At 34.9% G+C, this 72,089-nt stretch overlaps 1 long non-coding RNA gene and 1 pseudogene across 1 annotated transcript; one reads left to right on the top strand and one right to left on the bottom strand.

The window, feature by feature from the left end:
* Positions 1–25,224: 25,224 nt before the first annotated feature.
* LOC128237672 (copine-9-like) lies at positions 25,225–36,689 on the bottom strand (annotated as a pseudogene).
* Positions 36,690–44,869: 8,180 nt separating this feature from the next.
* On the top strand, positions 44,870–50,840 carry LOC128237311 (uncharacterized). The gene is made up of 3 exons (XR_008261569.1): positions 44,870–44,944; positions 50,206–50,328; positions 50,736–50,840. It is a non-coding gene; the product is annotated as an uncharacterized LOC128237311 (long non-coding RNA).
* Positions 50,841–72,089: the final 21,249 nt, after the last annotated feature.

Here is a 72,089-nt window from a genome sequence, read left to right as displayed (position 1 = left end):
GGCGTTCTCATGCATATCTAAAGTACATCCGTCCGAAACCAGTGCCTATTACCAGTTAGGGGCACGGGGTCGCCATTTTGCTTCCATACTTTCTATATGACTTTCAGTGTGCCATTACCTGTTCCTATTGTTTCTACAATGACCCAGTGGGGGTCAAACTATGTCTATTACTCACTGTGATAAAGCTGGGGTTAACATTTTAACGTTTTACCTACCGTGACGAAACGGAGGTCCTATTTCAATATTTGTATTAACAGTGTTTCCGACCGTTACGAAGCGAAGGTCCTATTTCAATGTGTTTATTAACAGTGGTACCTACCGTTACAAAGCGGAGGTCCTCGTTCAATACGTTTATAAACAGTGTTACCTACCGTTACGAAGCGGAGGTTCTATTTCAATATGTTCATTAACAGTGGTACCTACCGTTACAAAGCGGAGGTCCTAGTTCAATATGTTTATTAACAGTGTTACCTACTGTGACAAAGCGGAGGTCCTAGTTCAATACGTTTATATACGTTTATTAACAGTGTTACCTACCGTTACGAAGCGGAGGTTCTATTTCAATATGTTCATTAACAGTGGTACCTACCGTTACAAAGCGGAGGTCCTAGTTCAATATGTTTATTAACTGTGTTACCTACCGTAACGAAGCGGAGGTTCTATTTCAATTTGCTTATTAACAGTGTTACCTACCGTTACGAAGCGGAGGCCCTAGTTCAATATGTTTATAAACTGTGTCTTCCTACCGTTACGAAGCGGAGGCTCTATTTCAATGTGTTTATCAACAGTGTTACCTACCGTTACAAAGCGGAGGTCCTAGTCAATATGGTCATTAACAGGGGTACCTACCATGACGAAGCGGAGGTCCTAGTTTAATACGTTTATTAACAGTGTTACCTACCGTTACGAAGCGTAGGTTTAATTTCAATATGTTCATTAACAGTGTACCTACTGTTACGAAGCGGAGGTTCTATTTCAATATGTTCATTAACAGTTGTACCTACCGTTACAAAGCGGAGGTCCTAGTTCAATATGTTTATTAACTGTGTTACCTACTGTTACAAAGCGGAGGTTCTATTTCAATATGTTCATTAACAGTGGTACCTACCGTTACAAAGCGGAGGTCCTAGTTCAATATGTTTATTAACTGTGTAACCTACCGTTACGAAGCGGAGGTTCTTTATAAATATTTTAATTAACAGTGTTACCTACTGTTACGAAGCGGAGGTCTAACTTTAACTGTGTTGTCCATCGTGAAAAGCGGGGGTTCTATTTTATTGTGTTCTTTACTGTGTAAGAAAACTGTTTGTATTCACTTGTTTTTGCTTGTTACTTGTACATATGTGTGTAGTGTTGCTATGTTATCTAACGTGCCTATGCCGTAGCCTATGTAACAAGTACGTTGTCAAAGGGTTTTTTCTTTTAATAGATTTTTATTTCATTTTCTTTTTTCACGTTATATAGGAAAACATAAATTAAATTGTTTTCGTATATGTTAAAATTGAATGCACACAGATTAGGTTCCCAGTCTCATAAGCTTATCATCCTTAACAGCATCTACGGCGCAGTGTCATGCCAACGTTCCTCTCTTTGGGCGTCGTATGGTTACACTTATGGCGGTTATTTGGACGCCCAATGTGCTAGTCGTGAATATTATGTTACGAGGATGTCAAACTCGTATTTATTATTTTGTTTTGACATTGAATAAATGTCCTTTTCACTGACTGTGGTTTATTATTCACGTCTCCCACTTAGTTGAACTTGTCATGGCCAGCCCCTCCTTATTCAGTAGCAATACATAAATGTTTTACGTTATTTAAAAGCACATTATTCCAGGTATTTTGTTTATGCTAACATCAATGCTGAATGTTCAATAAGATAAATGCAATTTTATGAAAACATAAAGTCATTTATGGCGTTGTACAATTTATTTCTGTACGTCCGTGGCACAGGATTTAGGCAATATCTCGGGAATTAGCTAAACGCTCACTTTATCCAAGGAGCCAATCAATTCCCCCTTTTCGTGCCACGTGACGCTACAGGCCAATCAGAAGGCATTTGCCATTCTTCTTTGTTCTCTATAGCGTATGCAAAGCGCTCGCCAGTCTCTGGAATTTATTTTAATAATTACGACGATTCGCAATTTGCAAGGTTAATTATTATAGTACATTGTTACTTAATGTAAACAGTTTTCATTTTGGATCTTTTTCTCCGAGGTGGCGACCAATTTTTACGTGTAATTTTCACACGAGGGTGGCAACCTATTGCGTCATCCAACATGGCGGACACTCATTTGTTAAACGTCTACGGGACTTCATTCGACAATCTTCTTCAGCGAATTTCCATATGTATCTCCACGGACCCCCCCCCCCCCCCCCCGTTCAGTACTCGGGCTTCCCAGGCGCTTCAGTTCAGACATTACGTAACAATCTGTGGGTGGTACGCGATTTCAGCCCTGACGTTGTTGTGCTGGTCGTTGGTACCTGTGATATATACGATCCTAATGTCTCACCTACAAGTGTTTCCCGCCAGATTACGGACCCTGTGGACACTTTACTTTTCGTGCTATAGGTGCCAAAGGTTATTGTCCTGCAGACCCTGCATATGCATATACCCTCTACACCAGTGAAGTACCCCGTGGATACAGCCTGGTTTAATGCTAGGGTTGGTGACATGAATATGCAATTGATGTCGATGCTTAACGGGACAACACATGGTCGCTCGTACGTTTGGCGGATGAAAGGCTTTTGGTCTGCTGACTGCCAACACTGCAACCTTTCTTCTGATGGTTGCCACCTATCGAATGCCGGCCAGCTTCGTTTTTTGAGCAATATCCGTACTGCTGTGGTCGCCGCCCTGAAGGGGTCCATCTGCTGATAACTAAGATAGATACATATATGTGTTTTCTCTCTTTTTTGGTACGGCTTTCTAAGGCCCGTCATATAGTTCATGGTTACGTTTTGGTATCCTTCCATTACATTGTATAGTTTTGACCGCTCGATAATAATTTATTTATACAAATTAGCATGGTTAAGTTATCAGTCCACACCATGCTTTTCTACTCAGTCTTCGGGCTGTACACGGTTTAGTTATCACACCGTGTTTCAAAATTTTAAGCATGGATTAGTTATCAGTCCATGCCTTTATTTGCGGGTTTCCGCTCAGCCTTTGGACTGCTACATGGTTTAGTTATCATACCATATTCATTAATATTAGCATGGTTTAGTTATCAGTCGATGCCTTTATTAGCATTTTCTTCTCAGTCTCCGAACTGCTACATGGTTTAGTTATCACACCATGTTCCTAAACTTTAGCATGATTTAGTTATACGTCCATGCCATTAGCCATGCCATCCCACAGTTTTTCTGTGATATAACATGGTTTAGATATAACACCATGTTCCTTTTCTTCGCATGGTTTAGTTATTTGTCCATGCCTTTCTTCTTTTACCAGCGCAGTCTCATTACCAAAGCTACTGTATCGGGTTAGCTGGATTATTCCCCCCTTTTAGCCCTGGCAATGGGAACGCTGGCTCCTTTTCTGAGTCATTGTATCGGTTACATTCTTCAATTTCAGATAAACCGTTCATCTAAGCAGAAAAGGACATCCATAACAAGTGCTTGCTCTTGCTGCGCTGACCTGTCGGTACCGTCCATTCCTGCCAGTAGGCTGCCACCCAAGCCTTCACTTGAGACAGCTGAAGCTACACCGAGCAAGGGCCCATCCAGGGTACCACTTCTCGCAAAGCCTTCGCGTAAACACCCGACACGATTACAATATCCCAATGAGGACAGCGCTGATCACCATGCTCCGCCTTATCTTCGCAATTACTCCACCTGTGTAAATTTGCCACTTAAGGACACTGCAGATCTTCAAGATCTTGACATTCCCCACGTCATTTCTGACCAGGCCCTCTCGAACGGCTCCCTTCTCTGTACAACATCATCGATGACGACACCTCAGAAGATGATTTCCCAGACGTCAACCAAGCAGTCCAGTACCATGGACACAATATTCTACCAGGTAACGGCATTCATTGTGCTGAACCAATCAGCACGCCAATTTCCAATCAAGTTAAAAAATCGCTCCAACATGACATATGGCGCAACAGATTTATTGATCTCGCTTCTCTATCACTCTCCCTTTCTTCTTCCTCTCAGTCTCCCGTTCAGTACACCTTCAACATTCCAACTTCTCTGTCCAAGCCTCTACACGATTGCGCAAAATTACCTCCATCGACACTTGGACTTCTGCCTTTCTTCGCTTCGTGGCTATATACACTGCCAAATTCCCCTTCGAAACTCCCCAGCTCATGAAGTATGGTGAGATTGTCCGTGACTTGGCTGCTCGTCGTCCGGGTTTAGCTTTCGTCCAATACGACACGCAATTTTGTATGTTGCGGGAATCTGTCTTTCTCCTTAGTTTTGGCTAATAGCCTCTACAACCTACCATCCTCCGACTCAGTCCTTTCGTTCATATCAACAAGCAAACACCTCTTCCCCTTCCCGCCCTAGACGATTTCACCCAATCACTTGTTGGAACTACAACCGCAGCAAAAAATGTTGGTCACAAAGTTGCCCCCACGCACACATCTGCGGCTACTGCCTTAGTCCCCACCCAGCCTACAACTGTAAGTTCACCAGTAAGGAACAAGCCGGCAGAACCAGTCCAGCCAAACAATCTGCCAACCCCCTGCCGCATAAATAATTTCGACCCAGTGACCCCAATTAACGTCCATGTTCTTGCAAAGTTTTTGGATGATAATCCTTTCACTGATTATCTACTTCAAGGATTTACTTGCGGTTTTCGCTTGGGCTACCAATAGGTTTGGTTCCAAAAAAAAGTCCCCTGGCAAATTTCGCCTAATCCATCATCTTAGTTACCCAGCCGGCAATTCCGTCAATGATTTCATTGATCAGGATCTTTCTAGTGTCGCTTACAGTTGTTTTAATGATGCTGTGTCTTCTCTGCTTACATTGGGCCCCGGTTCGCTATTTAGCAAGACTGATATCGACTCAGCATTTAGACTCATCCCCATCCACCCAAAAGACCATCATCTCCTTGGTTTCAAATTTCAAAACCAATTTTATTTTGGCAACTGTCTACCTATGGGCGCTTCCTCCCCGTACGAAATGATCAGTCAAAGAGGCGTCAACCAACTGGTTTTTGCCTCGATGTGTTTAAAACCAACTGGACAAGAGGAGGACACGACATATTCTTGCCAAACCTGGGGTCATGTTTCTCAGTAAAGGAGCCGTCATTTACAAACCAAGCTTCAAAAGGAACTTAAACAAAGTCTAATAATTGTTTCTCAATGTGATAAAATTTCAATTCTATACAGGGAATTAAAAATGAAACTGGAAAATAATTGAAAAAAATACTACTCTCTACTGTAATGTATTCACATTAAAACTATATTCTGCATTTCAAACTCTTTTTAATTTGACTTAAATTGAATGATTTTTAATTTCTGCTTAATTTCAGAATTTACCTTTGACAAATTACTATGATAATGCTTGAATAAATGATTGCATACAAAAAAAATCATAATTAATATATATTTATTATACATATATTTTTTGTTGTAATGTTTCTAAATTTATAGATATATTTTGTTATGTTAAAAGTAGCAAATCATAAATTCATAGCAATAAACATTTATATTTAAATGAACAGTAAGCATACTGCTTAAAAGTTTAATACTGATACTGCTTCCAAATTTCTCTCTCCATGAGTCCAGGTATATAACAGCTTGGGCTTATCAGTCCATTCAAAAGTCAGGCAATAAAGCTTCCTGAAGGGTTTTATCTAAGACAATCAGCATCAAGTAAACATTCATTTGTGTAGGAAATTCAAATGCATGGAGAAGAATCATGTAAACATAATTATGGCGGTTTCTGAAGCTCATACTTTGTGTGGATAAACTTTTTTCTTATCATATGAAAGGTAAGAACAGTTTCAACATGTATCTTTAATACTATTACACAGTAAAAAGAACATAAATACAAAATGGTTAGTTATCAATTATAATGTTCTTGCAATTATTTATTTGGCAGCATTTAATCATTCTGTATATTGCTCCCTGAACCTCCATTAACACAATTTCCCAATGGGATGTTTTGAAGCCTCGTGATTGTAATACAATGTGTTTAAGTATATGGATATATGCACAAGTTCTATTACATGAAAGTGTAAGCTGCATTTAACTTTATATATACTCTTCTTTATATAGTGTTAAGCCTGAGCATGATCTTCACTTATTTATTGATGATCATGTAGGTGTGTATGTGTGTGCCTAATGATCCTATTTAATTAACCATAGATGACCAATATTGTGAATGTAACAAAGATGGATCCTGTGACCAAACAAGATTTGATGGGAAAGTTGGAAAACTAACGAACATGCTGAAAATGGTGGGTTGCTGACTATTATTTCATTTAGTTTCACCTTTGACACTTTATTCTTTTTATAATTTACAAATATAAATCCATGTAGGCATGAGGTAAAACTATAAATTATCTTCTAACAATTACATCCCTCTTGGAATTATAGCTTTAGATCCGGAAATCATCATTTGAATAATAATATTTAAATTTATTTTAACAGATTACGTTCCCAGATGGTGCAGAAAGAATGAAGCGTAATCACCAACAGAAGCAAAACTATATGGGGCGATAACGGAACAAGGTTCATTCTGTTGAAAACAAAATAAACACAGAATATGAACTCTTAAAACAATAAGTGATAGTAAAAATGTGTAAAAAAATAACATTTTCAGCTGTGCCTTTTTTTAGAAAATATATTAAACAATGTTTTATTGTCCTGTTTTCCAAACTATAAATTGTTCTTAACTCAAACTGGTTGTGTTTAAGTAATGCCAATTTTTGAAGCCTGTTATTTTTTTGACGCCTGGTTTTTTTTTTTGACGCCTGGTGTTTTGACGCTTGGTTTTTTGACGCTTAGTTTATTTGACGCCTGTTTTTTTAAAAACCAGCTGGAATTTAAAACCAGCTCATTTGCATAATGTTCGCATATAGAGGCCTCTTTTCCGCTTGGTTGACGCTTGGTTTTAAATTTGACGCTTGGTTATCCATATGAGTGCTAAATTTGATATTTTCAAGTTTTTGTCTAATTTTGACGCCTGGTTTCCTGCTCACAACCAGGCGGTTAATTTCGTACAGATCCTTTTGTACCATCTTCCAACGTTTTAGTTCTGCCCTACACCATGTTTCCACCTCGGTGCTGGGAAGCACACACATGGTTCACATCCTTGATGACTTCCTTATTTTGAGACACCCGCTTTTTTAGACCGTTTCCTCCACTTTTGTTCCCTAGTGGGTGTTCCAATCAAACAGGAAAAAAACGAAAATGCAACTACGGTCATATCTTTCATGGGTCTAGAACTTGATTCTTTCGCCATGGAAGCCCGCCTACCTTTGGACAAGCTAGTCAAATTACGCGACGTCCAATCTACAGCTTCGAAATCTCGAAAAATATCCCTTCGCGACATTCAATCCCTCTTGGGTCTGATAATTTTCTGTTGCCAGGTTGTTTTACCCGTTCGCTGTTTTATGCCTCGATTAACAGATCTCACCAAAAATGTTACCAAACCCCACCACAGGGTCATGTTGATCCGGGAAAGTCGAAAGGACTTAGCTGCCTGGCAGCTCTTCGTCCTCCATTTCAATGGTAGAAATCTGCTCTTGCACAAACACTGGCTCTTTTCTGACAAACTACACCGCCATACGGATGCTTCAGGTTCAATTGGTTACGGTGCCATTCTCGATTACCATAGGTTCCACGGTACCTGGCCCTCTTTCTGGCAACACCAGGACATCACTTTTAAGGAACTACTTCCCATTGTTCTGTCCATTGAAGTTTGGGGCCACATACTTACTACTAAATGCATTGTTTTGCACACAGACAATGTGGCGGTGGTTCATATCATCAGCAAATAGACATGTAAAGTACCGGCCATTATGGCTCTCGTTTAGCGTTTGGTCTAAGCTAGCATGAATGTCAACATATTGTTGCGAGCTGAGCAAATCCCTGGAAATTTAATCTCTTACCCGACCTTCTTTCTCGTTTGCAGATCGATAAATTCCGTGCGATGGCCCCTAACCATGGACGACAACTCCACCGCGATACCTGCCGACCTTCTCACGCCATTTTGAATCAGGATGTTTACCGCCTTCTGGCCTTGCCCCTTCCACTAAAGCTAGTTACAGGAATTCATTTCATCACTATCAAAATTTCCACTCAACGTATTACCCAACGTTGCTTTTACTGCCTGTCTCATCCGACCAACTGGTGCAGTTCATTGCTACATACCACAGCCGCGCCCTGCAACCCTATACTATCACTACTTACATTTCAGCTATTGTTTACGTCCATAATTTATACAATTTGGCCAACCCTGCCGAGTCCTTTGTCATCAAAAATTATTACACAGTCTCCGACGTTATAAAGTGTCTGATGTACGCAAACCATTCACATTACCCAATTTGCAAGCTTTGCTTCTTGCTCTTAAACACGTCGTCCCGGACCGCTACACTATATTCCTCATGCGCTCAATGTTTCTTACAGCTTTCTTTGGGTTGTTTCGTGTCGGCGAACTGGCTCATTACACAAACGGGTCACAAAATGTTATCCATAGACGTGACATATCATTCCACTACCATAACTCCACCGTAAGCTCTGTTTCTCTCACGTTAAATCACTAAAAACATTCGCAAGGCCGAGTTGCGACTATTACCCTAGCCCGTGCCCCATCCACTAAATTATGCCCCGTCCGCGCTATGTTACTTTACCTACGTTTCACAACACATACATCCGGTCCCCTGTTCATACATGCAAATGGTTCTCTGGTCACCACCCCTTATTTCCGGTCTTTACTCCGGTCATGTACTCACATATGCAACCTCAATCCTCGACTCTACACTGCACACTCCTTTCGCATTGGCGGGGCTACACATGCCCATGACAGAAATGTGTCCTCTTCTAATATTTAATATATTGGCCGTTGAAAGTCTTCTGCTTATAAGAAATACATCCGACCCCCTGTGCATCCTCTTATCGCTCATTCCAAACAATGTTCCAATATTCCCTTGGGCGCTCTTAATTACCTTGCCTTTTCTTAAGCTACCCAAGATCTGACGGTTTTAGGCAGAAGATCTATTTTTTTTCCAAAGTTTTTCACATCGTTTATAGTTGAATGCCGTTACCTGTTATTTCTGTATAATTCCGTGTTTTGTCTCATTGTTTGATCATTTGTATTTTATTTCATTCTTTGTCGACGGTTTAAGACCGCGTCATCACTCACTTTTTTATGTATGTATAACATGTTTCTCACTGTCTTACATTTGATAGCATGGTTAGTACAGCCTAACAGTTTAAGACTGCAGGTTTCCAGCTAACTGTTCCCTCACATTTTTGATTTTATTGTCATGTGATATCATGTGGCCGACGGTTTAAGGCCTGGAATATTACAAAATTTATCATGTGCTTTATCCCTGTTTGGTATATATTTGTGCATACACCCTTCTTGTTGTGTCTATATGCATTTTTACCTTGTTTTAGCGACCCTGGCAGTTCAAGGCTGCATAGTTCTGTATATATGTAAATATACATATATATATATTTTATCTTCAATACTAGTTTTTGCGGACGACAGTTTGCGTACTTCCTTGTACACACTGTAACTTTGATCTTAGACAATTACATAAATAGTGTACGTGATTCATAACTCAAAATAATAATTGGATTCCATTGTTTGATGCTACTTCATGGCGTTATTAAGTTATCGAATACTAGTTTACGTTTTAGAGTACTGATAAATACAAATTTAAATAAGGATGACATTGTGCAACAACCAGTACTGGGTGAGTACCTAAATCGAAACACTTTCGGCCTATTTTTGAAATATATTTAGTTAGACTTGCACCAAAACTGCAAAATTTCGGCATACTAGGATTCAAGACCAATTGATCGATATCAATGACATTTTTCAAGATACCACCAATCTGCATGAAAAGTACTTTATTAACCGCACAGTAAAGGACTGCAAATTTTGTCCTCGGAGAACCTAAATATTGAACAGTTTTAATTCGTTATATATTTTTATGTATTCTTTTCACATTATTGTTAAATGTATTTTTAAGTAAATGAATAATTTATGTTATTTCCAGCATGCTTTTTTGTCATATTTGTCAGTAAAATTTGACAATTTAAGTAAAAGAATACAGGCTGTACCAGTATGCTGTGATTGTGGCAAGCATGACGTCAATCCCCCGTGTGCCATGTATTGAAATTTGAACATGAACAACTTTGAATGATAGCAGTTCTTGAAATACTTCTGAAATATTTCTTTGGAATTTGTATCTAAGGGAAGCGTCATTATTGATTAAAATCGTTAATACACTGATCGCGATCGGAAAAACGCTTTTATAAGTGGTGTTCCATATTTAGGTACTGCTCGGATTTAGGTAATCACCCAGTATATATTTCGTTTCTTTTCCATTACAGAAAATGATTATTTTAATGTTCTCAATTGAGACATAACTTAAATATGCGTGTGATATGGTACCACGAATTGATATCAAGGTTTTTCTGGCATTGCGGCTTTCTTGTTACATTTACAGTAGCAATCATTATAACCAGTTTTAATGGTTATAGAATTGCGTATTAATATATTAAAATTTAAAAGAAAAACACGCCTCCATATACTGGGATATACGTACACTAGAGAGACATGTTATATATCCAAACATAGAAGTCACGTGACGATTATTAAAAAACAACAACTGGAAACAAAATTGCGCATTTCCAAATAAGGAAGATATTGGTTATAAGACAGCAAACAACAACACTCGGGCACATGCTTAAACGACGTATTGCAAGCTTGAAGTCATGAATCTAAGTAGCTTGATAATAGTCAAGCTATTAATTAATTGCATTTATACTGGACAAGCACATAATGCAACCCATGGAAACTTTGCGCATGCCTTTGATACATGTAGAAAGTCTGGTGGATTTGTTCCTGTGGATATTATCAATTCATTGCCGTTTGGACAAAAACAAGTAGAAAATTGTGATGTTGCTAAAAGATTGATGCTTGATGAAGGTGAATCGCTATGGACACATTACAGAGCGGAATTTGGAGCTTATATTGCCCCATTTGGCTGTGCTAAGACACTACCTTCACGTTTTAAAGAAAGTGCGAACAATACTAATATGCTTTACGAATGCACCAATATGTGTTCAAGAAATCACTCTAAAAAAAAGTATGTAGGGATAGTGAACGAAGAGTGCTATTGTATAGCAGATCGAGGCTCGTTTACTTATGCAAACTGCCACAACGAATCAATCTTGAATAATGCAAATATTTATGAACTAATTAATATAACTGTTCAGAAGGACACATATGCATGTATAACATCAGTCCTGCTAAATAATTCGAGGATTAATGTTGCCGCAAAATGTTCCGAAAAACACCAAGGATTGTGTACAAGTGATAAAAATAATAGTTTCGAAGCAGTACAGCGAAATTGTTCGGATTATGAAGACAATTTTGATTCTATTGGACGAAGCTTTTGCATTCTCGACAGAACAATGTTTAAAGACGATATCTACCAGACATGCTCAGCATATTCTGCGAAAATGCTACCTAAAGTTTTTTTAGGCATTGATAGGTATTTAGCTTTCTCTAAAAGTTTATATTTGAGCAGCGTGAGAACATTCAGAATTGTCGACAATGCCAAGTTTACATTTGACAATTCAACACTGACTTGCGTTTCTCTTTACAGACGTGGTTGTACAATTATTCTTGAACCTGACCGATGTCAAAATGTTAACAGGTTTCGATGTCAGTCTTCGAGTATTTCAAAGGAGCAAACTGGACCAAATGAGAAGAACGATACAGTTCTTATCGCAATACTTATTCCATCGGCGTTGTTGCTTATATTGGCAATAGGCTTTTTGGTTCGATTCAACTATGTGAAACGCACCCGCAAATCGGCAGATACATGTACACTAAGTCTGAACTCCGAGACTCTCGAGCAGGATCATATCAGTACTGGCATATATGACTATGCAACAACTTTAAGTGTTGCCGTTAGTCCTACACGGAGTCAAAATATGTACATCGTTAGTCAAGACATTATATTAAATGAGCCAATCAATTCATACCATTCTCCTGAGAACAACAATACGATCTGCCCGGCAGAGAATAGGGAATATGACGTGACAACCACCAGTGGGAGGGGAACACTGCAACACAACATGACTAATGTATATACATGTAATCATGCACATCTTGGAATAAATGCAGGAGAGTATGACCATATAAGGTCTCATGCCGAACCCACAGTCACTGGGAAATGATTTATAATTTGATAATGGAACTTTTGTTTTCCTTTATTTAAACCTATCGGTTCATATGCTAATTGTTAATGCATATAGTATAAATACCATCTAGAAAATCATAAAAAAATTTTTTTTATTGTAATTGACGGTTATATTTCTATGTTCTGTTTGTAAATAACAGTGAATTTATTGTTTATGATATAAAATGTGATTCGTCTTTGTAGTTCGTTCTTGTTTAAAAGCCGCATTGTCGATTATGTGTGCTTTTACAAGGGGTAATAACAGCAGATATTTTTTCAATCCTGAAAAAATGCCGGTCTGCCAAAAGATAGGTAAAGGGGGATACCTGTTAATTCACTTAAATGTTCTTGTTCATGAAAATGTCAGAGTCAAACAACTGTACAATACACAGATGTTTAAACTTGATTTTGTTTTTTATTCTTAATACGTATATGCATTTAGTTTAGAATGAAAGAATTTCGTTGTTGATGGTTTTATACATGACCAATTATTTAAACGTAAATATTTTAAGGAAAGAAAATCTGAAACCAAAAGTTTCTCATAAAAAGAATAATTCCGGTTTCAATTAAACAATCATTCAATCTCAAACAATAGAAGAATAGCCACTGAGACAATCAAAACGAAACCTAGACATGATCGGGGAAGTAAACGCCCTATTGGTAAATTGATGTTTTATATGTCAAGTACACACTTAAGGTCAGTCATTCATCATTAGGATGCAAGTGTGCATTTAAAATATTTAAATCAGACTATTTGGTCAATTTATATTGATTTTTTATTTGCGTGGATAACATTTTGTAAACACCATAATGACGCTTCTATTATGATATTTTATACATTTAAGGAAAGTAATGAGTTTAAGCTTTACTCCGGACATGTTGACATAATTTGATCACTTTCTTCCTTGAATTTATCGTTATCAATAAAGCTTTCATGAAAGCTTTAAAACTTTAGCTTTGGGAAACTTAAATCATGATACAGATTTTGTTTGCATATGATCATTTCATATCCTTTATAAATTATTCCACTACCTTGAGGGGTAAACGCAAAACGTTCTGAGTGAAATTCAAAACAGAAACCGAGAGAACAATCAATATTCACTCAAATCCTTTGAACGTTACTTTTAGACAATAACTAGCAAAATCAAAGTGCTGAAAGCACAGATGGACTAGGGCTTCATTTAGGTGAATGTTGACAACCATGTTCTAAGCATCGAAAAAAATCGCCTAACATCACAAGGGGTCACTGTTTAATGGGCAAGCTTAAACTTTAGACTCAAACTGCTGCAAAGGAGATTTGAAATGTCTCGTTACGTTAAGTGTGTGTAGAGGGAGGGGGGGGGGGTGCTAAAGCGTTTAATTAGATAAATTTATAGTTCTTTTGAATTTCTCAAAGTCGTTAAATCAGACTTATACAAATTAATTTACGTGGTTGGCGTATGTTAACCAAAGTACACATACTTCTTTAATATGATCAAATCTTTTTATATAAAAGGTCTGTTATTTGCAGTTTCAGAGAAGATTTTCAATGATGTAATTAGAAAACACAGTGGCGGATCTACCGGGGGCACATAGGGCGCGTGTCCCCCCCCCAGCGGGCCGGCAAATAATGTTTTTGGGGGCACATCGTTATTGATTTAACTGTACAAATAAGTTGTTTTGTCACAATTTAAATTTTATTTAAGCATTTGAGCAAATTAACAACCTTTTTACCGAGTAGAATATAGCAAACGAAACGAAAAAGTCTTTTGAAAAATGACATCGGGGCCCGAACATTCGATAAAAATATCGGCTTATCAAAAGTAGACAAATATGGCTGCAGTTATACGCGTAAAGTAAATGCTTACAGAATATATCATATACCAGAAATATAAGCTGTTTTAAACTGTTAACATGTGAACATTATATATTCGTCATTTCTTTGACTAATGTCATTGTGTGCCAACAAGATATATGTGTGCATGACATGCATATATCTAAAGTTTAAATTCAAAACGTTGCCGCTTTGAAACTTTCCATTTAGGCCTTTATTTTCGTCTAGTTCTCTGAATTATGCTAGAGCCTTTGTAAATTAATACATAATATTTTTTTGAAACCCTTTTTGGGAATTTTGTGTCAAGCTGTTTTGCTTCAGTTAACTTAAATCTATAACAATGACATCCGAACTACCTTCAGTATCGTTGAGTGTAATCAATATACTGTAGTATAGGTTTATATAACACTAATTTTAAAGCATATATACTCGTATATATATATATATATATATATATGTGTGTGTGTGTGTGTGTGTGTGTGTGTTTGTGTGTGTGTGTGTGTGTGTGTGTGTGTGTGTGTGTGTGTGTGTGCGCGCGCGCGCGTGCGTGCGTGCGTGCGTGCGTGCGTGCGTGCGTGCGTGTGTGTGTGTGTGTCCCAGGTCGACGAGTAGTTCACGACTAAGCCCGTTAATCTGTCGACCCTGGTTCGATTCCCCAAAGCGGCTAGTTATCTTTGTTGATTTTTGAAAGGTTTATTTCAGTAAATGATATCTGTTTAATGCAATTTATTTGCCATACAGTATTGACAGTGAAGAGAAATTTAATTCCTCTCTTTCAGGGGAGCTAACGTATGTCAGACTGCATACACAATGCTATTAGGAAGTAGTTTTTATTTGAAAAGTAAAGAATTAATTTCTCCCTCTTAATTTGTGCTTGGTATTCAATTGATATAAAATGTTACCATGATAACTTAGTGCTGTTGGTGAAAATTAGGCCTTTAGCCTAATACTATTCTTATTACTGCATCAGACTTTTGTACATAGCAAAGCAAGTTGTGTAGACTAAAATGAGATGAATATCGTTTTTAAAGTATGAAATATTGAAATGTCTTTAAATACACTGACCATCAAATTTCATAACATAGTGTCAGTAGTTCATCACACTGCTAGTGAGAATGGAATACCAAACATAATTATATTCTTTATGATATACCCATCATCAATCCACATGCAAAACATGTCACAAAATACTTTAACCCATTTCCGCTCTGGACAGTGCAATACGGCCATATACCACTCTTGTGACGTCACGTCATAACAAGTATGTTGCGCAATATTATATTGACGTCATTTAACCAATGAGTGCATCCTTAAAATGAAATTTATTATGCAAAGATGAGGCTTCTAAGTGATCTTATCAGTAATGTATATAATAAAAGGGTTATTAATACTGCGTTTTGATCCGGATATGGCGTAATGTCATATTCGCTTCTGGTGGATTTTTGTAGATTTTGATTTTACTCGGCTTGCGCCTTGTGAAATCCGAATCTGCAAAAATCTACTTGAGTCGAATACAACCTCCTGGATCAAAACGCAGTACTTATAACCCTATTATGTACAAAACCTGTTACCCCGTGGACAGAGCATCTTTAATCCACAGGACCATTGTAACTTTGAACAATCTTTGTCAAAGACAACTACATGTATGTCAGACTACATACAAACTGCTATTCAGATCAAGAAAGTAGTTTGGAAAAATGAAGAATTATTTTCTCCGTCTTAATTTGTATGCATTAGATAACTCAATAAATGCAACGGTTGGCCATTCTTGTATTGTGCTCTGTCAGTGTCCTGATAGCTCCCTATCTCAATAGTTGCAAAAGGTTTAGGTTCATGATTCTCCTGGTCCAACTTGTCATACAGAAAGAAGAGGTTGAATGTAGAATCAAGATGCTTTCTTTTCAGGCGTTCCGAATTGAATAGTACTGTAACATTTGGAGTGCCTAGACTTTGTTGGATTCCTAGGCGACATGTATCAGGTATTGCAGTTTAGATAAATACTTTTCACCCGTCCTTGTAAATCTCAAAAAGCTTTCATTTCGCAAAAGTAGTTCATATAACTATAATAAGGTTGCTTAATCAGAGTTTGAATAATTCTGATATCTATATGTGCCTTTAATTGCAGCAATTTGAACTCCAACTCATGATGTCAATTGAGCTGGTTAAACAATACTGCAGTTCCTTGGTGTGGGGATTGCTTTATTTACTTGAATAATCAAACAGTTCTTGCGTTGGAAAGTACAATGTATTAACATGCAATTTTCTTGCCCTGACTCCATCCAAGCCTTAAAGGGACTGTGTCACAGATTGGCACCAAAAAAGGTTTTTTTTCTGTAACGAATCTCAAGACAATTATCTAATAGAATTTTTTACGCTTTGATATCATAATTGTACAAAAGTACCAAAATGTGAACTGTACTTCAGTAAGTAAGTTTCAATGCATTGTACACATCGATGACAAGTTTATGTCAGTTTTCGACAAAAAAAAATCCGCTATTTTATCATACGTGAGGCAGGCCCTTTAAATCTTAGATCAACATGTACTTGGAGCTATGTGTTATATCAATGAGAACTATAAATTATGTTCAACTAAGTGTCACTTATGATATTTCATTCCACATACAAAAACACAAGCATGTTCTTTAAAACCAATAGCATTAATATCCTATGTTATGATAAAACCATTGCCAAGTTGGTAATTTAAAAACACAAGAAATTTTATCTGGTCAGGGTTTGACATAGTCTTTCTAGACAGCTGGACTTGTTTTGCAGTTACTCTGAAAATCTAAACTGAACAAGACTGGAGTAAAATACTCACAATACCAAAAGGGGTTTTAAAGACTTACGAGATCATTCTCACATCACCTATACCATTAGTTCTTATCTACAAACTTAAGTCAACATAATTATGTTTTACATAAATATTGCAATGAATAAAATATATTACAATAACATAGCAATCAAGTATGATCACTACAGGCCTAAACATGAGATTTCAATATTTTCCTGATAAACAATACATAATTTTACTTAACAATATTCTCATTATTTACACAAGCTGAAAATGGTATCTTTTTGAATACTTCACATATTTCATGGCTTTCATCATTCATACTAACATCTCGCTTGTTATTTCAACATTTAATGATTTTGTAAACATTCATAAATGATGGCTAAAATTAAGATTCATGCTAATCATGCCTACCAAAAGCACCTGACTGACCATCAGTATCCAATTTTGGCAAGGCTTATTAGTGGATTATTGAAATCAACCATGACCTCCCACAATCTGCACTGATCAACAGTAGTTAATGCATTGTTTCCATTGTTTTTATTTTCATAAACTTAGAAAACAACTGCAGTGAATAAAATTTATTCCTTATCACTGAGAGAAAAGTTTAGAAAAATGAACGAAGCCGAGAAGAAGGATATCAAAGAAGGATATCAAATCCTACAAATGTATTCATCATTTTATGTAACTGTATTTAGTAAATGTTAAATTTGTGAAAGTCTCAAAAATTTCATTTTTTGTATATTAAAGAACATTTGTGTGTATATTTTTGATGATATTTTGTGATTCATATAATTTCATTCTTTGAAATTTGTTTCCCTTAGTGTTCAATCCCTAGCATACTTGTTCACATTGAAGTGCAAGAAAAGTCACTTAATTATGATCTGAATAAATTCATTATAATGTAAGGTCACATAAAGGATATATTGTGCTTTTTAAAAATTACATTTTTCATCTGTTTAAAATTATTTCAAATGCAGTGCATTGGAATTTGATTATGAGTTTAAACTATGACAGGAATAATTCAAGGGAATGATTTTTTGTGATTTCTAGCATTAAAATTGTCTGAATCGCATGAAAATTTATAAATTATTTAAGGTATTCTTACATTGGTCACACTTTTTGAACTTTGTACTGTCTTCTTTTTGTTTGTCTCAAATTTAATACAGCATTGGCTTCACTTGTTGTTTATTAAATTTAAAGGAACTGTACACCAGATTGGTACCCAAAAAGTTTTTTTTTGTAACGAATCTCAGGCCAAGTTTTAATAAATTATTTTACTCTTTGATATCCTTATTGTAAATAAAATATCAAAATGTAAAAAAATTGCAGTGCAGTGTCGTATCCACTATGCTATGAAGACTTACTATTACTGGGTGGAATTTTCCAGATATATATACCTAACTCGCTAATATCACGTAATAGCATCAATGGCAGATCACGCATAAGGAATGAATTCTACTCGGTAGACATACCTAGTAATATTTTTTAAAGGAAAATCACGAAATAACTGCTATAAATAAATCATTTGTAAACTATGTGGATCATCAGTAAGTAAGTTTTAATGCATTAATTGTACACATCGATACCAAGTTTATTTCAGTTTTCTACAATTTCCTTTAAATCTTTACCTTTTCATCATTAACTGAGTACAGCCCCTTTAAACTGTACCTTATAATGTCTGTGACTTATCAAATATTTACTAGTAATGGTCTGCAAATAAGATTTGTTTTAATTATCCAGGTTTCAAACTGCATTGTGTATGCGACTGGAAAGCTAATCTTGAAAGCTCACTTAGTATAATTTTTACAAATAACATTCACCCTGCAAGGTACTCATCTTTTGGATGATACATAAAGATTTGCACAGTTATTTATGTATGCTTGCATTTATTGATACAGGTTACCTTTTTTCAAATCTTTGATTTAGATTGCAAAGTATAACTTATATAACTGTACCTTATAATGTCTGTGACTTATCAAATATTTACTTGTAATGGTCTGCAACCAAGATTTGTTTTAATTATCCAGGTTTCAAACTGCATTGTGTATGCGATTGGAAAGCTAATCTTGAAAGCTCACTTAGTATATTTTTTACAAATAACATTCACCCTGCAAGGTACTCATCTTTGGATACCTTTTTCAAATCTTTGATTTAGATTGCAAAGTATAACTTATATAAATTAATATATATTCTTAACTTCTAATAAGTAATTAGTTAATCTGTCAACTGCACACCAAAACCCTGAATGTGAATGGACAAGCTAATGCATCAGTCAATTGACCCCCCCCCCTGGTCCAGGGAATAGCGGGGACTTTCACTTTCGGTGCAGCCAATCCCAGCATCATTCCCGCCCTCTGATGGTAAAGTCCCAACCAAATGCCCCTGCACCCAAGAGACATTAGGTTAAGCCCCATCCACACTGTATTTTCCGCGAAGACCCGGCACTGCGGGGCCACCTGAAAGGTAAAAACACGACCCATTTACCTGGCTATCCCCGGTATACTCCCGCATGTGGGGGCCGTTGTTACAATTGACTGGTGCATAATGATCCATAGTGATCCAATCTCATGCCAAGACGATTTCTGGTCTGACATCGCCAGGTTAGTTATTCTTAAGCCTAAAAAAGCCTGGACAGCATTTGAGAAAGACTGTTGTGAGGTTAGATCTTCATTACTTCACTATGCCAAAACATTGGGTGATAAGGGAACTTTATTGAATATTTTTATTTTCATTTTGTTCCCTAAACGCAACAAGTCAAATGATCTCCACAATATTCAGCACTGCATTGTTAAATAAAACTCAAAAGTTACACTTGTAAATTGTTTAACCAAATACTTTTTCCTCAAATATTTCACAAATTTATATTGATCTATCAACAATGCATCACCATACTGTATCTCTGATTGATTATTGATTTTCATTCTTGGCTAGGAAACACAAAGTGAGCACAAAGCGTCTTCAGAAAAAGAACTTATAATTTATGCACCAGTTCATTGTAACCACGCCCCCCCCCTCCCCAGGTCTGAGGAATAGCAGGGACTTTGACTTTCGGTCCAGCCAATTCCTGGTAAAATCACTGTCCTGTGGGGACGAACTGGTGGTAAAATCCCCACCAAATAACCACAGCACCCTCGGGATATTAGGTAAGGGCAATTCCCCACCATATTTTGCGGGAGGACACCCGAAATGTAAAAAACACGGCCCTTTTCCCTGGTATACTCCCGAGAGGGCCGTGGTAACAATTGACTGTTGCATTATCAGAGAGGAAATCAAAATTGAGCAGGCAAGATTGGTTTATCAATGGCGTTGGTTTATCACAATGTCATTAAACAAAATGTACTTACACTGAGAGTGGCTCCAAGACTTTTCTATGCACATAGTAAATATTCATCATATTCATAAGCCAGAGGCTGTGCACATATTCATACATCTGTTTCATTTAGAATGAAACTTTATTAATAATTATGCGCATATTTGATATTTGTTATCTCCATTTTGCAAAATTGAAATCTCATGATTTTATCAAACGAACTTGTACTGCTTGAAATTTTACGTGTCAAAATAAACATGCTACCCACAGTAAGATGAAAATAAATCCGTTTGATGGTGGTAATCATTCAATGGCGGCTTTATTGATAATTTTTTTTTGCAATAAAACACGTATAAATTTCACATCATCAGCATTAGGAAGTAGTGATAACATACATGTCTGAATCATTCGGCTGCTCAGATCAGAGTAAATGAGGTCAATACAGTAGACTGGTATCCTAATTTCCTTTTCCTAAAAAAGATAACGTTATACAGATACGCGGAATATAGATTTTAGTTTACATTAATAGTATTTGTACAATAAATACCAAAAATCATGTTGTATTTAAAAAAGTGCTAAGTGCCATGCAATGATTAGTTAAAAAATAAACTTTGTATCGAAAAGAAAATGTCATGGAAACATGCAAATTTTGTCGAAAAAAAGAACAGGGACCGACTTTTGAAGTTTTTTTATTCAACAATGGATATCGTTTTTATAAATAAATACCAACATTCTATACAAAGGATAACAATACCTTTTTTAAATAAACTTTCCTGGTTGTTTACTACTTAGACCACACGCTTGATTCGGTTTACGTATTCACAAGTTATTCGAATGCACGACGGGCAGCGGTTAGCTGTTACTGGTCTCTTTTCGGAGAAAAGAGAAAGAGGGTACCAGTTTATCAATACAGAGCATTGAACGAAAACATTTCGATGCGTACTTTTCCAATAGGTTCATTTTCTTATTACATATAATCTGACCGTATGCAAGAACATTTATGTAGTTAACCCGAGTAACTCACTCGCTGCGTATACATTAATTATGCTTCATTAAAGAACATACAGTTAGTTTGTCTTGTTAGGAGAATTATTTTTATTGGATGTTTTCATTGTTGTTAGTCCTGGTACTACTTTGATTATTCAAATTCGCTTACGGAAATCCAATCAAAATACAGCGTATGAATACATCACGTCAGTGAACCCCTTTATTCGTTTTAAGAATTCATCAATCGTTTGAATCGCTATGAACTAAGCCACAAGTGCCCTAGTCCAAAAATACAGCGTACGCCTTATTTTGTATATTTATTACAAATTGGCTAGATGAGTAAATGTTTATATATTGTTTTGAACTACAATGCAGCAATACAATATACGTTTATCTATAGTATATGGCCTCCAGTCCAAAATCGAACATAACATGCAGTATGAATGAAGTAAGGCTGTTTGTTATATTTGCATTTAACATGGATGTATACAAAACCCAAACTAGTAAATGTTTGGCACCACATACAGATATAATGTTTAATTTATATCATTAGCAATAGGAGTAAAACGTTTGACCATGGTAAACTGATTACGCTTGGATTGTTTAATATTATATCCTTCCGTTGCATGTTTTCTGTGATCTGCGATGAAATAATTGCTAGTATTGCACGGGCCTACACTTGTGTAAATTAAAAATAGTATAGTGTTATTGGTTATTCTCATGACCTTCATATGGCTGTAATAGACCTTTCACGATAACCAAGTGCACAAAATGTAATATGAGCTGATACATACCAGTCGGTCGAGATCAATGGTTTGTCCGTTTTCCCGTGAAAATGAGACAAAATGTGTATGCTTGCGGTTGAGTGACGTCGTTCTGTTTTTTGGGCCGACAAAACCAGTGCTATCTTGACTGAAACATTCCTGATTTAAATATAAATCGCAGTCGCAGACTTAAACTTTAAAAATAATTTTTAAAAGAAATGTAAATTAATAAGACCTAACGTTTTGTTTCTTTTTCCGGGAATACGAATGACACGGTTTTTTCATATATACCTACTGCCAATTTTACATGAAACTAAACTGAAATATTGCCGTTTAACTAAATCCAAACACCGAACAACGGTTTTGATTTCATATTTCGCTTTACACTTCGTAATGTCTTTATTGTTTAAGTACATTAAAAACCTACGACGCTATGTACTACTAACCATGAGCGTTAAGTCTGCTGGACCAACCCCGGCAAACACGACCGTTAAACGTAAGTGGCTTATTGAGGTCAGGCGGTCAAGAACGTAATCTATGTCGTTCAAAATGCTATCCTAAAGTAATAAAATCTTTTTGAATCGTTTAAGAATGTCCCTGGTGTATTTAATGCAGTTTCTCCACCGCCCACAAGAAGTTCCAGAGAAAGTAGGTTTAGTAAAAGTGTGAGGGTATTTTGGACTCTGCCTTAAGTCTGTTGGACTGAATCGTTAAGGAATCAGTGTGATTTTTTTAAGAATTTGTAACTAATACATACTATTCATGTATCATATTGTTTTATTAGGAGCAGCAATCTCAAATGAAACTTTTGAAAAATAGAAACATGTGTGTTAACACCAGTTATATGTTTTAGCGGATGTCTCTGAAATGTATTTATTTCATATTTTGCTTTACACTTCGTTATGTCTATCATATTGTTAAAAACCTACGACGCTATAAACTTTTTACCATGAGCTTAAAGTCTGTTGGACCGACCCCGGCAAACAACACCGTTAAGGGCAAGTGACTTCAAAAACGTCATCTATGTCGTTCAAAATGCCATCCTAAAATAATAGAACATTTTTTTTTGGAATCGTTTGAGATGGTCCCTGATTTGTTTAATTCATTTTCTCCACCGCCTACAAAAGTTCAAGAGATGAAACGTTTAAAGAAAGTGTGAGTGTGAATTGTGTTTATTGTATAAGCGAGACTTCTGATGATAGGCCAAATTTAAACAAATATTTTGGACTCTGAATTAAGTCTGATGCGTTGAATGTTTAAGGAATCAGCCTCATATTTTAAGAAATTGTTTAATGTATAATTTTGTTTTCTATGAGCAGCAATCTCAAAAAAACATTCGAAAAATATATGTGTTAACACCAGTAATGTGTTTATCGGATGTCTCTAAAATAAAGATATTGAAATGAATACAACAATATCACAACAATATGATAAACTCTCTCGATCTTACCGTAATGACAAGAAGGACATGGTAGACCTGGTTGTCCTGTGCAGGCTCACGTACCGCCGGAGACTCAGCAAAGGAGATCACTGGCTTCGTTCGCGTGGGACCCGACATTCGAATATGCTTCACAGCCTTCTAGTATTGGCTGATGGCGCTCTAGTGTAATCAAAAGAAAGTTATAACCGTAAGTCAGTTATTTTTCTTGACAATGTACATCACTTTAAGTCCTTTTCAAGGACAGCTCATTAGTTAATGCTCCTTAACAATTCGACTGACATGCCCCTCATTAATACACATTCCGCAAACTACCCACTTGTGTAGGTCAGGTTTAAAATCTAGACAAAAGTAATTTGCAATTCTCGAAATACATCTGATTTTAAAATAATACTGTTGAACTTTCCCCACACGCTGACGTTGAAAGGACAGTCCAAGTCATCTGCGATCAAAATTGCTCGTGAGGGGAGTCGCACGGGTACCTGGATACCAAAAGGTTGTTTCCAAAACACGATATTAAAAAGGAAGTCAAAATGACGATAACTCCTCGAACAGAACACATGAAAGAAAAGAACATTAATTGATTCTGCGATAATAAAAAAAGAAAACCGATTTACGACGCGGCGTTCGAATGACTGTGCTCGTAATCGTCCATCATAACTGTTCAGTAGGGGCGTCCAACGAGAAGCCGGTTAGCAAAGGTCAATGATTTTTTTTGATTTTGTGGAAAATGACTTGATACGCATATAATATCAAAAAGGCATGAACGAAACGGAAGATATATTTATTCTAGTTTAAGAGCATCGATTATTCAGCATGATCATAGAACAACTATATTTTGACATTCGTGACATATATATTCACCTCAATTCCATATTCGTGAAATCTGTTCCAATCGTTCGAAAGTGGAAAACAGTGATTAATAGCAGGCGACTTTTTCATCTTAGCTCCAAATATCAGCATACCAATTTTCTCTTCTGTACAGTAACGGCAAATAACTCCGCGTAACACCTCTATAACTTCCATGTAAGGTGTTTTCTATGTGACAAAAATGAAGTTATACATTATGGAGTTGTTCCACAAGGTAATTAAAAATATGCTTTTGAACAATTTTTCTGGAAGGTTAAGTATTTCTTTAAACTGTATTCGAATTTCGAAGTTTCAAAAACATATTTGAATTTTCCTCCGCCATTTTCATGACTTTGTCCTTAAATTAATTTCTCCTGTCAATATCAATCAATTTATTAGATACTACTTTTGATAACGTTTTTAAAACCTTATTTTCGGAGATATCGTGAAGACTCATCGCCTGTTCGGGTGTTTCGTTCGATGCCTGCAACAGAACAATGCTTTTCAACATCGAAGTGAACAAGACACAATGACATGGATACATGACATATATACATAAATATAAATCAAACTGGTTGTAAAGAACGTTATTGGGAATGTAAAGAATCAATGTCCATAGTGAAACAATACCAAGAATCAAAGTCCATAGTGAAACAATGCCACATTGTATTACATACATATACATATACATAAATGATATTATGTATGACAGTAACAAATCAATTGCATTTTGTAAATAAAAATGAATTGACATGCCCTCGCGTCTTTTACAGACATTATCTTAAAAAGAACGTTGAACGTCAAGACCATTTCAATATGTTTCCCGTGCTACATTGTGCCGCTTTTAAAAGTAATAAACATTTTGGTCATAGACAGAGCCGGGAACTAGCATACTGTAAAGTCTATGGCGACGTATAGGTTAAGTGTCATCCCTCCTGTGACATAATCCAACAGCGAGTAGTCACAATCTACCCTGAAACGAGCCATTTAGGGTTGAAAAGGGATTATAAAATACAAAAGGTAGATCTTGAGATAAAATGCATTAACAAGCACGATGACTGTTTCGTTATAACTTAAATTTTATAGGGCTTCACGTCCTATGTATTTCTTTCTTTGACACTGGCAATGAAACAAAATGTGTTTGAAAAAGTGTTGCCCTATATTCAAGGGAGGCCAATGTCTCTTCATTATATTTAAAAGGCATATATTTTTACTTTGTGTTACCTCACTTGAAAGAAGCGCATGTACCCGTTTTTGTGATTTTAATACTGTTTGTCTTGTTTCCTTCATTCTTCGGCGCAAGAGGTAGTTCTTTGTAATGGCCTTCCCTGAAATAAAAACAAAAAAATGATCACAACCATTTATTCGTCTTTGAAGTTATTCGTATTTTGTGTGGATACTAAAATAATTCTTACCAAAGAAAACGAGAAAAAAAACATGATTTATATCAAACCTTTACAATACAACATTTTAAATAATCGTATATAAGTATTTAATTGCGATATCCTTACGGCATATCTGAAATATGAAACGGAACATTTTATTTTAAAATATGTTGTAAAATGTCTGACGCTGTGGGTCATTACCTCTTTAAATATTGCAAGCTTAGTCGTTTTGTATTGATCCGAAAATAACTGCCTTTTCATAAAGCAAAATAAGTCTTTAATGCCCTCAATATTTGAGTACTAATTTACTCGATATTTGATTGGTAAGCGAATATAAAGTTGTTATAAGTTAGGTCTGTTGAAACATATTGCTATTTATTAAGTTCCTTCTTCTACAAACATGTCATCTTGTTTCAATGATTATGTTGTTAACAACACATTGTAATTATAAAATCAATTTAGAAACAATAGTTTTCAAAACGGTTTGCGCATTATCATATTACCAAAATTAGTGACTGGACGTCTTGCACTCCACAAAAGCTACGTATTACGTGCGAAAAACCGAGTTAGTTAAGGTTAGATACGATTTGGAGTCAATATTTTGTATTGAAATGCATGCTGTCAGATTAATTTTTGCCTATGCATGCAGGAAGCTTGTAGCTATTGCAGGAGTCTGTAAGAAGTAATAAACGAGTAAAGACGTTTGAAACGGGCAGTGTGATTTTACATTTAGTTCGAGCCGTACAGACAATATACAATTTTGGACAGACATTATTGGCTTTCAGAGAAACCTTCTATTTTTGTTAGCAATTTCATATTCTGTTCCATGGAAGTTCATTCCAGAAAATATGTTCTCCTGATTGATTGTATTTCTTCATTTTTACACGGAATTGTGTTGCCTATCTTTAAGATTAAGTACCGCGTGTTTTAATGCTTTACTACAATGTTGAGAAAAAAACTTAAAGAACTAAGAGTTGATAGATTGTCCGTCAAATATCCGTTCGGTTATAACAAAACTTGTTATGTAAATATATTTATACTGCCGATTAAATTATCGACGATTTGGAAATCCATTTGCGATTGTCAGCTGCTTTTCTAAATATTTAAGCCTAGCTTATAAACATGCAGTTTGTAAGGTTCGCATCCCAGATGCCGCTTGATCATTATATTTAGCTTTATGTAGAAGGATAGCAAATTCGTTTAAGCTGCCTTGTAATTTAGCTCATACTATGTAGGTCACAACTTTAAGCTGCTCATTTCAAGTACACAAATGACAATATCCTTACAACTTAATATTCTCATACCAGGCTTGTATTTCGTGTAATGGGAATGAAAAAAAGTCTTTGCAAAAATGATGCCCTATGATCGAGGCAGAAGCGGCATATCCGGTCACGTGCATGCATACTTATAGTTGTCCATATGGACTTGCATTTATTTGGTTTCAATCATTCATCTAACCTACTTTTGTATAGAATTAAGATCTCTAAGCGTCACTACCCGTCGGCCCAACATTTTATAATCACCAGTTCCACTGAAATGATAAAAACACTAGGTACAGTCATTCAAAGAATACTTTCATAAAGAATTTATTCCGGGAAGTTCTCAATGAATGAGCTATCAAAACAGAAGAGAACACATCATTATGATTATTTAACTTAAGCATATATGTATGTTAGCTCATGGTAATAAAGATAACAACATATAGTACATGTATGAAATAAAATATTAACGATCGTGATATATTGAGCAATATTCAGAGTAGTGTAAACAGTAATGGTTGTGAGAATGATTACGATGTATCTGATACATTAAAGGTTCATATGTTTAAAGTATTGATCAAAAACAATAAAAATTAAACAATGCCATTACTTTGTTAAAAGCCGTGTAAATTCTTTTAATTTGTGTATCATTTATTGTAGATTTGATTTAAACGAAAAACCAGATTAGGTCGCTAATTCATGTTGTAAATAACTCCATTGATTCACTGTTCAATGCTTTTGTACTTGTAGTGTGGTTAGATTAATAAATGCAAAACAATGGCCAGGAAGTTTATATCCAAAGTTTATATCCTGATAATGTGACTATGTATCATGTTTTTTATCATGTTTTGCAGCCTTTATTCAAAATATATATTTAAATATTAACATAATTCTTGAATTTGATGCACCGTATAGTAGTGTTGTTATCATTTTCTTGTGCAAAATTGTAACATGGCCTTTACGCATTTCTTCTATGACCAATCGTGAAAAATACGATTTCTTTTTCATTTGGGTAATCGATACATGATGGCTATTACAGTTTACAGAACCTACAGTATACCTTAAACAACATACTTTACTTGATATGAGCTTTGTCCAATGACTTGTATTATACAAACGAAAAGGCATGCGCTTTCATCTTATAAAATACCAAAATTAAACTTCAGGGTGTTATGACTCTTATAGTGCCAAAGAAAACGACATATCGACACTTCGACAATTACAACCTCATAGAAATTAATAGTAAAGAAAAACATTAAAAGGAAAACCAGTGTGCATTGATCAGGGGAAAGTAATGCTATATTTTATATGTTTTCTTTACCTGACAATGGGTAAGAGTTTAACATCTTGGTCATCTAAGATATTTTACATACACTAACTGTTTATCATTTAACATTACCAATGGAGTAAGACAATGACGACACATGCAAATTGACACTTAAGATGTCTCCAACTTTAAGGCCATCATTCGACCTTGGTCTTGTTAAGGGGATCATAAACGTTTTAGGAGCGTGATGGGTGAATAATTCCTTCGGCGTCGGGATAGAACCTGGCGGACTATTACAAAAACGACAAAATAAAGTGTGTTTCTAACCTGTGGTGCCCGACTGCAAGCTCAAGCTGACGATCCCAATCTCTATTACACAAACGCTGTAAACCTATCTCGAAAGGACGCCATCTGACATGGAACATACACTATCCGGTAAATGACAGACACAAATAAATGAGTTTAAATCCCTAGCATGTATCCGGAATTAAGCACTTCAATTTGATACCAATATCACACACGATTATGAGACAATAAACGACCTTACATTGTATTGTTTTTGGGACAAATCTGGGCCGATATGCAGAAAACATTTTCTTAATTTACGTTTCTCTCTCAACTATGATATAGGAATTTATTCATATCTAAACTATTTTACTTTTCTTCAAAACACTTGTACTTTTCTTTCAAAACTGACTATAAACGTTTTAAGAAATCGACATAGGCGAATACTTTTTTAGAATATCTAATGAATACTACCACAGTACAAACCGCTCATTAGTACATCCACCGATCTTCTATCGTATTTCACTTAAAACAAAGTATGCCTCAACATGCAATGCAATCTAATATTCGGACACATTTAAATTAACAGAAAACCTGGGATGTTGTGTCTTCTTGTCCGTCTCCGTGCGGTAGATTGGATGGAACGTCACATTATCGATACTGCGAGATATCTCAAGGTACACGTCGGGCTGTAACACGTGGGAACAGACTTGATATATTTATTCATCTTCATAAAATACGAAAAAAGCACCGCGTACGGTGCCAACATTCATATGTTTGTTTTTAAAAACCAAGGAAAATATTACCAAGAGTGATGGGCATTGCTTGATATATGTGACATTATCAGAGGAAATGAGTTTTGAGCTGCTTAAACTGGCATTTACATGTTACATGAGGCATGATGCCTTAGACGTAAGCAGTCGTAGCTTTTTCTAAATATGTTGTTTATAGTAACTTTTATTAAATGTTATAGTATGCCCGTCAATGTCGTTTTTTATCGTTTTTATATCGTCAATGTGAACATAATTGCAGGACGACGGCAAGATGTTGACCATACTTCATCTTTATTATTCAAAGAATGAGCAGTTCAAACATCTTTTTAAACAGTCATAAGGGCACAGAACATAAACCAAACGAAAGTGAAGGAGGACCTTTTTGCCTAATAGCTTGCATTTCTTGTCCGGTTTGTGTGCTCCGACATGGAGCGACACCTTATCACGATTTTCACGCATGCGCTCAGACGTAATGCTTAAAAGCCCTCCACATCGCGCGCTTCCTGAAATACACAGAGAAATCGGTCTACTCATTATAGACTTATCATTTATCTAAAGTATCATTCTGTGAGATCAGTTTTCATTCGTCGTCAATGTAAATCATGCACAGAATATAAAGTATTGGCTCCTTGTCACGCTGACAATAACTGAGTCGATTTTCCGCAGATAGATTTATACTTGATTCCAACAACGTTTAATCAATAAGGTATCATATATGATCACTCAAGTAATTGTTGTAATTTAGGAATGGTCGAAACCGGCTGGCTCGAACTCCGCGGGACCGGCGAAATATCGCGCGTCTCGGAAATTTCTATGTTTACCCTGACTCAAAAGAAATCGGTCCGGAACATCCAGCTCGAGACAACGATGAAATCAAGCCAAGAAAGTTCGAGTGTATACTTTAATTCAATCGGTTATTGCAATGCGCGATTTTGAATATATAATTATATGTATTTTGTTTGTGAATAATACTATTTTGCATCGTAACTTCGTATGAATATAATAAATTTACTTTATGAATACTGTTTAATTTGTAAACAATTTATTGATTAAAGGTCATATTTACCTACATGTAAACATTTGATATATTTCCAAATTATTGCTGTTGATGTTTTTAAGTTATGCTTCACACTCAAACGAATCCAAATGTATGGGCATTGTTAACATTCTTGGAAATTGTTGAATAGCTAATGTTAATAGAAAAGTCCTTCTTTTATCTATGTTCTTCTATGTTTCTTGTTTATGATTTTATGTTCTATGTCTTTGGCGTTTACCCAGTGCCATTAAACCGGGTTTGTATTTAAACTGAGCTTGTTTCTGCAACTTTTGCAACGAAGTATTGCAATTAAACTCATACAAAGACCGATTAATGGAAAAAAGCTGTTGTTGTTGTTTTAAAAAAAATAATATTATATTGTATAAATTGAGTCCAAGTACGTCATATTGTTTGTTTGATCACTAAGGTAAATAATTAAATCTGTAAAGATGCTTAATATATAACCTAGTATTGGCATATAATTTCCAATTTCGTAGTGTATTATAGTCCAAACAATATAACATAACGGATACGTTACGTCAGGTATATTAGTTTGTGTTATTTTACGTTTATTAAATATATGTCTTCAAATCAAGTCTCCGCCCAACAAGCCATTGATACACGACTGTAAAACCAAATCGGAAACAGCGAGGTGCACAGAAAGTTGGAGAAAACTTGACGTCATTGTTAATTCGCTAGTGCACCGGCATTGACATTGTTGGAAGATATCTGTTAAGAACTCTGACAAAATCTTCCTTCATACAATTACCTCAACTCCTTAACATTCCAAAACACTAAATAAACGATATTTACTTTATCCTTGCAAAAAACTTTACCAAAAACATAAAGATGTTTTCAAAAGTTGAACAACATATGTTTCTCTTACTTTTGTATTGTGGAAGAGACCTAACGGATATGTGATGCTTTTGTTTATTCAGTGATTAAGTTATAAAATGTTTATATCATCACATATTATTCAAATCGAAATATATCGGTGTACCTAATATTTTTTTTTAATAAATCGGTAACACACATATTCTCGTCACAAATGCAGCTTAGTTGGTAAAATCTTAAGCCAACGTCGGACAAGTAAAATAAAACATTGCTCTGCCCTGCAAATATCGCACGCATTTTACTTTGTTTTTAGTTACGCTGTGTTGTTTTGTTTGGAAAAATCAAAGTTTTGTTCGTTATAGTACAAGATAACAGCGTATGTCTTTTAGTTTCTTTTTATAATTCGTAATTGGAACATATGTTCTGTTCATGTTCACACAAAATAAAATTTGACCTCAACTTATCGAACATTGGGTTGAAACAAAGTTAGCAAAACATCTTCACGTAAGAAATCAAATGCATTTTACTGGTAGCAGCATTTATTATTATATAGTATTACATCATGTTTTCTCTTTGCAAACCCAACAAAATGAGATCAAAAGGTCAATCAAATCAAAACAAAATTTAGGAACTTAATAACATAATAACATCGCTATCATTTTTATCCGCCTAAACTAACAGTAAGTAACTATCTATGTATCTTCTCTTAAAGAGGATGATCAAGTTATTTTGAACAGTTCCGCTTGTGCATGAACAGCCGGAGGCAAAAGTGGAAGTCAAGATTGCCCTAAAGATGGTGTCTGTCTTCAAACCCCTGACAACAAATATCGCATACAAGCTTGTGTGCAATACATGCGCACATGCTTTTTTCCAGCTCCCATTCAATGAAAATGCGAGAGTCACATTGTGCAAAGTCGACCTCCGTTCTCGTCCCAAAAGGTTATTTTGAGCAGTTCCACTTGTGCATGAACAGCCGGAGGCAATACTTGGAGTCTAGATTGTCATATAGATGATATTCTTCAAACCCCTGACAATTAATGTCGCACACAAACTGGCGCTCCACATGTATATTGCGCACATGCTTTTTCCAGCTCCCATTCAATGAAAAAGCGAGAGTCAAATTTATCACAGTCGACCTCTTTTTATACCGATTATACATGAAACAGATGAATAAGTCACATGCGCCGGCCGACATTGCGGAAAGTTTGTTTTCTACTTTGTCAAAACAATGGTCACGTGAATAGCAGACGTAGATATATACCAGAATTATTGATATTTTATTTGTAATATTGTTTATGTTTTTTCAATGAACTTTATATGCTTAAGTAAATACACATTATGTTCTTTTCCAGTCGATCTAATCAGCACTACTGGGAATGCATATACTATGAAAATGTAGTGTAACAGGTATTTGTTATCATTTCAGTGGAACTGGTCATTATGAAATGCCGGGCCGATGTGAGGCAATACTCCTAGTAAACGAAGGTAGGTTGTGAAAACAGCAGATTTATAATTTAAACTGACAAATTATATTCCATTTATTTGTTTATTGTAATGTAAGCCACTTTTTGTGATATATGGTATTCAGTGGCGGATCCAGGGTTTGTCGTTAAAGGGGGGGGGGCTAACTTAGTGGCGTGATCTTTTGCCTTGCGCCCCTCCCTGATAATCAAAATTGATTTGGTTTAAACTTTTGGAAGGGAGATTGGGGTATTCAACTATGATATCAATAACATTTTCTAGTCCAATATGGTACATTTTCGAGGTTTTTTATACGATTTCTGAAATATTCAAATCAAAAGCATTTCAATATATATGGCGATTTTTGTAGGAGGAGAGCACACTGTGTGCGCCCTTCCCACCCTGGATCCGCTTGTGGTATGTAACCGGATATGCCTTTGTTTAACATTATTTGTGTACTTGAAATGAGCAGCTTGAACGTTGGATATCAATTACAACGCGGCGTAAAACAATTCGTTAGTGCGCAAAACAAATGGCACTGATAAAATCAGAATTATGATATAAACACATGTAATTAAACATAACAGTCAGTTTCTTGAAGACATATCTGCTTTATCCGGAAACTATTGGACTTCTTGATATTTGCAAGAACCCGTTAAAATGTATTTGTCATCATAGACATTGAAACAATTAGCCCTGTGGGCAAATGGATAAGGCATCGGTATCCTATATTAAATATCTGTGTCAATAACTTAAATATGAATGTTACAAAGAATGTGATTTAGACCTAACTATATACCTTCGCATGTAAACTCATGCACAGACCTATTTATGGAAAAGTGATTTGCTTGAATGAAATAAAATAGTTTATTGTATAACTTGAGTCAGCGTACATCATATTGTTTGTTTGATCCTTAAAAAGGAAATAAATTATTAAATCTGTAAAGATGCTCAATATATAATCTCACATTTACGTAATGTATTATAGTCCAAACAATATAACGTAACAGAAATGTTACGTCAGGTATATAAGTTTGTGTTTTATGTTTATCAATTATATGCTTCCCTTTTTACCTAAATAGGTAAACTTCTGGCTGGATGTACGATGTCGGTACGTACATTTAAAGCCGGGCATTGATTTAACATTTAGAAAGAATAGTTCTCTCCAATTAAAGGATATGAATGTTCTTAAATACATTGAACCCATAACAGATCATATATTTTTGTTTATTTAAGATTTTACAACATGAAAAAAATATTAATGTCTTCACAAAATATAAAGTAAAAATGAAATAATTTCTTTTCCCAATTATGATTCTCCCGTCTTTTCTAAACTTTAAAATTTAGTCATATCATAAGTATCATCATCATTGTCGTGCCAGGTTTGTCAATGCTTTGTCATTTAGGCTTTTATTATTTTTGGACAGGCCATGATGCGGTATTATCCTCATTCATAGGAAAGGAGTCAGGTACGTGATTCGTCTGATTCGTCTGAAACAATGTATAAATGAAACCTCAGTACATTGCATGTGCATATATGTACTTTTTTCAATATTGCCAGGATAACTGGCAGTATTACCACAGGAATAGCAACTACAAGTATCCAACCGTAATCAATTGTGTCTGCGTTTGGTTTTACAACATCCTATGTCTCGGATCCTTGTATATCGTCCATACAAATGAATGAATTTTCATTAGAACAATTTTCTGTCTCAAGATAAATGATTCCATTGGATGTTGTGATTAATAAACATGGCCAAGTATCAAGCATTACTGAATAATTTAAAGACACTGTGATTCCTGAATTAAACGGTATAAGGCTTCCATTGTTGAGCCAACATTTTAGGAAATGTTCAAGGAATGTACTGTTTTCTTCGTTCAAACAAAACTCTCCTAGCCTAGGTAGACATTTGTTACTCAAGGTTGACTACCTTGGTACATAGATCCTTAAAGAAATTCCCACAGGTAACCTCAATAGCATAGTATGGGTTGGAACGGCTTGCCATTTCCATATATGCAGTCCGCTGTGATGATCTTTCAAGATCCCTCAATTGCTAAATGGACAGAGTCACTCTCATTCGGTGTATGGCCACGCTGCATGTACGTGTGGCATACAGTGTTAAAGTCGATTAATATAATACTGTACCAGAGCAGGGTCACGATTACGATTTTGTCCAATCCAATTTCCTGACACATTAGTGAACACCGGATGATTACCTTTAGACAGAAGTATTACCTGCTTCAGATTAAAACAAGCTACACGGAAAGATTCGTGCCACTGCTTATGCTTGGAATTTCGAGCTAATATTTTGTTATGATTATGACGGTCAAATTCATCTTCAAGTATTATGAGTATATTCCCTGAGCACACACTGCTGTATTGAAAGCAAAAGCCACATATGTCTTTAAGTGATTTGTTAAAGGCAATGTTATACTGAGTATTGACAATATGCCTATATTGATTTCTTAACAGAACAAAAAATGATCAAAGCACACTGTTCTTAATTCAGAGTGTACATTTTGGCGAAATTGAGTTTTTTATCCAAGTATTATTTGGACGTAGATAGGCTACAGTAGTGTGATTCAACAAGGGGTCAACTTTTAATATTCATTGTGTTCTTTCAAGCGTGCACTTAAAACACACTATTTCAAACAGGCGTATGAGTAGCATTTTTACCAGGAATGATCTATGACAGTGATTCACGAAGACTGTGTGACCATTATGTGATTTTAAACATAATTTTACAACCTGTTTTAATACCATGATCTTTTAGTACAGTTACATATCCTATGTAAACTGTTTTAGACTATTGATACAATATATAAATGCAATTTAGATGTCGGGCGTAAATTATATTAATATCATTTTTATTTTTTTTCAAAGTTTTGCTAGACTATTTTTTTTATCGTATGATATTGATATTTATTGTTTTTAATTCAGACGACCAGTTAAATACCACATTTCATTTTATTGTGTTTCATATTTTTAGTATGTTGTACATTTATTGTTCAAAAGCTCTCTAGTATTTTAACGATATTGCTTGTAGTTAGCTATCAGATTATATCGTTGTAAAGCGCCTTTGAAAGTGTATATGAAAAGGGCGCTATATAAGTTTGGTAAATAATAATAATAATAATAATAATAATAATAATAATAATAATAATAATAATAATAATAATATGTTTCTTAACATTTAACATGACCAATTGTGGAGTACAAGCCCTGTTTCAGCGTTTCTTTCATTTATAATGACACGTAATGTGGATCAAAGGTGGAGGTCTGTGCATAACTTTTGCAAAAGAGGTAACATGAATGTCAAGTGTGTCAATGGAAAATTGTTGGTAGGCGCCAATCTTTTCTCCATCAATCGTAAACATATACTTTCATGGTGTTTTTTTACCTCTCGTGTCTCAAAAAAATTGCAGACCCAAAACATTCATGACAATTATTCTCTTTCTGATCTGTTTTGATTTAAGTAGGGCACTGCTTTGAACATATCTGTCTACAACCAACTTTAAGCAATATTGCTAGTTTGGTCTTATTTAAGACCAGTTTTACATTTCTTGCCGACTGTCGTAACCTTCTTTGTCTTTTACAGCTTCGTTTTGCCTTTTGGTCGATTAGATGGCCAGCCTGCTGTACAACACCAGATTGTTCGCCACAGCCTTTGACAGACTATAGGCAAATCGATAGACCAGTCCGCATTGCCACACTAGACTTGTCGCCAGAATGAACAACATACTCGGAGCTAACCGAATGTCCAATCTGCTGTGCCACACCAGACTGCTTGCCAGAACCAACATCATACTCGAAGCCAACCAATCGAGCAACCAGCCTGCTGTGTAACACCAGACTGGATTAAAGAACCAACAGCATACTAGGAGCCATCCGACCGATCAGCTTGTTCTGTCACAACATTATTGTCGACACGACCAAAATCAGACTTAGGGCCATCAGACTGATTAAACTGCTGTGTCAAACTAGAATGGTCGCCAAAACCAACAACAGACTCAGGGCAAACTTACCGAACAGTCTGTTGTGTCACACATGACTCGTCGCCTCAACAAACAACAGTCTCAGGCCCAGCTGACCGATCAGGCTGTGTCGCTAAATGCAATATCAATTATCATAAATCATTGTTGCTACCACTGTCACTGGTTGGCGAATGAAGACATGCTCACACTCTTGGGCAAGGCAGAGCTGGCAAGCAAGGTCATTATAATTGACTTCGAAAAAGCCTTCTAGGTCGGAAACAAAACCATCTGTGTTGTCCATATTGACAAACGCTTTGGCGATGCATCAAACATCGTTGATAGATGTAATTGTAAAGAATGATGAAAACCGTCCTATGCACGATTCTAACCTTTTAACATATTTTTAATTCTGTTAAATGAGTTCAAGGAAAAAAGCTGATCGCCTTTTTTAAGCATTTGGTCAAGGGTTAATACAGTATAATATATGTTTTCAGCTAAGCCGCAGATTCAAATTTGGTTGCGTGTGCAACACACTTTCAAATCCACGTAAAGATTTAGCCAAAAAATAGGCATTTCAAGAAAATAAATATAACCTTTTACAGAGAAATAATGCCCAGACTGACCAGATCTGTCTTCTAGACAGATGTTTGACAAACTACGAAATTATCTCACGCTTGATATCCTAATTCCTTAAAAAACAATTATATTGTTTTTTACCTACAATTAAACAATAATATTGTTTTTTACCAACAATAAATCAATACCATTGTTTTTTTAAGTCTGATGCAGGTGATGCCAGTTTCACTCCGGTTTCGGCCTAAATATACTGGTGTGCCTTTTAAGATTTGCATAACCATTTAAGAGCCAAAATCTGCAATTGATAATCATCTTCATAAGAAGAATAACAGTTTCAGTTTTGATTGAAATTGTTTCCCAATGTTATGATAAATGGTAAACAAATGGTGCAAATGTGAGAAGCTTTGAAGAAGAAAACTGATATTTAAATAGTAATAGTGATGAAATCACTGACATTATGTTTACCTTGTACTTAGCAACTAAAGCACCAGACCTACCAGTATGCTACTCTTTATGTAACTGCTGAATTTTAAAAACCCAAAACATACAGATAAGAACTGTGGCGCAGTTGTTTACGTTGTGTGATTTAAATGCACCCCCGCATATATTTTTGTTGGTGGTTAGTTGAAATCCAACTGAAGCAATCTCTAATCAATATTAACCTGAGTTCATCTTACAAATTTAATATTTGAATGTTAGAAGATTTGTTTTCAGAATATCAGCAATAATGTTTTTCCTTTAATTGTCTCAGTTTCAATACAAATGAAAAATGTAATGAACAAGTTCATAAGTGCTGTTCTATCTGAGAATTTCCCTGGGTGTGAACTGCTTACTGTGTCATTGGCTTCATCACCATTGAACAGAAACCGAACTTCTACTTAAAATATCGAGACAATGAATACACTTTTAAAATAATATTCTTACGAATTGTGTATGTTTGTTAACCTTATTAGATAATCACGAGTATTGAACTTTTCACTAAAGTATGGCACGAACATTTAAATAAAGTGGCACTCTTATTCAAAATAAATACATACACATGTATAACAAAAACATACATTTTGAGTAATAAACCCTTAACTACTTACTAAAAATGCATTTATGGAAAATATTAATTACTAATAACAAGTTTGTAATTGTGTATTTAATAGCAGAAGGCGCAAATATTATTAAATGATTGGTGAATACTAAAGGATTTACTGTCATATACTATCATCTCATGAGTTAGAAATACCGTGTTTAATGCTAATCTCTTTCAAATCAAACTCGATATCCTTCATAAGAACCATTGTTGTTGATAATTGTTCATCCTTTTTGGAGTATTAAAACAATATTATTAATTGTGGTGAATCTTATTTGTGGAAAGGAGTGCATGTTTAAAGTGACACTCCTATTCAAAATCAATAAATACACATGTATAGCAAATATAAATTTTGAGTGATAAACCTTTTACTACTTACTAAATAATGCATTTATGGGAAATATTAAAACTTATAACAAGATTGTGACCGTGTATTCACTAGATGGAAATATTAAATGATTGGTGTATGCTTAAAGATTTACTGTGATCGACTATAGTCTCATAAGGTAGATATACCATGTTTTCTGCACCTTTCTTTCAAATTAAATTCGGTGTTCTTTATAAGAACCATTGTTTTCGACATTTATTCAACCTTTTTGGTATATCAAAACATTTGTATTAATTGCAGTGAATTTATTTGGGAGTAAGGGTGCATCTTTACGGTATCGAATGTAAAAAGATGTATATTTTGAATGCATTATGAATTATTATTATTTTGGTATCATGTAATAGCACAACATTTGTAAAAAAGCAAGACATTAAAGATAAACTGTAACTTATATTGGCCTCGGAAACTTACAAAATATGTCAGTTCACTTCCGATTTCAGTTGAAATAAAGAACAAACATATAAACTGCTATTAATTTTTTGATGAAGATGTTTATGTCATTTTTTGAAAATAGTAGAACAATCAACATACAATATCATTTTAATAACATCCGAAATTGATAAAACATATTTTGTAAATATCTAATATAGTTCATATTTGACGTACTAAATACTTCAATTTGTTACATTTATTCTGGGCTGGTGGCCTTATATTACAATAAACACTATGTCTAGAAAATGACTTCATGGACATACACAATGGGATGATCGTTTTCAGACTGATGGGAATCTTGCAGTTTGAATTCCAGTCAAAATCAGCAAATTATAACTGCCTCGGGGCTTCGTTTTTGTTAAGTGGAAAAACGTCGTACTATAACGCTAAATGTGCTTCTACGTTATCAAGCATATGCCAACAACGTGTTGATAGTGATTTGAGTAATAAATGTTTACCTAGGCTAGAAGAATTTTGCTTCAACGAAGAAAATCGTTCATTTCTTGATCATTACCGAAACTGTTGGTTTTACAATGAAAAACTTGTTAAACCAGTTAAATCCAGGAACCACAGTATCTTTAAATTGTTCCGTAATGCTTGGCAGTTTTCGAGCTTTCAACGCTTTTGAGAATGATGGCGAAAACAATGGCATTGCTACTTTGTCATGTTTATCAATCACACAATTTAATGGAATCAAGTATGGAACTTGTATAGATTGATTTCTTCTAGTTTTTGTCTTGTTTACAAACTTTAAGCAGTATTTTAACGAATGTCATATATGTTCGCGATTATGTTATTCGTACACAATAGCTTCGTACTCGTACTCTTGGTTATTTCAAGGCTGTTACATTTTTGCAATTTAAGTTAAGATTAACCATCTTATTATAATGTAACTAGTTTTTGTATACATTTATTGAATAGTAAGGTGGAAGACTTATTTTGAGCTGTTGGTCTAGCTTATGGTTGAGCGGTTTGCTTTAAGTGATTTGTTGTTTATTTCGCTACCATTAGTTGTTTTATTAGGAACATTCCTCCGGAGTATGCTGGTTTAGTAAGATTCCCAGAACGTATTCGGTGTTTTTAAACAAAGCTTATACCCTCAAAAATATTCTGGACCAAACATTTTAACATGTAACAGCATCCGGATTAAGTTTGCAAATCCGGAATTTTTGCAAACTTATTTTTTTTATTTTTCACCCAATGTTTTTTTTAAAATGTGTTAGGTAATACTAATAAGAGATATTTTTTGTTTCCTGAAATTTAATTTAGAAATATGTTTTTTTGGCATTTAAAGTCAACTTTTCCAATGGGAGTCCCATTGGAAAATGGCCTTCCCATTGGAAAAATGGTTTTTCCGATTGGAAAATCAGCCCAACATTTTTTGTTGGAAAATTCTCCCACATTTTCAAAAAAGGAATTTGTGATTAATAACAATCATTATCATTAATGGTTATAATGTTATCTAGAAAAAATGCGTTTATAGTACTTTTTATCATTTTTTGTAAAAAAAAATCCTGTCGACCATTTTTTCCAATTGGATATTTCCCACAATTCAATATGGGAAAAGTCAGGAAATTGGAAAACTCCAATTGGAACATTGTCCCATTGGAATCTTCCAATTGGTAACATTGGCAATGGGCTTAATCCAATTGGAGGTTCTGGCAATAAATTTTAATGGGAATATATTTCAACTTTCCTAAATCTCTTAAAAGAACACCTATTTATTTATTTAGGAATATATTTGAAGTTTTGTTTTATTGTTTACCTGTGTCCTGACATTGTATCCATCCAATTCCAAGCTAATACTTCTGTGCTGATATCTTAGCGATAAGATTTAAGCATCTTTTAATGAATTTGAATGCAATAAATCATATCAAAAATTACCTGAAGTATTCTTACTCAACCAGTGACACAAATTCCATTTTTTAAATATCTTTACACTAGTTTCATCTCCTCAGACGCCATTTTTAATCGATTAAGTTGTGGTTACAAACGACTAAGAACTTATTCATTTTTTCAAAGCTATACTCACTTTTACGCTTGAAAATGTTATTTCGGTTGTCAGTACCTTTACACAGAAAATGTACCATTTTCTTGATTTTTAATGAAGATGTAATTAATTGATGGAAATCCATATGAAATGTTTTACCTAAGATAATAGTATATTTCATACACACTGTTCTGCAGGGGAGCAGGACCTTTCAACCCCAAGAGGCTTTTTAACCCTTCTAAAAAAGAACACTTTTCAGTTTTCAACCCTTAGACTTTTAAACCCCTATTTCAAAGACTTTTCAACCCATACCTGTTTGGACTTTTTAACTCCTATAACAAAGACTTTTCAACCCCTAGTTGAATTATTTTAATAACCATATTAAAGACTTTTTAACTCCTAAACCAAAGACTTTCCAACCCCTATTATTTGGTTTTGAGCTGGTCCAAGCTAAACACCATTAAAAATGCTGCAAGGCATTTTAGAATGTTAACATGCATCATGTGCCAATGCCTTCCTCAAACAGTAATACTAGTATATGTTTTAGAAAAAAATATCGAACTGTACAAACATGTAAGGCTGGTGAATTTTGCATTACAAAATAAACGCTATTGGTAATTAATGCCATGTTGTCACTTTACTACATACCCGGTAGTAGTATATAAGCCAGTCATCCTACAAGATAGCAGTGAAGCAAAAATACACATATGATGATTACTTGTAAATCATCTTGTATATGTGGAAAAAATGAACTTGTTATCTAGCTGATTGTAAAAACACTTTGTCATTCTTAAAGGGACTCGTACCTCATTGGCACCAAATAATCATTTTCCAGGTAATGTGTCTGAAATAATTAGTTAACTCTTTGATACTGAAATTGCAGAACAAAATACAATGAAAGTATGAAAACAAAGTCTTGTTTTAATCAGGGGTGAACCTACGCTTTTTACGTCATGGACAAATAAATAGCATAACCACTCAGCAAAAGGGACTCATACATAATTTATGGATATTTTGATCATGCATACCTTGGAAGCAACACCTTTTATTTCGTATTTAAAACAAATTTGCTAAAGAACCACATTTTACAAACTACGAGCTATAACTTATACAATAAACTCAAACCTGGTTGAGCATTTTTGATGTAGAAATTAGGCACCCAAAATGCCAACAAGTACATATATGCATGCATAAATATTGAAGCAATGGTTAACATCGTCGCTTAAGTATATCCCTCACGCATCAAAATTAATTTTGCAATTGCACTAGTGGCCAGAAGGAGGGGGGGTGACCCCCCCCCCCAACCACAACGTACCGATGTCGTCCAAGTTAACTTTTCGTTTCGAGGCAGGGGATACAGGGTAATCCAGAAGAACTGGAAAAAAGGTTGTGAAATTGCGTAAATTTGTTTATTTTTTGTTTAGTGACACTGTTATTCAAAATCAATACATACACATATATAACAAACATCAATTGTGACTGATAAACCTTTAACTACATACTAAATAATGCATTTATTGAAAATATTTATTACTGATAACAAGATTGTAACCGTGTTTTTAATAGCAGAAAGCGCAAAAAATATTAAATGATTGGTAAATGCTAAAAGATTTATTGTGGTCTACTATAGTCTCATAAGGTAGAAATACCGTGTGTTATGCTCATTTCTTTCAAGTTTAACTTACTACAACATAAACTCTCCAAGATAATTGTAAAAAACATCAGAAAGTGTTCGGATTTGTGACCTTAGCCAGTAACATCTAAACGGGTTTATGCAAAAACCGGGGGTGTTTTGAAAAATATTGAAATTGTATTAAGTGAAGTATTTTATGGTTTAAATTGATCATAAAGGTTTATATTCATACTTTACCATGTAAGTGAAAAGTTATTTTGCATTAAAACACATTATTTACCTTTCCAATAAAACAAAAGTTGACTGACACAGACAACAATTATGCCAAGCGGAACAACTCGACCCAATCGTAATAACTCGGCCACCACTGACAAGCTTCTAGATAGACCTCGTAAATACAATCGTAACAACTCAGCCATGGCCGAAATGTTCCAATTGTTTAAAAATTGTGCCCTGAAGCCTTGCAGGTGCCCTTCATGTATATATATCGCTATGTTTTGACAGCAAGAAATGAAAAATAAACGTCAAACTCATAATTATTCATAGGATATGACATTTTTATGTATGGAACTGATATAAAATTACATAATCTGGTAATATTTCTTGTTTTATGATATTTTTGAGATGTTAAATGCTTTAACCCAGAATCCCGATCGGAATAACTACCCACTTTTGATACTAAACAATTTGTATGTGAAGGATTTGCCATATCAAAAAAGATACAAAAATCCGTAAACGTACAATTCTTTGGTCTTAGCTTAGATTTAGCTTGTGAATGTCATTTTACAGCGAAATCAACAAGTTAAAAATTCCTCATGACCTGTTCCTTATCAATATGAAATATCTTTAAACTTTTAGGAACATTATGCAAAAAAAAACAACAGTATGTTTTACCTTCGGTATAAGAAAATAACTATTTTCTAATAAAACTACTGTTGAAAAATAAGCTAATGAAATGGAAAATAAAAAGATGCTTCCAAACATGCCATATTTTCTTGAGACCATTCAGGGGGATTAATGTTCAAAAGTCTGAAAATTCAGGGGGATTTTGGTAGTATTCAGGGTTTTTTTTTAGCAGGTCTAATTTGACAAAATTTCAAAGTATTTTAAGTCGCAAGTACAAAAAAACAAATTGCCATAATTTTGAAAGACTCCCGAGGGGATTATGTCCAGAATTTAAGGGGATTTGGGTCACATACCAAAGAATTTTCATCATCGCCATGTAGCATTACGGGCATGACACACGTGCCAATTTACCTTGTCTACCCCTTTTTCCAGCACTTCATCTATATTTTAATGAGACACAGCCATATTGCATAATAAAAGCACTCACTTGCAAAATAGAATACTTCACAGAAAAATATGTTTCAGAGACAATTTAATGGGCTTACCTTCCTCTAAAATTGGATACAAAATCTGCTCATTATGATCATAAATGATGACTTTCAGACTAATAGAGAGAATGGAATGATTTATCAATATTTTTCATTTCAATTCCCAAATAGTCAGATTTGTTTGCTTCTGATAAAAAGCAAATGCATAATTTATTGTTTAAGTTCATAAACATATCATCTTTTGGCATTACTAACCACGCCCCCCCCCCCCGTCCGGGGGTATACTAGGAATAGTCGGGAAATGGGCCGTGTTTTTACTTTCTATGTGGCCACGCAGGGCCGGGTGACCGCAGTGGTTTTGTCTTTGAGCCAAATTTAGCCGAGATTGGGCCTTATATAGAGTCTCTGGTGTGCAGGGGCATTTGGCCGGGGTTTTACCAACAGTTCGTTCCCGCAGGGGAGGGGATTAGACCCAGGGTTGGCTGGACCGAAAGTCAAAGTCCCCGCTATTCCCTGGACCTGGGGGCACCAGGGTTACAATTGACTGGTGCACAACATTTAAGATATTTATAAAATAAATAAAAGTACAGTTAATCAATATATTTTAATTTTAATGTGGTAAATTAACAAAGAATTAGATAGATGCTTTATGCAAAATCTCACAAAGATGTAAAAAATTACTAAAGATTTCAGGTTTGCTAGTTTGTAAAAATATTTCATGGAATCATGGTAAATTGTTATATTATATGTCCAATGACAGCCCATATATTTTTTAACTACTTGAACCTTTCTTGTTATAATTCTTCTTATTATTTTTTTTAGTTGATGTGTGATGCTGATAATACAGAGACGGCTAGAGTGACAGAGTTTGATGAATAAACTTAAATTAAAAAACAGTGAGTACAATAATCTATTTTAACATGTCTTGTGTGTAAAGTGTGATTCCAAAGCAGTAAATATATATATATATGTATCTTTAAGTTTTGAATCACAAATTTAGATCAAAGATCTATTATCACACAAAACTTAAAGGATATATATGAAAAGTCATGTGAATTGTGCAAGTCATATAATATAAAATTTATATTGATCAAGTCAAGCCATGCCATGTAAAAAAAAAACTGACATCATATCAAAGATTGTATGAATCATTCTCAGAGCTATTGAAAATATTTAATTGGTTGTAAGCGGACCATGCACGGTAATTTTGAGTAACCCCACCAGCCAATACAATATGGCTAAAAAGGCTTTGATAATATTTTTTATCTAATGTTTATCTTTCCTAAAATATTTATATTTATAAATCTATTTACCAGTATAAATCTGTATTTATTTATTGATTAATGCATTTATTTGCTCACTTATATATACAATACACTTATCGTTGTATATTGTCTAGCTAATACATGTATACAAATTTGCATAATATGCATAATTATGGGGGGGGGGGGGGTCATAATTACCTATGGTGTACTGTCTTGTTCTTACGAAGATATGATTTTGACTAAAATCCTTACTGAAAAGGCAGTGCAGACTGGCCTGTTTAAATAATTAATTAAATCTTAATGGGTTTAAATGTATTTTATTTTATTTTTAAAGATATTTTAGAGTTTAAAAGGAAGAGAGTCTGTTTTGAAGACTAAATAATTATATAGTCAGGATAAAAAATAATTATTTTTCAAAATCAAGTTCAAATAATTTTCCATTATTTGGCAAATGGAAAAAAGCTTTATATATTAAGAATGTTTTACTCGATAGAAAGTAGGCCCAGTATCCTTTGCATTGCAACACTAAGAAAGTAAATATTAAGAAAGTAGGCCCAGTATCTTTTGCATTGCAACACTAAGAAAGTAAATATTTATTTTTTGTCTTTTACCAATTCCATCAAAGTCTGTGAGTGGCTCATGATGCTTAGGCCTGCCAATTTAATGGTTTTCGAAATCATAAATTGAGACAACTTATAACTTTTGTATAAAATCTTCAAAGCTTTCAATAACTTAACATGTCATCCACCTTATTGTCTCAATTTAAAAATAGTTTTCACTCAACAACTTACTTATTAATCAGGATAATAATTTGATAATGACTATCACTATCATTCTGTAAGATAATGTACTGGTACATAAATTTAATCCCCAATATATCAGATGAATGTGATAGTATATGCTCTTAATAGTTGTAGCCCGGAATTATACGTAGGAAACAATAGAGTCATTGGACTGTTACACGAATTTCAATAGCTCGAAATTCGCCTTTTATTTGTACCAGCATGGGAAAACCCTGTTATGTTAATACATATACCCCGGAAGTAACAAATAAAAGGTGAATTTCGAGCTATTGAAATTCATGTAACAGTCCAATGACTCTATTGTTTCCGAAGTAATGTGTGTATATTACAACGGTTTAATTTTGTTTGTACCGGAGGATTAGGTCGGAAAAACTAGAATAGCTATAATTCCGGGCTACAACTATTCCGGGCTATATGTATTAATATATATATATATATATATAAATGCACGAAATCAATGTGGGATTTTTATTAAGTTTTGGTTAAACCATCTTTGTAACAAATTACAGTTACTTCCAAATTACATCTTATTCTACATAATACAAACTGGAGGACAGTTCTTTTTATTTGGTAATGTTAAGAGACTTGAAGACAAAAAAAAATGTTTAAATTCAGAAAACCTTACACAAAGTAGAAACCTTCTATTAATGTCATTATCTTGAAAAAATGAACATGCCTTTTAGCAATTGTATCAATCTGTGAAAATCTACATTTTGCCTTCGACATGTTATACAATTTAAGGATATTTACATGGAAATTAAGTTCAATTCTAAATTGACAGTCATGTATTTCTTCCAAAATTTCATAGTATAAGGAACATGAATTTTTTATGAATTTAAGTGCATAACTGCAGATAATGATCATTATCTTAAATCAATTACAAGCCAATTCATAGTCATGCATATAGCCGCCTTTTCAAAATATGATAGTGATTGTTTCAAATGACCAGTCTTTCTCTGTGGGGGGTGGGGGCTGTCAGTCATAAGGAAACCTTTAAAAGGCATATTAATTCAGCCAATCAGATGTCAGGTTCAGTGAAAGGGGCGATGCCAGGTCAAGTAAAAGGGGTGGAGCTAAAATAAATACTGACATTCAATGAAGATAGATCCCCCTTTGGCCTCACAAATATGTTTCAGTCACACTAGGGGGTGTGACAGGGTCAAGCCATAATGGAGCCATAGGCAAGCAGACTTTTATTAACCCAACAACAACAACAGGTGTAATTCTTACCAACTGAGGAAAAAACTTTAGAGGTTTTATTATTGCTCATTTTTTATACAAATTAAATATCTAACAATGACAAATATAAAATATGATAATTCAAGCATAATATTGACACCAAACATGACACATCTTGCAAATGGTCTTGAATAAAATTCCTACACTTTTTATAATGATAATACATGGGACCAATATCAAAACCATTATCCTGTTAAATAGGACAATGGATTTGATATTGGTAATTCGCAGACAATACAATGTAATTAAGTAAAAAAATACACAGTATGCACATCTGGCTTCAAACAAAAATTGTTGCTTAGGCCAAAAAAAAGTATTCATAGTTTCCATTTAAATATCAAAAAAGGTAGGCATACGGTAACTGTTGTTTTTTTTAGAACCATGTTTCTTTGGCAAACTGACCTATATCAGGGAATTATTAAGGTCTTTACTAAAAAAGCACATATTGATCAAAACACCAAAAACAAAAAAGGATCAGAAGGATAAAAATAGGGTCAGTTGGGCGGAAACAAAGATTTTTGAATCCTTATTTTGTCAATGATGTCATGTCAGTGATCAAAATGATAACACAATTTAAGCCCTGCATTCTGGAATGTGGGGCTAAATTCTTGATTGTGTTATAGTAGGGCCAAAAATAAAATGATTTGGTTAGGGTTACATCCTTTTTAAAAACAGAAAGAGTAAAAAGTATAAAGGATTACATTTTTAAAATACATAATATATATTCGTTTTCACTTTAAAATACATGCATTGTTACAGTCTTGTTTTCAGTAGGTAACTTTTCCTTAAATGCATTCTTTGGAAAGTAATTTAAGGTTTATTATTCAAAATATATGTTAGTCAACTTGTGTATGTATTGATTTCCAACTTTTTTATTTTTGTTTAAACTTTATGTATTAGAATTTCTTTGCGTAAATACCTGCTTATGTGATAAAAGACTGCTGACTAAAGATTAGATTTCAGATTTTGATATTTCCATTCCAAATTTAATGTTTTACAGCTTAAACTGCTACTAACAGTTTAAGAAAAATGCATAAAACATCAATTTTGGATGGAAGTATGAAAAGCTGCAATCTGATATTTTGTCAGCAGTCTTTTATCGCTGGTTTGCAGATATTTACGCAAAAATTCGCTTGTTCGAAGACAAAAATTTTAAAAAAAGTTGTCAAAACGTTCAGTCTGTGAGGTTGCAGCTTTAATATAAGACTAACGTAAATATTAAAAACACATGAGGCCCCTTTAATATTAACATGTCAATATCGAAAAGAAGATGAAAACTATGAGAAAGTGTTTTTATAATTAAAAATAAATTGCTTAAAGCAAATATCTGAAATTAATAATTGTCATGCAAAGCAGCCTGTAATGAATATGAATATTAGATTTTGGCCTTGAACACCTTTTTAAGAAGAGTGTTTTGAAGTAAGGATTATCATAATGCTGAACTTAATATTGTACTGTAGCTTTGTAGCAAATCCTTATGATTAAAGTCACTGTGTCTTCCTTATGCTGTGATAAAGATCTCCATAGTAACATTTCTAAACCTAATAAATTAAGTGAAAAAGGGTGTTTATTGGGGGTAATAAAACACATCTTGATAATGGCCAATTAGTTTTAATCTTTCAAGTGTTGGTAGGATGGGAGGGGGGTCTTAACTTTTTGAACTGCCAATATTTTCCTGGTTATTTTGTCCACCATGTCAAAATGATCTGGGTTGTTTTGTCAACCCTGTCTAAATGGGTTGGACGTGTTTTGTCCCCTTAGTCAAAAATGACATGGGATGTTTTGTCCTACATTTTTATAAAGGAGTTCAGAATAAATAACACATTAGTTTTCGTGCTTATGTAAAATAAATGCAAATGACTTTCATTATAAGTTTAAAAAATACTCTTAACGCTGCATTCTCACAGATTTACCATTTTTACAACTTTTTTATTTTTGTCTTGGAAAGAGCAAATTTTTGCGTAAATATCTGCAACCCATTGATGTAAGATTGTTGATAAAAAAAACAGATCTTAGATTTTCATATTTTCGAAAATGTTTTAGAGCTTAAAACCTTACTAACGGTTTAAGAAAAATGCATAAAACATCAATTTATGAACTTAAATATAAAAATCCGCGATCTAATTTTTTGTCAGCAGTCTTATTAACTGGTTTCCATGGATTGTAGCAAAAATTGGCTTGTTCCAAGACAAAAATTAAAAAGTTGTCGAAATGTTTAATCTGTGATAGTGCAGCTTTAATTATGGTAGCTTTTCAGTCATTTGCCTATATATGTCTATTTGATTCAGTAAATACTTCATAATATTAAAGCTAGGCTTATTAGGATATGCTTATTTTTCATTGGGTTCTATTTTTAGCACATAACAGCTTCATTACAAGAATATATTAATTATTATTAAAGCTGCATGCACTCTCACAAATTTACCGTTTTTACAACTTTTTATTTTTTTTTGTCTTGGAAAGAGCAAATTTTTGGGTTTAATAGTATCTGCAAACCAATGATAAAAGACTGCTGACATAGATCATATCGCAGATTTGCATATTTTCGTTTGAAAGCCAATGTTTTGTGGGTTAAACTATTACTAACAGTTAAAGAAAAATGCATGATCTAATTTTTTGTCAGCAGTTTTATATCACTGGTTTTCATGGATTCTTGAAAAAAAAAATACTTCCTCTGTTGGCCAATTGAGAACAAAATCAAGAGGTTTTGGGTTTGCTGTTTATATGTTCTGAAATTTTTCAAAAGCATTTATTTATAGGACTTATGAATTTTATGTACAGCATTCTGTATATTGTCAAGTGTCCTTTTTTAAAATTATATACAGTTCATGTATAAATTTAATGTTTCAGGAAATAACCACCATCTCTCTCAGAGGTCATCTTTCTCATTATTGTGGGGAAACCTCAAAGGGCATCAGGAAAACCTTCATCAACCTCTTTGTGCCCAGTGGCTTGTGCAACAGTGTTTCAGAAGTATAAATACCTTTTTAATTTGTGTATATCAATTGTATAATGACTTGTTTTTATAAATTAAATATATATATATGATTTATTTAAATATATATAGATGGTTAATCTTATGACTTCCTGATAGTATTTAAGTTGTGAAATATTAAATAATCTAATCATAAAAAATGCTTGGAAATGACAATAAAAAAAAGATATTTGTCGAATAGGAAGTTTCACCTGTCCTGTTTATATTACAAATCATTTTAAATCAGACAGAAAATTCAATATACTTGTTGTATCTCACTGTTTATTTGTCTTCACATTTTGTATTGTCACATCAAGCCTGTTTGAACATCCTAGAGAAGATAAGTGTATAGAAGCGGATATGATATAATAAATATGCATATAAATGTGCTTGGGATTATTTTCAGATTATCATTAAAATGGGGATAATGGATGACTGGCCACACATATGGGGCTATGGAAAAGCTTCAGAGCAGGCTGCCAGGTGGTGGTGTTAGTAGTTTATACTCCGGGTCCCGGCGTGAGCACATTGAAGGGTCCCAGAGTGACAGTTCAACCACCGCACACCTATCCTGGGAAGAACCAGTACTAGGTGCCTTCACCTCTGCAAGGAACTGACAGCTTCTGTACATGCCAGGTGCAGTGGTACAGTGCGAATGGTCGTAGAAAGGATTTCATAACCAATCACAACAGAGGTGACCTGGTCCGCCCGGGAATCGAACCCGGGATGTCCAATTCAGAGTCCAACGCTCTACCGATTGAGCTGACCGGGCGGACATATTAGCTACATTAGATGACAAGCCATCTATGCTGGACATTCTTCACAATAAAATGTGATGTCACAGGAGCTGTCTATCTCAACAGCTCACACTGTCCGTATTTGACTAAAGGAATGAATGAAGTCACTGCAGAAGTTAGATTGAGGAATGTCCATGTCACTACCCATCATTTGGAAGGAGTTGGATAAAAAAAGTGTGGCCTATGTATTGAAACAGGTCCGATTTCCAGTTACGGACAGTCTTGATTTGTCTGATTACGTTTTTGACCAACATGATGGTCTAAAAGAACACTTACTGGTAACTGGTAAAATCATGGCCCAGTTGTTCCAAGAGGCAGGCGAGTGGGAAGTTACTAGACTCCATTTCTTTATGGGTTGATCTGAGGTTCCAGTTCAGTTAAAGTACTGATAGAACACCAAGTGTTTGCCATAATACAGCAACATTTGATTTGTAACTATGTATTTGTTTGAATTGTTGAAACAGTACTGTTTACTATATAATGTGTATGTATATGAAGAATAATATTATAAATAATTTGTAAGAACCTTTTGATATTAAGTAAAATGTCGATAAGTCTAAATATGTATCTGCGAATCATTTTTGTATATCTGTAAAGATTACATTGCCTATATTCCTCAATTTATATTTTTCTTTTAGCCAGTCAATAACTTTTCTTAAGTTCTATCTTCAAAATTGTCGGGACAGGGATTATAGCCCTTAATTAACCCAAATATGTTACATTCAATGCAAAATTTCTAATTGGCTGCATTTAGGCAGTTCAGATGCAGGAACAAACATCACTTGGGTCCTTAATAATAGCTTTCCATCTGACATTGAAGATCCAATAAAAGGAATTTGTCATGTGACTGTTTATTAACTCTCAATTTATTGAAAGTGAAATTACTTACATGATTTGTAAGAACTAAATTATAATGATATCAAATGATTGTTTAAATTAAATAAAATAGATGATTACATACATGAACTATTTTTATTTCTTGTTTGTCAATATGAAGAGTAATGCAATGGCTTTTGAATTTCATAAAAAAGGATGGAAAAATGTATGTTTATTGTTTAAGCAATTAATTAAGTAATAAAAGTTTTTTTTTTTTCTTTTTTTCAAATTGTGCTATCTTATAATACAGATCGTTATTTGTTTAATTTTGGTACAAATGAAGTATATAAGGTATGTCTAATGTTACAAATAGCAAAAATTCAAATGCAAATCATGGTGACTTGACTAAATGTGAATGCTAATTGAATCAAAATAGTTAATAATTAATAATGTTCATTTGAAACAATTGAGAGTAATAGTTTGGTTTGTGTATGCCATATATTCCCGGGGAGGGGGGGGGATGAAAAAATGAAAAGTATATTACTATGCGCAGTGCTATAATGATTAATAAGTAAATGTTTTTAGCTCACCTGTCACATAGTGACAAGGTGAGCTTTTGTGATCACAATTTGTCCGGCGTCCGTCTGTCGTCCGTCCGTCCGTAAACTTTTACTTTAAACGACATCTCCTCATAAACCGCTTAGCCAATTTCTTCCAAACTTTACAGGAATGTTCCTTGGGTGGTCCCCTTTGAAAATGTTCAAAGAATTGAATTCCATGCAGAACTCTGGTTGCCATGGGAAAAACTTTAAAAATCTTATTTTTCAAAACCACAAGGCCTAGAGCCTTAATATTTGGTATATAGCATCATCTAGTGGTCCTCTACCAAAATTGTTAAAACTATCCCCCTGGGGTCAAAAATGGCCCTGCCCCGGGGGTCACTTGTTTTACATAGACTTATATAGGGAAAACTTTAAAAATCTTCTTCTCAAAAACCACAAGGCCTAGAACCTTGAAAATTGGTATGTGTCATCATGTAGTGGTCCTCTACAAAATTTGTTCAAATTATTCTCCTGGGGTCAAAAATGGCCCCGCCCCAGGGGTCACTAGTTTCATTACATAGTGTTATATAGTAAATCTTTAAAAATCTTCTCCGAAACTGTAAGGCCCAGGGCTTAGATATTTGGTATACAGCATCATCTAGTGGACCTCTACCAGATTTGTTCAAATTATTGCCACAGGGTCAAAATTGACCCCGCCTAGGGGGTCCTTGTTTTTATGTAGTGTTATATAGTAAATCTTTAAAAATATTCTTCTCCAGAACCGTAAGGCCAGGAGATTAGATATTTGGTATACAACATCATCTTGTGGACCTCTATCAAAGTTGTTCAAATTATTGCCACAGGGTCAAAATTGGCCCCGCCCTGAAAGTTATTTGTGTTTATATAGTCTTATATAATAAAACTTTAAAAATCCTCTTCTCCAAAATATAAGACCTAGAGCTTTCATATTTGGTATATAGTGTTACCTAGTGGACCTACACCAAAGGTATTCAAATTATTGTCCCGGGGTCAAATTGGCCTTGCTCAGGGGTCATTTGTTTTTACATTGTCTTGTCACTGAACATCTTTTCCTCTGAAAGTAAAGGTCAGAATGACTCCATACTTGATATGTAGCATCCTTACATGGTCCTTTCTCAACTTTGTTCAAATGGTTTTGTTTGGCCCCTTTTAGGGGTCACCAGAGCAAAAAAATAGAAAAACCTTTAAACAACTTGATCTTATTAACTGCTTGATGGATCTTCAAGTCTGAAGCATCCTAGCATGGGCCTCTGTCAGGTCTTTTCAAATAATTTTGTTTGGCCCCCTTTAAGGGCCACCAGAGCTAAAATTAGTAAAAAAAACATTTTCTTCGCATGAACACCTTGATAGATCTTCAGCAAATTTGGTTTGAAGTGTCCTTGCATGGACCTCTCTTAAATTTGTTCACATAATTTTGTTTGGCCCGGTTGCCATGGCAACCTAAAGGAAAATGTCAACAATTGGTTATAATCATCTTCTTCTCCTAAACCGCTTTGACAATTTTGATGAAACTTCATAGGAATGATCCTTGGTTGGTGCTTTTTCAAAATTGTTCAAAGAAATTAATTCCATTTAGAACTCTGGTTGACATGGCAACCTAAAGGAAAAGTGTCAACAATTGGTTACAATCATCTTCTCCTAAACCGCTTGGACAATTTTGATGAAACTTCATAGGAATGATCCTTGGTTGGTGCTTTTTCAAAATTGTTAAAAAAAATTAATTCCTTGCAGAACTCTGGTTGCCATGGCAACCTGAAGGAAATTATAGGCTGTCGTGTCCGCGCTGTGACTTTCTCTTATATGGACAGATTTTAAATTGAAAATGCCATATGTTTTCAACATACCAAGACAATGTGTCGTGTGCAAGACCCATGTCCCTACATCTAAGGTGAAAGATACACTAAGTGTTTATTCACAATGGAATGCTGAATATGAGGACATAAAGAGTGTTTGCTGTCATTTAGTATGATTGTTGTTTTTTTGCTCAGAGGCAATTTAATATAACTTGCAATATGTATTTGACACATAAAGGCAAGATAAACTTTTTATACGCCCGAAGGGTCGTATTATGTTATGGCCTCCATCGTCTGTCCGTCTGTCTGTCCGTCTGTCCGTCCGTTAGCAATTCCGTGTCCGGGCCATAACTTGGTAACTAATAAAGCGATTTTCAAATAACTTTATACAAATCATCACTACATTAAAAGGATGTGTCGCGCGCAATTTCCAGGTCCATACCTTAAAGACTAGAATCACCATGGGGGTGCGTTAGCAATTCCGTGTCCGGGCCACAACTTTGTCACTAATAAAGTCATTTTCTAATAACTTTATACAAAGCATCATTACATTAAAAGGATGTGTCGCGCGCAATTTCCAGGTCCATACCTCAAAGACTAGAATCACCATGGGGGGCGTTACAACTTTGTCACTAATAAAGTCTTTTCAAATAACTTTATACAAATCATCACTACATTAAAAGGATGTGTCGCGCGCAATTTCCAGGTCCATACCTCAAAGACTAGAATCACCATGGGGGGGCGTTACAACTTTGTCACTAATAAAGTCATTTTCAAATAACTTTATACAAAGCATCATTACATTAAAAGGATGTGTCGCGCGCAATTTCCAGGTCCATACCTCAAAGACTAGAATCACCAATGGGGGGCATTAGCAATTCTGTTTCCGGGCCATAACTTGGTTACTAATAAAGCGATTTTCAAATAACTTTATACAAATCATCACTACATTAAAAGGATGTATCGCGCGCAATTTCCAGGTCCATACCTCAAAGACTAGAATCACCATGGGGGGGCGTTAGCAAATCCGTGTCCGAGCCACAACTTGGTCACTAATAAAGTCATTTTCAAATAACTTTATACAAAGCATCACTACATTAAAAGGATGTGTCGCGCGCAATTTCCAGGTCCATACCTCAAACACTAGAATCACCATGGGGGGGACGTTAGCAATTCCATGTCCAGGCCATAACTCAAAGACTAGAATCACCAATGGGGGGCGTTAGCAATTCTGTGTCCTGGCCACATCTTTGTTACTCGTCCGTTAGCAATGGGGGGGACGTTAGCAATTCCATGTCCAGGCCATAAATCAAAGACTAGAATCACCAATGGGGGGCGTTAGCAATTCTGTGTCCTGGCCACATCTTTGTTACTCGTCTGTTAGCAATTCCGTGTCCAAAAGGATGTGTCACGCGCAATTTCCAGGTCCATACCTCAAAGACTAGAATCACCATGGGGGGGGCGTTAGCAATTCTGTTTCCGGGCCACATCTTTGTTACTCGTCCGTTAGCAATTCCGTGTCCGGGCCATAACTTGGTAACTAATAAAGCGATTTTCAAATAGCTTTATACAAATCATCACTGCATTAAAAGGATGTGTCGCGCGCAATTTCCAGGTCCATACCTCAAAGACTAGAATCACCATGGGGGGGCGTTAGCAATTCTGTGTCTGGGCCACATCTTTGTTACTAATAAAGTGATTTTCAAATAACTTTATACAAATCATCACTACATTAAAAGGATGTCACATGCAATTTCCAGGTCCATACCTCAAAGTCTAGAATCACCATGGGGGGGGACGTTAGCAATTCCATGTCCAGGCCATAACTCAAAGACTAGAATCACCATGGGGGGGGGGGCGTTAGCAATTCTGTGTCCGGGCCACATCTTTGTAACTCGTCCATTAACAATTCCGTGTCCGGGCCATAACTTGGTAACTAATAAAGCGATTTTCAAATAACTTTATACAAATCATCACTACATTAAAAGGATGTGTTGCGCGCAATTTCCAGGTCCATACCTCAAAGACTAGAATCACCATGGGGGGCATTAGCAATTCTGTGTCCGGGCCACATCTTTGTTACTCGTCCGTTAGCAATTCCGTGTCCGGGCCATAACTTGGTAACTAATAAAGCGATTTTCAAATAACTTTATACAAATCATCACTACATTAAAAGGATGCCACATGCAATTTCCAGGTCCATACCTCAAAGTCTAGAATCACCATGTGGGGGACGTTAGCAATTCCATGTCCAGGCCATAACTCAAAGACTAGAATCACCATGGGGGGGCGTTAGCAATTCTGTGTCCGGGCCACATCTTTGTAACTCGTCCATTAGCAATTCCGTGTCCGGGCCATAACTTGGTAACTAATAAAGCGATTTTCAAATAACTTCATACAAATCATCACTACATTAAAAGGATGTGTTGCGCGCAATTTCCAGGTCCATACCTCAAAGACTAGAATCACCATGGGGGGCATTAGCAATTCTGTGTCCGGGCCACACCTTTGTTACTCGTCCGTTAGCAATTCCGTGTCCGGGCCATAACTTGGTAACTAATAAAGCGATTTTCAAATAACTTTATACAAATCATCACTACATTAAAAGGACCTCAAGCCGAATCTTCTTCGGGCGTATAATGCTCCGTTTCGCGGTGCTCTTGTTATGTAATTGTTCATAGATCAATGTCACATTGGGGGGCATTTGTCACATACTTTGACAGCTCTTGTTCAATATTCTTTGAGAAACAAGCTACATTAATAACAAAGGTTAAACTCTTTTACTCAGGTGAGCGATTTAGGGCCATCATGGCCCTCTTGTTTTATGTATTATTTATTTATCATATGCATTGACAATTGATTATAATTTCATAATATATTATTTAATCTTTTATTGTATGTATTCTAGATCATTAAATAAATATAAGTAAATATGCATTCAAATTTCTGTATTTAGTCTTAAATAATAAATGTTGATATTGTTAAGACCAAAATCCGCTGGACTTTAGACCAATATTCCCTGGAATTCAGACTAAAATCCACTGCAATGCCTCTCAAAAGTATGGCATGCATGTATTTGTGTCTGTCTTTTACCTTAAAGGTTGTACCCACCAGGAATACTTTTTGTATCCTCTCAAAATTCAGACTAGGAAACTGACTTGAGGTTGAATATATAAGATTATGTTTTTCATCATCTTCAGACAAATAGAAAATAGCTATCAGCTAAAATCTTATTCAACAATAAATGTTTGAGAATGCTAAATATTAGCAGTACACAGGGTATAAATCTTGTGAAACACATAGCAATAACGTGCTAAATAATGCACGTGAATCTAGGTAACTTGTAGTAGTAGAAGTCAAGTATCATCTTGGTTTATTACAGCAGAAGCAGTGATTACGAACTTCGTAATCACAGCCCCAGAAACAGAAGCGTTTTTATTAAATCTCCCAGGTTGCGGAAACATGGCACATCGCAGGTGCGGATCCAGGAATTGATGTTAGAGGGGTAGTAACTTAGGGGCGCAACTTTTGACATGTGCTCCTCCCTCAGAACCGAAAGTATATGGCATAAACTGTTTTACGGGAATTTGGGGTTACTCCCTCATGTATGTAGTCAGAAATGGTGCATTATGAGCTTATTTTATTACCTTTGTTTCTCCGATATTGATGAAAACAGTAAACTTCGATTATTTTAGAGGTGGCGCACGCCGGGCGCTTAAACCGCTAGCGCTTCGACCAAATTCCTTGAGCTACACAGTCGGTCCAAGGCCAATTCCCCGCTATTTTGGCGCGAACACAAAACCACCGACTGTCCCCCCGGACCTGGGGTGGGGGGGATGCTTACCATTGACTGGTGCATTACTTTAGCGACAGCGATAGGTTTTCATATTACTTTTTCCCTGTTTGAATGTAATATCTTAATTGTCTGTTAATATGCTCACTGATAAAACTTTTGCGGCCTGGCACATTGCATCTCATTAGTCATGGCAGTATTCTTCAAGTTCAGGCTTCTTTTTTTCAAAATTCAAAATGTTTATTTTCTTAACCATTCATTGATTTATCAACACCATATTCACACATTCTCATTTACAAGAGGTTTGATAGTGATAAATCAAATGTGTAACGCATGGCACCATCACTCTGGTGAACGAGAATAATTTCATATAGCACAATGTACATGAAATAATGACAGTATGGCGAGTCGTTCCTTCACTATTTTTACCCATAAATACCATAAATTAAGCCTTTTCATACAATAGATCTCCATCACCTCTCCGACTCCTTTATAATTTGTGTAAATATATGAACATAATCATGTGGTCTTTAACAAAGATAGAAGTGTAAAAAAGTTTATATCTTCGACTTCAAAGAACTTCATTAATGCTAATTCTTGACCAAATTTTAGTTGCCTTTAACCTTGAAAATAATCGGTTAAATGGCAAGATGTTTGTAATCAAGCTTAACGACAGCGTTTTTGTGACATTGATGAAAGATGGATTTTTTTGTTTGTCTTTTTTTTCAATCGGATAAAAAATTGTACTAGTATCTGATACAGGGTTAATGAAGCAATACGATGGTTAGACGTCATGCTAACCATTGTATAGTATAACAGCGATGAGGAATATGGATAAGTCGACAGTTGACAGGTAAGGACATTGTAAGAAGTGTCATTTTGCTAATTTTTGCTTTAAATATGGCAATATTTTTCTTTATTCCCATTTCCTACATGTTCCCATTACAAAATTTTACCTGTCCTTCCAATTGGAAATTTCCCATTTTAAAACTGAACTTTATTCTCCAATTGGAATTTTCCCATTAACCAAATATTCCAATTGGAATTTTCCAATGTTCATACTTTCCCACTTTGAATGTGGGAATCCTCCAATTGGAAAGATTCACTCATGGGAAGGATTCGCAAACAAATGCCTTAAATGAATCTATCGGTTCTTCATATTTAATGAATATATTATTTTTCATGTAGTGAGTGTAAAATATTCTTAATTAAACAGTCACTTTCAATTTTAAAAATTATGTTCCAAATTCTCCCACAATTTTAATAGAGCCAGTTTTCCAATTGGAAAAGCTTGAAAAAGCCATTTTCCAATGGGAAGGCCATTTTCCAATGGGACTCCCATTGGAAAAGTTGACTTTAAATGCCAAAAAAACATATTTCTAAATTAAATTTCAGGAAACAAAAATTATCTCTTATTAGTATTACCTAACACATTTTAAAAATACAAAAATAAAAAACATTGGGTGAAAAATAAAAAAAAATAAGTTTGCAAAAATTCCGGATTTGCAAACTTAATCCGGATGCTGTTATAAATGTACCCTTTTCAAAAATCATTTCGAGCAGATGTTTGCTGATATAAACCATGTTATAAATAAGGAGGCTAAAAAAATTAATACCAACCATGATTTTAATAATTTTAGGACTGTATTCGGATACTTAGATCACCCAATAACATACGATGAAGTTTGTAAAGCTATCTTATTGCTGAAGAAGAATAACTCACCTGGAAAAGATATATTGCTAAATGAGTATTTTATAGAAGCATGTGACATATTGGGTGGATATATTACAGAATTTTTTAAAATTATTTTAAACTCCAGGAATTTTCCAGTCGCCTGGACTAAAGGTATAATCATACCATTACATAAGAAAGGTGATAAATCTGATGTTAAAAATTATAGAGGCATAACATTGTTAAGCAATTTTGCAAAACATTTAACATGTGTACTTAATCAGCGGATAACTAAGTGGTGTGAAGAAAATAATGTAATTTCTGATGCACAGTTTGGTTTTCAAAGAGGCAGGTCTACAGTCGATGCAGTGTTTATTATTCAGTCAATTGTGCAAAAATACGTTAACTTAAATACACGTTTGTATTGCTGTTTTATTGACATGAAACATTGTTTTGATTTCATATAGCTCAATGCGCTATGGTTAAAGTTGTATAAATTCAATTTAGATGGTAAAATGTTACGCATAATACGCACTATGTATCAGTCAGTTAAGTCTTGTGTAAAACACTGTAATAGCTATTCAGAATTTTTTGATATTGCGGTAGGTTTAAGGCAAGGGGAGATACTTTCCCCGATTATGTTTTCATTATTTGTGGACGACTTAGAATTGTATCTACAAAATAGAAAATATTGTGGTTTAGCTTTACGTGATATTTGTTTGATTTTACTGTTATATGCTGATGATATGGTTGCTCTTGGTGAAACCCCGGAAGACTTACAAAGGTCGTTAGACCGTTTATACAGTTATTGTAATACCTGGATTTTAGAAGTCAATATTGCAAAAACAAAAATTGTATTTTTTTCTAAAAGACGTGGCACAAAACGTAATATTAAATGGGTGTATGCAAACGAAGATGTTGACATTGTAAATTATTTTAACTATCTAGGAGTACCATTAAATTATACTGGTAATTTTAGCCTTAATACTCAAACATTATATGGTAAAGGTTTGAAAGCAGTAAACATCTTGTTATCAAATCTAAAAAAGTATGAATATAAACCTAGGGTAGCTTTGCAATTATTTGATGCCTTTGTTCCATCTATTAGTACAAACGGGTGTGTAATTTGGGGATTTATGAAGTCGACCAAGCCAGAGAAGATACATTTAAAATTTTACACAGCCGTACTAGGCGTTAGACAATCGTCTTCAAATGTTGCTGTATACGGTGAATTGGGTAGATACCCATTGTATATAAATAGATATGTATGTATTGTAAAATACTGTTTCAAACTTAAGAAAAGTGTTAATGTTATTCATTCTGTCATAGAAGACGATATGTTAGATATTGATAACAATCAAGATAATTAGTTCAATAAGGTTAAGAACCTTCTCACCCGATATGGCTTTTATTATGTATGGTGTAATGACAGACAGCTGAACGAAAACCAGTTCATTTGTATTTTAAAACAGCGTCTGATAGACGAAAATTTACAACAATGTAATGGAATTGTTAATGAAAATGGTGATTTAACTGTTTAAAGAGTACTTAAAACTGCATTTGAATTTGAATCCTGTTTAGAAAATATTGTGTCAAGAAATCTTAGAATCGCTATCACAAAAAACGTATATTTTCGCATAATTTAAAAATTCATTCTGGCAGATATGATAGCTTAGAGCGCCTCTTACGTCTTTGTCAAGTATGTGATTTGAACGAAATAAAAGACGAATTTCATTTTATATAAATTATAAGTGTACACCTTATGTCGAATTAATACAAACTTATATTAAGGGTTATTATATAATTAGACCCAGTATGTTTAAACTTGAGCAACTACTTAATACACAGAACACATCTCAAACATTTATGTTAAGCAAATATATATATCGGAAGCATTTAAAGTTCGTTCTATTTTATTAATGAATCTATAATTATAAGCCTTGATACACAAATTTATCTCAATCAGTAGTATGTATTGTTAACATTTGTAACTATGTGTTACCATTTATGTATATATAGGCAATGTTAGTTTGTTTTAATGTTAGAAAGTGTCAATTGAATAGCATTTGTTCCAACATATACTTGTATACAAAAAGTAAACTATTGGTTGTTTTATTGAATACTATTATAGTTTGATAGATTTGTGATTTACTATTCCAGTTCATCCTTAGATTGATTATGATATCGATTTAATATTTCACATTTCATTTTCTGATTGTAATTGTAATATATTTAATATGTATATTAAACACTTTATAGTTTACGTGAAATAAGTTATATTCTGTTCTTCTTTTGTTCTGATGAAAATACATAATAATCGGTCATCACGACATTGACAACATGCACCGTCTTTGCAAACCATATTCATCCTCCGTGACGTCCTCCACTGGTCAGTCAACTATTTCCAACAAGCAGCTTGCCGAGCTAGGCAAGTCGTCTTCACTCACCGCTCTCAACTGAATCAAGCGAATCGTATTTATCAACGGGGAACTTACCAAAACAAGTGGTGAAGTATATTATCACGCAAGACGTCTTGTGAAGAACAATCGGGTCCAGTCTGCCTGGACATACAATGGCGTCATTCTGATTAAGGATAACTCCAACAGAGTTCGTAGGTGCGAGTTGATTGGCAAATTATCTAAATTCAACTAGTAGACGTAACTGTCTGTTCTGCAGTTTACATAAAATTCTTACGCTTCGATTACCAAGTGTTATGGATAGACTATTCACACCAGCGCCGATAGCAAACTAGTGTTTCTATTGACATTATAAATTACCCACTTTTTAACAATACTAGAAATATTGAAAATGAAGTTATATAGTCTTATCGAACATCTTACAATTTATTAGTTTGTTGCTATCAATACATATAAATAATCATATCGCTCATTGCATTTTCTTGTAAAATGGACTGTTTGCATTAATTGATATTTATTAACTACATAGACAGATGTGCTATTACATCAGAGAATGATTTCATAACAGATACAGTTGTTTACATTAATAATAATAATAATAATAATAATAATAATAATAATAATAATAATAATAATAATAATAATAATACTCATTCTAATAATACAACTAGTAATAATAACAATAATATTACTAATAATAATTATAATAATTATAATAAAAATAATAATAATAATAATAATAATAATAATAATAATAATAATAATAATAATAGCTTTATTTACCGAAGGTTACACATTTAGACATATGAGAACATATATTCTAATTTTCAATAAGGCCTTCAAAGTAAAGAAATAAAAGAAAAAACATTATTCTGGAAAATAAGTCACCTGTCAATGTTAAAACTAGAAAGATACATTTACATATAAAACTTTTAAACATTCTGTTAATGAATGCATTCATACTTAAACATTCACTGACAGACACTCAAAGGACATGACTATACATTAAATATATAAATATGTTAAAAACATGTATAAAAACTTATCATTCACACAATAAATTAAGCTTATTATTTCCTTTGGACGTTTTAAGAGTTTTCAAAGAACGTGTATGTAAAGGAATGTCATTCCATATATTTTTGCTATAATTTGTGAATGATGTTTTCATGTATTTAGTACGAGGTGTTATTTGTATCCGTCTAATAAAATGTGTAGATTGATAGACTCCTCATATCCTGAACAGCTCATCAACTCACCGACTTACTTCACCGAGAACTCTAGTTCACTTATATATTGAACTCATGTTCATTAAACACTCCAATCAAGTTCTTTCAAGTTTCGTAGTAAATCCTTTTGTTCCAAATCTTGTCCGGTTTCACTGTCCGCATGTTGCTGTCTTAAAAATCACATTTCCTAATTAAGGCAAACATCCGCTTATTCGCATATGTCACCAGTCTTTACATTGTTGTCAAAGATCCGTAACTTCTGCAGCCGACCTTAACCATGATCTATCACAAATATCATCTTGGTCGAAGAAATGGCTAGTTACTTTCAATCCATCTAAGACAGAATCTGTAATTTTTTCTTCACGTTAAGGTCAAAAACAAAATTAAACACACCTTTTTCTCGACAATGTTCCCAAAACTTAAATCAACACCCATAAACATCAGAGGGTAACATTATCTTCAGATGGCAAATGGTAATCAAACATATCTTCAAACATCAACAAGGCATGACAGAGAATTGGTATTCTTAGGAGATTTAAGTTTGAAATTCCTCATGCAGCCTTAGATAAAATGTATATCACTTTTATTAGACCTCTTATCGAGAATGTTGTCTGGGACAATTGTATTTATGAACTAAAAAATGACACAGAAGCTGTTCAAAAATTGTAACCGGTGCTACCAAACTTTGTAGTATTGATCGACTAATATGTAAATAAATGGTGGCCTAAACTGGAATACGCTGGCGGAAAGTAGACGCAAACATCACCCAATTTTGTACTTTAAGATGAAAAATGGTCTTAGACTGCCCTACAATACATTTCCTGTTTAAAAAAAAACACTAACAAAACAAATGCTCTTATACCTATGCACGCTTAAAACATTTAATCATACTCAAAAGCTTTCCAACGACCTCAAGTATACGAGTACATTCGCTGGGTAGCCTTGTTCTGAAACTTATATTTTATATATTATTCATAAAACAACTCCTGAGCACCTGGCTGCATACACAGGCCGTTAAGATTCCCGCGTCCTTTTCAGGCATATTTGCTTTATTTGGCACGTTGTCAATACCAAATCGTTTTGATAACGATTTTGCGGATATGATGTATTTAAACGACCCTCTTTGCGTTTTGGTTTTGTCTGTTTCAACTGCATTATACAGGCTGCTTATTATATCTGGTGATATTGAACAAAACCCCGGTCCAGGAGACACAAACAATTTCAGCTTCTCACCTTTTCATCAAAATATCCGTAGTATACGTAATAAAATCGATTATGTCAGGGACAATCTGTCAGATTTTAACATACTTTGCTTTACGGAAACGCATTTATCACACGAAATTCTAAACGAAGATATTGCTCTCGAAGGATTTGATACTGTCTTTCGAAAAGACTGTTCATCGTACTCTGGCGGTCTTCTCATCTATACGTCATCGGTCTACAGACCGAAACGATTATTTGATATTGAAAAAATGATACCAGAATCTATTTGGGTGCAAGTTTATGACAGATCAAGTAGTTATATAATTTGTAATGTATACCGCCAACCCAATACATCTGCTGAAATGTGGGAAAAATTACATTTAGGCATTGAGAAAGCTTACGAAATTTCGAACCAAATCATCATCGTAGGTGACATAAATGAAGATCAACTCAATACTTTAAATCATAAATTTAAGGATATTCTTCTTTAAAATAATTTGACAAATATAATAAATGCTCCTACGCGAGTGACAAATACCTCTGCAACACTTTTGGACCCAATCGCGATAAGCAATAACATAAAACTGTATCACGCTGGCATACTTAATTCAAATAACTCGATCAGTGATCATCTAGGTACTTTTGCATACATTGATTTTAACTTTCCGGAAAATAATACTTACCAAAGGCGAGTCTGGAACTATAAACGCGCAGATTTTACTAAACTAAATGACCTAATTAATAATTATGATTGATCTTCTTTACACCCGCTTGATATAAGTACAGCAACACGTAAATTTACAGAAATATTCATAAACTTAGTCAAACAATGTATTCCAAATTATTTAGTTACTATACGATCCGACGACTAACCATGGTACACAAACGAGATTCGAAAGTTTTTAAGACAACGCGACAGGTTAAAGAAGGTAGCAACCGTAAGTGGTAATACATTAAATTGGAATAAATACAAAACTTTTAGAAACAAAGTTAATAACATGAAAAAGTACGCAAAAACAAATTCTTATAACAACATTGAGGAGTTTTTAAATGATTTCAAAAACAACAATCAAAAACAATATTGGAAGACCGTAAAGCTCTTAACTAATAGCAATACAAACTGTGACAGAATATACCACCACTGCAAAACAATGACCAGTCATTTTCATTTACTGACACCGATAAAGCAACTACTCTTAATAATTACTTTTCGTCAATATCTACTGTTGATGATTCAACTTCTTCTCTTTCTCCATTTGCCTCTTAAACCAATTCCTCTTTTACCAATATTATTATTAATGAACAAGAAGTCACAGACATTCTTGGTATTCTGGATATAAATAAAGCAACAGGACCTGATCAAATATCTCACCGCATGTTAAAAGAAACAAAAAATACAATTTGCAAACCACTCACAATATTATTCAACAAATCGTTAGTAGAGACCACTTTTCCTAGCGATTGGAAGTTAGCTCATGTATTGCCATTATTCAAAAAAGTAGAAAAGTATTTGCCCTCAAATTATAGACCAATTTCCCTAATTAGTTGTGTTGGCAAGGTTATGGAAAGAGTAATACATAGACATATCCATAATTATCTTATACAAAATAATCTCATATTCAAAAACCAATCAGGCTTTTTACCAGGACATTCGACAATATACCAGCTCGTAGATATGTATTATCAAATTTGTAAATCGTTTGACGACAAAAGTCAACATGTATTGTATTCTTTGATATTAGTAAAGCATTTGATAGAGTATGGCATAAAGGTTTATTATTTAAATTAAGACAATACGGTATCAATGGTGATGTTTTAAATTGGCTTTCAAGTTACCTTCAATGTATATCACAAAGGGTTTTTGTAAAATCATCATTCTCTCAAAAAATGTCAATAAATGCTGGAGTCCCCCAAGGGTCCGTGTTAGGCCCTTTATTGTTCCTTATATATATTAACGACATAGCTGATCCGTTATTAAGTATAACGCGCCTTTTCGCTGATGATAGCTCGCTAGCTGTAACTTCAACTGATGTTAATTACATTGAACGTACATTGAACCATGATCTTGATAAAATACATCGTTGGGCAGAGCAATGGCTTATAACTTTTAACTCTGCTAAAACGCAAGTTATGTTCTTCTCAAGAACCAATGATAACCGTCCAACTCTTATTTTCAATAACAGCCAACTCAACTTTGTTGAACACCATAAACATCTCGGAGTAACACTTAGTGAGAATGGAAAATGGCATGAACATATTAGCTCTATAATTAATTCCGCAGGCAAAGTATTGGGCTCTATGAGACTACTTAAATATAAACTGAAGTGGAACACTATTAACCAAATATTTTTTTATACCTTCGTCCAATTCTAGAATATGGGTCAATAATCTGGGACAATTGCACTAAATATGAGAAAGACATGTTAGAAAGAATTCAGTATGAGGCTGCAAGACTAGTCACTGGACTTACCCGTTCCGTCTCTATTAACAATGTATTAAATGAAATAGGTTGGGTATCTTTAGCTGATCGAAAAAAAATGCAAAAACTAATATTGATGTATAAATATAAGGAAGGTTACTTGCCACATTATTTAATTGACAACATGCCTCAACTTGTTAGAAATAACACCCATATAATCTTAGAAATAATGACCTTGAAACACTTGCAAGAAGAACTGAAATGTATTCTAATTCCACGATACCATCCTCAGCGAAATTATGGAATAATCTTAACCCAGAAATAAAAATGTCTGACACACTAGCAGCTTTTAAATATCAGCTTAAAAAGATGTACAAACCCCCAACAGTCCCAAACTACTACTATCATGGTGAGAGATTAATGCAAATTCAACACACTCGAATAAGAAACAAATGTAGCAATCTTCACGCAGATCTTTTTAACAACATTCTACGTGACGATCCATTTTGCGAATGTGGCAATAGTTACGAAGATGCTGAACATTATTTCTTCAGATGTTCTTTATATGAAAATGCGAGATTAACTTTATTTACAAAAACTAGACCCTATCACCCTTTAAGTCCTGATAAACTCCTGAATGGTATAGACAGTTTAACTGATGACGATAATAGTAAACTCTTTCAACAAGTCCAAGCCTTTATTTAACATACAGGAAGATTTCACCAGCAAACTACAAAAGCGAGTATACGAATTAGTAAACAGCCATGTGGAAGCGTAAGCGCTGTAACATTTGATGTAACGCTATGTGAGGGTTGTGCTTGGGGTGTGTGCTTTTGTCTCCTTTATATGTTTTTCTCTGTCCTTTTTTTTCTCGTCAGTTTTTCTTTTTTTTCTTCTTCTATATCAATTCTTCATTTTCTTGTTTGATACAATGTTGTTGTTTTTCTTCTTTTTTTCATAATAATATAACGAATATTACTTATACATGCAAATTCACAAATTAATTACATTATATACCTTTAGCATATTATGCATTATGCTCTTTTAAGCATAAACTACTTTACATATCAATCATCTTGTTAACTCTAACGAAACTATAAGGGGAAGGCCGTAACTAATGTTGTTGATAACTTGTGGCCCGACCCTTTTGCATACAACTTTGATAACATTTATTTCAAACTTTTCTATATACATGTATGTAAATATTTTGACAATTGTAATAATGTTTATAAATATGCAATAAAATATTATTAAATTAAAATTAAATTAAATTAAAAGCTTAATTAATTACAGCTATTTTAAATAAAATGTTTTGGAACAAAAACGTATTTATGTAGTTTGCAAGGTGTACGATTTCATTGGTTTGGTTATTTGTCGTGTTGTATCTGTCTATATTTATCAGACAGCGATAGCAAATCAAATTGCCTGACAGTCATCACGTGCTTTACCAAGCCAATGAATATCATTCACCATCGTTTCTATGTCTTCCGCGAATAAACATCGCGTGAAATTAATTTTGTTTATTTTTTTCGTTCAAAGAGTGCTCTATAAAAGTGGAATATTGAGAACATTATTACGATTAGATATACATTCTTGATATAATGTGCTTTCGATTGCTATTAACATTCTGTGAGAGTACATAATAGTGCACTCGTAAATTGCTTGAAATTAGTGTGCAAAATCTTCGGAGAACGTTGACCTTCAGTGTTTGATCACGCATCGATCAGCAAGATGGCGGATCACCGAATCCAGAGTTTCGGTCATTAATACATTCATCGTTTGAAAAAGTATCTACAACGGTCCATCGACTTCGATCAAAATTTTCAAATCCGGGAGGCTTGTTTGGTTCGCTTTTCGGGCTACCCCGGAGCAAGTATATCCGATTTAAGACAGAAGCTAAAAGTGATAACCGATTTTTTTACCGGAAATTGTCGTTTTATTTGTGGATACGAATGACCTGTACCATCCATCTTTCTCTCCTGATGATATCGCTGCGGACATTCTGGCATTGATGCAGGATCTACATTTTGGCTGTCATGTTAGACAGTTTATTTACCAACAAACGGTACATCACATACAACCGACATTGTCCATAAGGTACCCCATGGATATATACTGGTTTAACTCTCGGGTCAATACTTGAAACATTGTGATTTCTGCTCATTGAGCGCGGACGGAACATTAACGTTTCTGGAGTTTTAAAAGGGTTTTGGAGCGAGGAGGGCAAGGCGAGCGCTTTTCCGAAGATGGCGTTCATCTATCTGATGACAGGCACAGAAAGCTTTACCACAGTCTGCGTGCAGCCATTGTCGCTGTCCAAAATGCACTGTAAACCACTTTCTCAGTTAAGTGTGTAATATAGTGGGTGTCCCCGCAATTTAAATGGTCATTATTACATTTATGTCTCGTATGTTCCATAAAATTACCGGAATTCCCCTTATTACCGGAATCCACCGGAATCTACCAAATTCTACCGGAATATCCCGGAATCCTCTTTGAAATACTAAAATGTATAAACTTCAACAGTATTTTAAAACTTGAACATTTGTAAAATACTAGAAGTATGAAGTTATAATCAAATATCCATACACTGAAAGTGACCAGTACGTCCCAAATACTCATTGTCCCTCTGTAAGAGACGGAGTACGCATAAGAGGCTATAATGTCTCCATGTCCGAGATGTCATTCTCATTGAGTAATAATATAAGGCCGGCTTCCTTGTCCGTGCCTACATGTGCTCTAAATGTTTCGACAGTAAATCCGGCATTGCTTCATTTTGTTACTTACTGTAGTAGGTTTTCACCTTGCTATCCCTGGTGACATCTTGGTGATGCACGATTACCCTGTTTTATTTTTCCATGCAAACAAGTAAGTTATGGTGATGTTTCTTGTTTTTCTTTCAGATGTAACCATGGTGATCATGTGCTGACTTTGTTTCCTAACGATATTTCCCGTACTTTAACGGTGATAAAATTTTCCTGTGTATTCACAGTGAGTAACCATGGTGATCATGTGCTGACATTGTTTCCCAGTGATAAGTCCCGTACTTTTACGGTGATAACATTTTCCTGTGTATTCACAGTGACTAACCACGGTGATCATGTGCTGACATTGTTTCCCAGTGATATTTCCCGTACTTTTTACGGTGATAACATTTTCCTGTGTATTCACAGTGAGTCCGTTTTGTTGCCCATTACATAAGTGCATTTCATAATATGCTTTTGTGAAGGCATGCACTTCTTGACTCGATTTAACAGACTGTTTCTATCGTTTGGGTTAAACCACCCTGCCACGTTGAGGCAGCTGATAGACTTGGGACTGCCCGAGGCCTTATGCAATTTTATCTTTTATTTCTGTTGGTTTTATCTCCACTACTACGCTTTCAGGAGATGAAACGCTCAGCCCGAGCCAAGCCACCGGCTAATAAACAGAAGGCACGGACGGTGCAGCAACCGGCCGAATGGTCCAAAGGGTCAACACAAACAATGCCCAATTCACAACCAGAGGTCCTGCCACCGTCCCAGCAGTGCCTGCCGCTCCGCCTATGCCTCCGAAGTGCCACACCACATACCACAGATCTCGAGTGAGGAGTCTGATCAGGATTTTTTTTTGTTGACTTCGCCTTGCTAACGCCCTCCACTCTTGCAACTAACCAGTGTTCCATTCAAATGGACAATAATTCTTGCTCAACTGTGCATTGTTCCGCAGAACAGCACGAAAAGGATCCATTTAATTAAACAGTGGACGACCGCTTTCCTTCGTTTTTCCTTGATTTACTTAACCAAATACCCAACTTAAGGGCCTAATTTAATGAAGTACGGGGAAATAGTGTGCGATATTGCCTTAAAACGGCTCATGTCTTTCATTCAATATGACTTACAATTTCCGATGTTCCGAGTGCAATGCCCTATTCCATGAAAACATATTCATATGGAGTACTGGCTCTTGGCTTCCATGAAGTCCCAGCCTACTCAGCAGACCTTTCGTCCAACGCCCAGTCCAAAGCTAGATAGTCCAATCGCCCCAGTCGGTTTCTTGAAAAGACATGTTGGACTTTCAACCGTAGGTCAAAGTGCCACAACAGCCTGGACACTCGCCAACACATCTGCGGTTACTGTCGTGGACAACACCAAACATCTCAGCGTGTCTTCACTAGCAAAGACCATGCTGCCACTTCCAATGCCAAAACAGGGCCATTCAAACAAAAATATCAATAACGATAGAAAAATCACCACTCTCGTCAAAGCCCAAGTTTAAACCTATTTCTTAATAGCTATCAGTTGGCTGACTACTTAGTACACGGGTTCACCCATGGTTTCAAATTTCGCTACACCGGTGAGTATTTAGCAACTTGTTTCCCAAATTTTAAGTCCTGTCACAAACTTCATGACACAGTTAGGTCAAATATTGACAAAGAGGTTTTGGCCGGCCGTGTTAAGGGTCCGTTTGATCAACCTCCCTTTTCCAATTTACGTATCAGCCCGGTCGTTGTAGTACCGAAAAAGCCGCTGGTGAATACCGGTTCATCCACCACCTTAGTTACCCTAGAGTATGTCTATTTATGATAAAATAGATAAAACTTGTCTAGAGTGTCGTACGCTAAATTTGACGACGTAGTACAATTGCTTCTCCGCTTAGGTAAGGGTGCTTTACCTGAAAAAACCGACATTGCCAATGCCTATCGGATCATACCAGTACACCCCAATGATTAGGTTTCAGGTTCGATGGCAAATATTACTATGACACCTGTTTGGCCATGGGTCTCAGCTCCGCTTGAGCCATCTTCGAGTGCTTAAGTATTGTATTCTATGAATATCTAAGCAAAACCTCAATACTGGTGATATGGTTCATATTTTGGACGATTTTCTGTTATTAGGCCCTCCCAATTCCCCACTTGTTAAAGTTACCTTGAGCTCTTCCAGGTCACTTTCAACTCAATTGGTGTCCACATTTAAGCCGTAAAGACTGAATCCGCCGGTCCTATCATTTCTTTCATGGGGCTAGAACCAGACTCTCTGTTGATGGAAGTTCGCCTTCCCATCG

The sequence above is a fragment of the Mya arenaria genome, chromosome 6 (assembly GCF_026914265.1).
Source record: "Mya arenaria isolate MELC-2E11 chromosome 6, ASM2691426v1".
Lineage (NCBI taxonomy): Eukaryota > Metazoa > Mollusca > Bivalvia > Myida > Myidae > Mya > Mya arenaria.
The sequence above is the reverse complement of the archived record's forward strand: the minus strand, read 5'-3'. Positions and strand labels throughout refer to the sequence as shown.